The sequence below is a fragment of the Gopherus flavomarginatus genome, chromosome 5, assembly GCF_025201925.1.
Source record: "Gopherus flavomarginatus isolate rGopFla2 chromosome 5, rGopFla2.mat.asm, whole genome shotgun sequence".
Classification (NCBI taxonomy): Eukaryota; Metazoa; Chordata; order Testudines; family Testudinidae; genus Gopherus; species Gopherus flavomarginatus.
The window spans coordinates 114,075,487-114,147,575 of NC_066621.1; the positions used below are offsets into that span (position 1 = coordinate 114,075,487).

Below are 72,089 nucleotides of genomic sequence, written 5' to 3' on the forward strand. Positions count from 1 at the left end.
GCTGGTACTCTGACTGAACTTGGAAAGATAGCGAGTGCTCTACTGAACCCTGCTTTCAGAGAGGCTAGAATGGTCTGCTGCATGACAAGGGAGAAAATCCTCTTCAATTATCTGTGAAATGTTCTGTGCTGTGGGTGGGATATGGATTTTTCTTGGCCTCTTGCGATATACAATGCTCAGGCTTCTCATGTCAGTTTCTAGGCTTCTCAGTCAAAGCATACATCTTGATAAAGTAAACATCAGCAGAGAGAAGTTACAGCTACTTTCAGTATTGCTAGCTAGAGTACTGTACTTCGGAGTCCCAATTCCAAGGAGGACATAGACTCATAGAACTATAGGTTTAGAAGGGGCTGCATGGGTCACCTCATCTAATCCCCTGCCAAGATGCAGGGCTTCCAGACATGCTGAAGAAAAGAGAACAATTAAGGCCAGGTCTGTGCTAGAAAAGGTTTGTTAGTATAACTATACTAGCAAACACCACTAGTGTAGATGGAGTGTATACCTGCAAAAAAGTTCTTTAGTGGGTATAGCTTATACTGGTTCAGTGAGTGAAATAAGTTATTCCAGCAAAAGCACTTCTATTCCATTGGATACTAAGCCTTTTGTCAATATAGAAATGTCACAAAAATACCCCTGCTCCTAGATGGCATGACTATGATAAAAGTTTCTAGTGCAGAGCTGGCCCAAGAAATGTATTAAAGCTTTGGTTCTGCAAATTGGTCTATATGGAACCCCATCGTCCATCTGTATGGAACAACTTTTCACACTGGGGCCTAAATTATGGTATGCACATGGGTATGCTGTCTAATAATGGTTTATGTGAATAAATTATGGTTTTAGTTTTCTTATATTGTTTTATTGAGATCCTTAGGATGGATGACTAGAAATTAGGCATTTAATTAAGCAATATAATTTCTAATTAATAACAATTTTTTAATTTCAAAGAGGCTGGACATGAGCATGTGGAAATGATTATAGGGCTTTCAGCTGAATCCTTGCATGTGGTACTGCGATGGGATGAGGATGTACTGAATGTGAGAGTCCACTCACAAGAAAATAGTCTGCACAAAGTTACTGCAATACAACCCAGACTCAGGTGCCTTCAGCTAGTGCTCAATTATAGGTCCCTGCTGCAGTTCTATACTACTCAATTAACATACCTCAAACCCAGGAGTGAAATACTGGCCCCAATGATATCAATGGGAGTTTTGTCATTAATATAATCAGTGGGGCCAGGATTTCACCCCAGGTGTCCAAATGCTCAAAGTCGGGTGAGTTGGGCTTTAACAAACCATACCTGCTTTCCCATGAACCCTCATTCTTAAAGGATTTTCTCCTATATATTACTATTATTTATTATTGTTGTACTACAGTAGCACCTATGAGCCCCTATGGCAGTTGGGGTTCTATTGTGCTAGGCACTACGTAAAAACATAAGAAACAGTTCCTGCCCCAGAGAACTTACTAGCTAAATAAGGATCTCCTGGTGTAAATATCATTCAGATTAGATTAGCCAATCTGGTGATCTTCCTACAGCAAAGTCATCTTCATTACCCTGATGCAGGACAGCCTCAGCATCTACAGTGATGGTGATAGGTCTGATTTCTCAGTCTCTTCTCAGGCAAAACTCACATTTAGCTCAATGGAGCTGTGTGTTTGAGGTTCTTGGGATCAATGCATGAAAGCAACTTCTAGCAGCTCTCTCATATAGGAGTATGCACAAGGTAAATTCACCAATATTAGTCATTTCTCTATTCCCCTACAAAATGTTTTCTTTTCCCAGCACCTGCCAAATTGGGGAGTGCTGCTAATGCTAATACAGTAGAGCCTCTTCCTGGACTGGTGTTCCTAGTCCAGTTGCCAACAGTCCAGCTATGTTCTTTTGCTTTTTGTAGGGAGGAAGAAGCACCATTAACTTATGTGGCTTCCTCTCCACAGAGGCTACTGCATAGTCATGAGGGAATGCAGCCAAAGACAACACAGTTGCTGCTGGAGTTATGATGCTGGGGAAGGAAGTTATAGCAAGGCTGTAGAGAGGGGGACATCTCTCTCCATGAGGTTGTCTCCTGTCTCTGCCCATCTGGTCTTCTCTGCAGATCCCCAACAAGATTGGAAAGCCACACTCCCTGCCTATTCCATGGTTAACAGGGTTTATCTGATTTGAGTGCATGCTTTTCTGGCAATTCAATAAACTTTGTCGTGGCATTCCCATCCCCCCTGGTGTGAGCTCGTCCATGAACAGGATGCTCTAGCCTGTAGTAGTAGTAGTAGTAGTAGTAGATTTTTTTTTTCCCTCCTGATTATTTTAAATAACAAATAAGTGGTATGGGTCTTGCTCTGGTTGTGCTAACCAGAAAAGCTATAAACAGAAGAAGGAGCACAGACTGGAAGTTTGTTGCAGCTTTTTGGCAGGAATAGTCTTACTGGCAGTGAAGGTTGGGTGGGGGGTGGAGAGGAGGGAGGTTACTCCTGGAACTGCTAGCTATCAGTGTACAGGAACACATGAAGTTGCTTTTCCGTTTTTAAAATGTGCAGATTTTTTTTTTGTGTTTTTTTTTTTGGTGGCTAATTGGGTCTGTGCCAGTATGTGGCCTCTTTACAATAGTGATATATTTTTACTATGGGAAAGCAGTACTATTATCTAGTAATGGAATCAATGTTTGCCTTAAAAATTATGATAGAAGAGGCCTTGCATGTGTAGAACCATAGATGGATGCTTTGCAGATGGCTACTGCCCCCTCTAAAATCTAGCACTGGTTTATAACACCAGTATTTCCTCTGGTTTTCCTCCTCAGTCAGAAATTGCAGTCCACATGTGACCTTACCCATAGGTATCACTGTTGGTACTAAAAACTGGAAAATAATAATAAACATGTAAACTCTGCTTCCTCAGTGATGATGGGAACTACCTTAGGCTTAATTGTAGACCACTGTAAAACCAATGTATTGGTTATAAAAGGTTAAGTTAATATTTGGGGGTTATAGAAAGGCTTTACATCCTCTTTACTTTAAGTATTGAAAATTAGGTTCTGTGATCTTAAATGTAAAGAGAAGCTGCTATAAGGGGGAACTCAGATACAGGTACCAATCATCTAGCTATGCTTTGGTTTCAGTTGGCCTTTAGGTGTTTAAGGTTGAAGTGTTTCATAAGATTAAGCTTTATTTTATTGTCTGATTTTGTTTGACTAATCTTTGTGCACCTGGTAAGTTACACTGAAACTCTTAATAGTGTAAAGAAAAAAAAAACTTGCCCACTTGACAAATATTTTGTAGTAATTTTTAACAACCAAATTTAGTAGTAATGTAGCAAGTAATTACATTTAATAGCTTATTGTAACTGATAACTAATTCAATTACTAAATAAAACCTGTTATAATTAGAATTTACTATGAATTATTAAATATAAAAATTGTAATAGGAAGAAATAGGATTGATTCTTGTTTATAAAGTTTTTTATGGCTCATTCTGAACCAATTTTTTAATTTTTTTTTTTTTAAGTTGTGGTCAACTCTTGATGCTGAGAATCTTCTGCTTCTGTAAGAATAAAATGTTTGTTCTGCTATTGCTCTGCAATGATAATGGGATAATGTTGATGTCAAATGGCCCAAATACAAATGGGAACAGGAAAAAACCATTTTTTTCCCTTTTCTGGCTTCAGAATTTCTTTGCGCTCTAGAGCACAATCAGTTGGTTTTGTAAAGGAAATGTTCTAATTTTACAGCAATATTTTTCATGCTTTAATTGGTGCTATTGTTTTTAAGGGTATCAGGGCTGAATCATGTAAGAAAGCTAAACTCATAAGCCTGTGTGCTCCCTTCAATTAACATTAGCTGAAGGGTGTCAAACCCATCATAGTCCATGAGTGTGTATGAAGCAGGTGTGTTTGGATAGGGGCATGATAGGATGAGCAGTTCCACACCATATTCCTTTTCTTTCTTGACTTGACGAGGGCTCCTCTCTTAATCACATAAAGTTAATGATGCTCCAAGCAACATTAATTCCCACTCCCCAGTTGCACCCCTTCTGAAGGGGAGATTGGCACCAGTAGGAATATCAACAGAAGGATGATTCTAGAGTGAGACTTGCTGCCATAAGCTGGAAAGAGGTAGCCTCTTATTGCTTCCTTCACTCCCCAGGTCCCCAATATATATGCGGTTTTGGAGGCTGTGACACCTGCAGTGCCCAAACACCTCTGCTTTCTATGGGCAAATCCTCAGCTGATGACAGATGGCATAGCTCCATTGACTCCAATGAAATGACACTGATTTACATCAGCTAAGGAACTGGTCCTATGACAGATCCTTGAATAGGATTCACATGGCAGACTTAGGCACTTACCTGCCACTTTAAACCCAAAATTTAGACCTCCAACACTCCTGCACAGCTGCTGCTTAACCTTCCTCAGAAGAAGTCCCCAAGGAGCCTTACCTTCTGTAGGTCAGCATGCACACAGCAACCTCATTCCTGACACTATCAAGCACCGCAGTGTCTAATTCATGCCTGTGCCCCAGGGGGATTTACAGACTAGGTATTTCCTGCTGGGCCTGATCCAGCAGATGTATTCAGAGCCACCTAAGCACACTTTTACTGGCTGGAGCCTCTTTTATGCTCAGTAGCCTAGTGGTTAGAACACTCAGGATGTGGGAAACCTGGGTTCAAATCCCCCCTCTGGCTGCTGAAGAGTAGGGACTTTGGGGGTCTCACCTCCCAAATATGTGCCCTAATCACTGGGCCAGAGGGTATTCTTGTGGGGTTCTCTCTCCTGTTAAAATACTTAAGTCATTGGAGCAGGGACCTGAATTTAGGTCTCCTACATTCCAGGGGAGAGCCCTACCTGGCAATAGACTCAGTCTCTCTCTGGCACAATGAATATTTTAAGTATCTTTTAAACTACTGTCAAGCAGCATGCAGAAAACAGCCCTGAGCACTGTGATCCTGACAGTCATCAATATGACTAGGTTACTGCTAATACAAGTGGAGCAACATGGTCTTTGGATGGGTTGAGAGACAGCCACAGCAATCTGGATGGAGAGAGATGAAATTGCAGTTACTTCTGCAGGACATTTTCCTGGACTGGCTTCACCTGGAGTGCTATTTCTGGGCTCAGCCCATGAGTGCTGATGGGGGAGAAAGGATAGCAATACAGAACTAGGGTAACCAGGGAGGAAGCTCAACCTCAATGAAATTCTGAGTTAAGTTCTTCCACAATAAAACATGCATGGACAAGGTCAGTGAACATTTTCCATGTCATCTTTTGCTTCATTTGAAGATATTTCAGATAGACAGGGGCCTTATCAGGTGCTTATCAGCATCATAGCATTTGGGGTGGGGGGAGAAAGAAATACAGCACAAGTAGCTGTTGGCATGGAGACCATTATTGGGACAATTAATTATAAAAAGCTTCTTCACCCCCATCCCCTGAGTTTTGTGCCATTGCCATCTGCTCTTCCCAGGCTGGGGTGTGCTTAGATCCCTTTCTGTAGGGCCCCTGTACTAGTGATAAGTGGGGGGTTGGTAGTGTGCAGGTTAGTAACTGCTTGTGCACCTGTGCAGACTGTCTTTATGGTGGAGGATATTACCCTGCAATGTGTCCCCAAGAAGCAAAGGAAGGTCTCATCCAAAAGGAATGGGCAAACCAGGAAGATATGCAGCATTATTTACCAGGAGTGGAAGGGAAAATCACCTATCCTGGCAGCCCTGAGAAATCTGCATTGTCTTGCAATGTGTTTGCCAAAATAGAGCACTCTTTCCCTTTTTGAGCTGAGGGTGATCAAAATGGCATTCACACCAGAGACTAAGGGACAAGAAGGCAGGAGCTGAGCCGATGGTGAGAGGCTCTGCTCCCATGGAACCAAGTTGTTTAAGTCCCACTATTGTAATACAGCACATAATACTTATTAGTGGTGGTCCCCTCCAAAGCAGTTTCAGGCTGACTTAGCCCTGAGAAACCCAAATGCAATCTGCAGCACTTGGGTCTTTTGGCTTGGGATCTGACATTCTGAAGAGATTTCTCCTACCAGGAGAAGATTCTCCTGGGAAGACACCTGTAACCACTCAACCAACACTCCACCCATCCCAGGTGTCCTGACTCCCACCCTTCTGCTCCAACCACTGGACTTGCTGTTCTGCAGGTCCAGGCTTGGTGGTTATGAGTATGTGACTCTGCCTGTGTGAACTTGCCATGAGTTAGAAGCACAAAGGGTGCACCTACCTGTGTAACAGTATTTAAGAGGGAAAGTGACTGAGTCTAGATTACCTCAAAACAGTAGAGGGCACACAGTTAAGACTTGTGCAGCAATGCCACATGGGATACCAATGGCAGGGCTTCCAGAAGCAAAATATTGTTACATCCACACAAACCTCATTGGGGAGAGGGGAGAAAGAGACCCTCATTTGGGAATAGTTATTTCACTTCCAAAGCAGATTTAACTGATGTGGGATAAGATACCACATAACTCAAGTTTTTTTTTTCACATGGATGCAAAGCAATTTATTAAAAAAAACCCAAAACTGTTCTGTGTAGACAAGGCCCTACATTCATACATTTAATCAGCTTATTAAATGAGTGACTGGTCTAGATTAGGGAATATTTAAAAATGCATTAAGTAGCATTAAAAAAAATTAGCTCATGGGTTAACAGAAACTTTTTTTATTTTGTGTTTAAATCCTAGTTAGCTAATTGTGGTCAGTCTTTACAGGGCTATTGAAAAGTGGGTGCAGTCTGCCTCTATACACCTTGTATGATTTGTCTAATCACATCTTTTTATGTCTAGTGACATTATGGGTGTATATTTCTGAAGCCTGGGAGAGAATGACAAACATTTACCAACACAATTTGCTCTTCCTGTGCATACTCTTGATTTTGTGATACCCTATTTCTTTTTCTAAGATGACAAATTCACTCACACATAGTATTTTATTTCACAAAATTACTTGTTACTTACATCAACACTGACATTTTAGTTAAGGTAGCCCTTCTGAATATCATTATTCAAAAAATTTCCCTCTGATCCAGAAAAGCACAGATGAAATACAGATTTTGCACAGTTAAATTAAAGCAGTTTTTCACACTGAATACTAATGTAGATCCTCCTTTACAACAGAAGGGAACAGACTTTTAGAATGCTACTTTCAATGCATTCATCATTTAAAAAAAAAAACCTAAGAAACTTGATATACGTTTTTTGGGCAATACTGTTACAAAATTAAAAGCAAGTTTCCAAAAACATCCAAACAAGAGAATTAATATGTAAGCTTTATTTTCATTACTGAAGTCATCCCGGGTGAAGAGTACTCATAAGTCTAAGTTAAAACGAGATGAGCTTATTTAGGAAAGTTCATCAAATAAGTTCATCAACCTCCTTGGACTTTGCTTCATTTGTTTTTCTCAGTAGTGCTTGTTTAAGTGCAGTGATCTTCTCATCAAGTTCAGCCAGCGAATATTTCTGTTTTGGAAAAAAAACCAATAATTTACACATTGGAATTGCCACACATGTTCAAGCACAGCTTCACATTTTACTACAGGAGTCGTCATTCCATACTGAAACTCTGATGTTTCAGTGCTAAGATGAAAATACTGTATGTTCAGAAATTTAAGAACTGAAGAGTTACCTACAGAGATCTTGTAACTACCTCAATTTAGCAGGAACAAAAAAGGCTGAATATTTGACTCTTAAACATCATTTGTTCTGTTGCCAAACTACTTTAACAATTGATGAAAACCAGATAAAGTTTAGGGTAGGTATCTGACTTCTCAAAAGTAGCTACACACTACTGCTTGACAGATTTTCTACTAAAATATTTAAAATTTGTGCACTAAACATATGTATAACCACACAGCTGAAAAAATGATATTTGAAGTGAACTCAGTAACTACACAGAAAGCAATTATGTTGGCTGTGCACTTTGACAATACTGTAGTAAAATGTGGAACTACTCTGCAGTTATAAGCATTTCATAAATTAAGGTAAGTAAAAGTTAATGGCACTTACATGGGGTGGTTGGACCTTCCTCCTTTTGCCAGAAAAATTCTAGAGGGAATAAAGATTACGCACAGACTTTATATATTGAGGCAGATCATGGTGTTGTGAGATCCTAGGCCAGACCAAGTGGGGGCCCTTCCCTACCCCTTTCATCTGCTTTTCCCCATAACCTGGGGTCTTGTCCTGCATCCCTGGTGCTCCCTCTGAGTGGCATGGTGGTGCCCACTACTATTAATATAGCATCCACAGAGGATTCCTTAATCATAGAATAGAATATCAGGGTGGGAAGGGACCTCAGGAGGTCATCTAGTCCAACTCCCTGCTCAAAGCAGGACCAATCCCCTGATAGATTTTTGCCCCAGATCCCTAAATTGCCCCCTCAAGGATTGAATTCACAACCCTGGGTTTAGCAGGCCAATGCTCAAACCACTGAGCTATCCCTCCCCCCAAAGTCTAAAAGCTACAAGCTCTATTTTTATCACTGATACAGGGAGTAAGTCTTCAGCACACTGAAGGGAATGCTGACCATCATTCCATACATACCAAGAAATCCTCCTCAATTAAGTGAATTTTAGGGGTGGGAGAAATCTCAGGCAAAAATCAAACCACCTACTACTTTTCCAGAGAACAGCCAGAAGCTGCTACTTTTCCAGAGAACAGCCAGAAGCTGCTCAAACTTCTTTACATTGCACAGCCTGTATACCCAAATCATATCCTAAACGAAGACCACCTTTAGAGGTAACAGGGTAGTTTGATATTTAGTGGATGCCTTCCATGCTAGTGTTTCTCACCACTGCTAGTTTCAATGGTGCAAACATTCATGCAGACTACCAATATACTGCTGGCAGTCTAGACACTGACCTACACTAGCCATACCACTGCTACTGTAAATTCCAACCAAACACCTATTGGTACCCAAAGAAGATCCCAAAGCACTTTATGTGGGAAACTCAACATGTTAAGCAGAAAGCTTTCTCCTGCACTACCTTTAATTTCCAAATAGTCTCACGGTGTAGCTCCATGTACAGCACAGAGAAATCCAATGTAAAAACTTAGGGTTATATTTAAAATTTAAAGTATTGCTGTTTTACTCTTTCTACCAGAAGGCTGCCTCTTCTGCTGGTGTCATTAGGAGAGATATTCAGTCAGGAAGTGAAAATCCAGGAGAGAGGGCCAGTCCATTTTAGTGACACGGGAGGGAGAGCAGGAGAACTGAAGAACAAACATTTTTCTCAAGGTAATTAACAGGTAGTAACAGCCAAGGCAGGGTTCCCTCCTTTGCCCACTCAGTATACCCTCCCTATCAACCCCATCAGCAGCTCTGCAGTTCTGCAAGGTAACAGCTGAATCCCAGGCCTCTTCTCTCTCTGACAGACAACCTGTGGAACTCCTTGCCAGAGGATGTTGTGAAGGCTAAGACTATAACAGGTTCAAAAAAAGAACTAGATAAGTTCATAGAGGATAGGTCCATCAATGGCTATTAGTCAGGATGGGCAGGGATGGTGTCCCTAACCTCTGTTTGCCAAAAGCAGGGAATGGGCAATGGGATGAATCACTTGATGATTATCTGTTATGTTCATTCCTTCCTAAACACCTGACACTGGCACTTTTGGAAGACAGGATATAGGTCTGGACAGACCTCTGGTCTGAACCAGTATGGCCATTCTTATGTTCCCCCTTAAACAGGGCAGATGGCCTTGTTGGGTACCTACTTCTCAGTCCCCTGCAAATGTCCCTTGCCCTCTTCTGAAATGCAGGATTTCTGCCTCTACAAGCCTCCTCAGTGGCCTGGATTCCCTTTCCTGAAGAAGGGAGCCTTCAGGCAGGGCACTTTTGAGCCACTTGCCTCCATCCTCTGTAGCTTCTACCCTAACCAGATTGCTGTCTCCTACATTTCCAACGGGAAGCTGAAGCCCCCAGGGGAGTAAAAAGATAAATTAAAATTGAAAGTTTAATGTGCAGCCCAAATGTGTATTTTACTGGCTAGGAACTTCAAATATGAGTTAAACTAAAGAACTGGATCCCAGAATCAGACACTTGTTGAAAAGGCCTATACTACACGAAGTTTTGAATCACTCTCAATAGCAGTTCTATGCATTTATAAAAAGACATTCAACTTGAAGCTAATCAATTTCAAAACTTTTAGCTACCAATATTCCAAATAATAAGAGTTCTGTAACTGGGCATTAGAGAAACACCTTTTCCAGTTTCACTTTGTCCATGTGCTAGTTTTTTGTGAAGCCAGTTCAATTGTTTCCTGCTGTGGTTTAAGCCTTTCATATAGTGCAAAAATAGAGTCTTTGATGCACCTATATACTCTCTTTTTACTTAACTATGCACTGTTGTGCCGGAGGAAGCATTACATTTGTTTGCTAATTTTCCATATTTCAGAAAGACAAATATACACAACTTTCACTGTTTATGCACACTTACTGACAGAATTTGGTCTGAAGACTAGCTTAAAAAAAGCACTGAATGACATAAAATAGATAATCTCCAAGCAGTTTATCCATCTTCCCATGCTATTGTCTGTCATCCCTTCCCTATTCCAGAATTACCAATTTCAAGAGCTCGAAAATCATTTTTCAGACAAAGATATTGTTTTTTCAGTCTCTTGATTTTTGAACCTCCTCCTGCCAATTCCCACTGTGAGAGATAATTAGTTTTGCCAACACTCCCAAATTCATTGGGAAAGGTGATTTTGGCCCCTGCTACAGAAGCTCTCACCTCTATCTCCCCATAACTTGCCCAGCAATTAATTCTGTCTCCCACCATCACTTCAGCTCCTGTCAGTCCCCCTCAGTTCAGCTCCCTACATTAGCCTCACTTCTGCTCCTCCTAGAATTCTTCACACCCCTCTCCCAAGCTTGGAGAAGCTATAGCAGGGTCCCCTCTCCCCCTTCACAGGCTGGCAGATTGGGGGAGGTGCAGTGGGCTCCTCATTTCCCCCTCCTTATTCCAAGCTCAGTGCCACAGAAGGAGGGGGAGGAACAGAGGTATCATCCTGTCCATCTCTCTCACAGGAGGGAGTGGAACCGCTTTGAGCTGCATGGCTCTTTGCTGTTCTCACAGGAGAGGAAAGAGCAATTAGAAGGGATTGGCTCTGCAAGGGTGCTGGAACTACTTGTGTCATTGAGAAAGGAGTCCCAGCATCTCCTGAAATCTTGTCACTTGCGAAAAAAACATTGTGAGCTGGCAATAGCGCTGTTCCTCACACCAGTTCTGAACACTAATTCTCTATGGCCATTAAAATGTAATCATATTGTGCATAAAAGCAAGACAGTCACCAGAATGAAAATCATACTTTTGCTCAATTTAAGTTTTTGTAGTTTAGAAATTTCATATTTCTATGGAAAAAAGTGTTCACACAACTATCAAAATAGTATCTAACAATATAACTTCATAAGATCTACTTCCTATATCAAAGATTTAAGAAAACAAAAAGACCCAAGCATATTTAGGTGTGCTGAATAATGGAAGTTAGAGAGAATTACTTACCACAGATAGAAAATATTCAGGGGACATTCCTTCCAACTCAAGAATTTTATCTTCAAGCTTTTTAATTCTCTGATAAATATCTCTAGGTACTGGACCACCTTGATGTAACAATCGAAATAGGAAGAGTCAGGAAACCATCTGAATAACTAACATTACTATAAGCTTAAACTTCATAGTAGGGCTTGAATAATTCACCTACTAGCCAGAAGATGAGACGAAAAAGGTGGGTGGGAAAATAGGGGGAAGGGTAACCAATATGGTCTGATGAGAAGCCAACCCCTATTCAGCTGCCAGGAGAGGAAATGTTGCTGGAATTTCTACTAAGGTGCTGTTCCTGGGTCCTGAGTGGAAGCTCATTCATTAGCCTCCAATGTCTGGTGAATTTAAAATTCCATCCTCTCTACCTAGTGGGAGGGGTAAGATTTGCCACTTTCTATTCTGCAGCTGCAAAGAAGGAGTCTCAGCTTCTTTACCCTTCTCCTATGTGTTTTTTTTTGGGGGGGGGGGGTAGGGGGAAGAGGAGGTTGATGCCTCAAGTAACTCTAGTCCTTGTTTCCATCTCACTGCTTCACAAAAATGCAGGAACATGAAACTGAAGCTAGCAGTGTTTTGAAAGGCAGCAGTCATACTGACTAGTGTGCAGAGGTTCTGGAACTGTCTGCAGAGCTATGAGCAGAGGTACTGGAGCTGTCTGCAGATGACACATGAAAGTTATCTTTCCAATCTCCAGGGCTAGAAATTGTTTTTAGTGAATGTAAGTTCTGCAGAACTTACAGACTTAAGCACTAGTGGTGGTTGGACAAATGGATTTTTTTTGAGACATACTTTAGTTCTAAAACCCTTCATAGCTTAGAACAGCAATGATTTTGAAAAACAAAATTAACTCTAAAAGAAACCTAAGTCTCTCTTTATGCATGTTGCATCTAGGATTTAAAAAAACAAAAACCCACACAGTAGGCTACAGGAGACTTAATACTGGTAAATTTTAAAAGGCAAACCCATTAGTTAGTAGCATGTATTTTACTCTATTCACTAATCTTCTGTTCATTCTGATAGCTGCCCATGTGCAACTAGACATCAGCAAGTGCCTCATGCACCACCATTCTACTGATTATGTGGAAACCTACAATCCCATGTGGTAGTGCACCAAGCATCACCACTTCAAACAGGACACAGCTAATGGCTATCAGCAGAGAGCAGGTGGTGACTGGTCACCTATGGGTCCAAGTATAGATATCTAGAACTGCACTGGAGGGAATTCACCACTAGAAGTGAAAGAACAGGTGTCCTGACAACAGTTGCCTAATTCACTGCAGGGGGAGGGGGTATATTGTGGAGGAGCAAGGTCATGGGAGAAGGGTTTGAAAAAGACAGCCTGATGTCTCCTGGGATTTTACCACAGCATCTTGGCCTATGACTCAGCTGTCTTGTTCATGTACTAAACAGAACTGACCATACAAAAACATGCAACGTGATGAGGCAGATCTTATAGTACATGGCAGTCTATAAATTGGATAAGTATTTAGGCCAGTAGCAGCTTTCAGGATGAAAGGTAAACATGAGTGTGGTACACTGGAGACATATTTCATCTGTTGTTTTTTTTTTTCAAAGTAGTAACTACATGGCCCCACCATGCTTTTATTCCCTCTATTGGCTGCCCATCCACATCTTCACCTTACATCATTTCCAGCTCTGATTTGATTCCATTAAAGAATCTAACCCAATCCTTGCCAAGGCAGTATTGAAATAAACATTAAAGCTGTGGTTGAGTTTTAACTTTCTTCTCTACTTTTGGAGCACACACAGACCGTATTTGGAAAGCCAGTCACAAAAAGTCATAGCAAGTCCTGGTCAGGGTTTCAAAGTTTTTCTCCCTGTTTCCCCTTATGGCTGGGAAAGTTTTCTTCCTTCAAGGCTGCTCTCTGCTCAGCAGCTATATTTTAAAACTGCTCCCCTCTCACTCCTCCTAGTGCTGCTGTCTTTACTGCAGTGGCAGTAGAAGGGTAGCAGTGCTAGGAGAGAGCTACTCTGACTGCTGGTGAGCAGAGAACAACCCTGCAAAAATCCCTGCCCCCTTTTTACTCCTCTGAAACAAGAATCAGGGAGTGGGTGTCTAAAGCAGGTCACACTATGACACCTGGGGATTTCCTGTGCAGTTGCTAAAGAGAGAAGAAAGATGAACTTGAGGCTTTTCTCAAGGCTGTTGACTTGGCCAGGAGTTGAGTGGAGATGGATAGGAACTGAGTTGAGACTGAGACAGCTTACCTCCACCTTGCAGTGTTTCAGCTAGCCTGACCCTTACAGAGAAAATTCTGCCACCTACTACTACAGAGATGTGCTGAAAAGCATGCAATCCACAGTCACAGACTGAACTTGAAACCTTGCCTAACTGTACTATATTAGTGATTACAATACAATCAAATCTTAATTACACAATTAAAGCATATAGTACAAACCTGTTTGTAACCGTAAATGAGCTTCAATGTTTTGCAGTCTTTCCTCTACCACTTGGTTTCCACAGTCACGAAGCAGGATACTTGCTTTATGACTGGACCCATGTGTTCCTTCAGATCTAGTCTGTGGACCATAGGTATTCACAACTCTAGAAACTAGGTTAAAAAAGGTTACACGACTACCACACAAGCACATGTAGTCAGCTTCTCATATCAAGAACTATTTCATTTACGTAATAATATGTTTTTAATCAATGATGATTTTAATACAGTAGTTTTACTAACTTCACTGTGATAACCAAGCTAACTTTGGGACTTTCATCACATTAAAAGTTGTAGTAAAGACATTGAAGACTAGAGGTTCAGTAAAATGCATTTCTTAAACTATGCTGCCTAACTAAAAAGTTAGGTATGGATAAAAATAACTCAAAGCATTAATTTGCCTCAGACAAAGAGTGGCAATTTTTCTTCACACTTCCATGTGGCAAACATTCAAGAATGTTTTGAGTCAAGTTTTATTTGTCTTTTAGCTACTAATCTCAATAACAGCAACAGTTAGATTAGTAGCTGAAAAACAAATATCATCCAATCTAAAGTAATGATTGGCTAGAGCTAGTGTGAGTGGGAAGCAAAGTCGAGAAAAAGCCATGACCTAACATTATGGGCTGCATTACAACTACCACTATGTTAACAAGTAGAATATAGGAGGAGAAAAAACTACAAGAATTAGCAGAAATATTAGCAAGGGAGTTCTCAATGTTGTGTTATTTGGGTTTGCAACTTGGAAGTCTGGCTGGATCCTTTGCTGCTTCTGGATGATCACATAGCTGTGGCCAAGCACGTTTTTTTCCAACCAAGTCAAAATCTCTTTACCAATCTGTGTGTCAAAGTCCACAAATAACATTATCCATTCTTCCAGGTGGTCTTACAGCACCGGGCTGTACCTGAACACTATTCAGGAAACTTCAGATGGTGCAGCATGCTGCTGTAGGCTTACTGAGCATTTCAAGCAGAGAGCATCTTACACTTGTGCTACAGAGTCTGCATTGTCTTTGTTTCCAATTCTTTCCCAGGTGCAAATAAATGTGCTGGTTTTGACCTATCAAAAGGTCTGAACAGTATGGGTCTGGGCAACCTCTTCAATAACACTGTGCTGAAGTCAAGACACTTCAACTAACAAAAGAAGGGGACCTTAACTCTGGGCCTCACTTCTCCAATCTTCCTCCTGGCACAACAGAAAATGGTTAAGCTTTGCAACATGCTATGACACTAATCCACTGTATTATCCTAGACTTCTTCTAAAAGGATGACTGAGTGGGTAGCACAGGTAGACTTTCAATTTTCAGAAGGGGAGGTACTTTTATTGTTGTATTTCAAATAAGTTGTACATGTGCCTAGACAGCACTGATCAGGCACATTTTTGCACACTTAATTTCAGCACTTGGGAGATCTTGGGTCAATTCCCTGCTCTTCCAGACTTCCTGTGTGACTTTTGGCAAAACACTTAGCCTCTTTGTGTCTGGACAGCAGTACTTCTCTACCTCCTGTGGTGGTGGGAGAATTAAAGACTGTGAGGTATTCAGATACTACAGCGATGGAGGTCATATATTTCCCTAAATAGACCGAGTATAAGGATTATTTTATATACCTTTTTTCTATTTTTCCCCGGTTTTCCCCCCTTGAGACTTTTTTTTGGGGGGAGAATCTTGCTTGCTGGGTTGTCCCCTCCCATGCCGTGCTGCTGTACCCTCTCCATTATCACAGAACAGTACTGGGAGGAGATGGCAAGGGTTTAAGACCTCCTGCAACATTGGCCAATGAAGTAAATGGGGATGGAGAAGAGATCAACACCTTCCATTCAGGATGGCTGGAGCAGTCTCTTCTTCCTCATCTGGCAATGCCCACTCAGCTGCTAGTGAAGGAGCATTTAATAGCTGAGCAATCTCTGTGATAATGAAGAAAATGTAAAGCCTTGCAGTACAATAATTCTGTAATTATAACTTAAGCTGGGCTTGCCTCTCATTTCAATACAACTATTTTGTTTAGAGGGACATTCACAATTTTTAAAAAAAAAAAATCAATTCAGAATGTTAAATGCAAATAATTTTTCACCTAAAAACTGGGATTTTTTTTTAATCTTTCATCTCAGACAATGAAGACAGACTTTTATTTTTTGCTTCTGGTAAAACACACCTTTAGGTTCTCATGCACTAGCACCATGCTGCTGGCTTTGGGGTGGAAACTTTGCAGGGGGAATATTCACAACTGGTTTTATTAGACTGAAAGTCAATATAAACGTTTCCATGATATTTTAATGTTCTATACAAAAAGTACACATTTTGGTTGAGCCACATTTGATCTGGCATTGTCTCCACCTGGACAGTGTTCACTGTGGCAAATATATTTTGAAAACAAAGTACATAGATTACTGCTTACCCTTTACATGACTCTTAAATCCAGGATAAGGTGTGAAAACTGCATCTGTTCTGGCACAGCTGTTCTCTAAGGACATTAAAAAAAAAAAAAAAGACCCTGAATGCATATTTGTAAATTAAAATACTCTGATCACTGGCTTTTTGGTTTTTGGCACACCAAATTTAAATTCCTCTTCCTCCAAGGTATGAAAGGCCTAGGCCCCATTCCTGTGAACACTTATACACATGTGGACCAATTGAGTTCAATGAGACTACTCACCTGTATAAAATTATTCACATGTGTAAACATTTGCAGGATTAGAACCATAACCTGTTCCAATCTACTTGTGTTCTAATTGTCCTCATCTCCTTGGTTCATTTGTTTCTCCATATCTCCTACTCATTGTTTCCTTTTCTTTCCACCTGTACTTTAGGTTTGGTTTTCTGTCTCTGTCCATAAACCCTTCTTCTTCTTCTTCTTCAAGTCCCTCCTTAAAGCTAGTTTCTTCCATGAATCCTTCTTAGTGTAGAGTACAGCACCTTGTTCCACTTTCCCTTATCTATATTTGTGGCTTGTCATTATTAATAGTAGTAGTTTTGTAGCTTGTAAAATTTTAGCACCTGCCCCCCCCCAGCTAAGAACAGAGCCCATCTCTCATTTCCTTTCATATTCTAGCATTTGTATTTTATTCTTGTCCATGTATTTAGAGCTATATTTATGTTTTATAATAAAATGAGCATAGAGAAGTTCTAGAATCAATTCTTATGCATGTAAGCTTACTTAATATAACTTTTAAAAGTGACATTTTATTATCTAGCACCTCTTAAACAGTCTATTTACCTTTAACATTTCTGAATGTTTAACTTTTTAGAATGTTCTTCATTCCAACACTTATGAAATTATAAAACAGTGATCTTTGAGATTTAAAACATAGCATGCACAACAATTACTTACGTGATATTTGGGTAAACAGACACTGGGAGGAAACTAGAGGACGTAGGAAAACTGCGGTATTTTACTCATTTATAAATAAGTCTCTTCAAAACACTTCTATAATTGTTTTACTCTGGATATTATTATTAAGTAGGACACATTTAAAAAACAAACAAACCACTTGACTTAAGACCCTTCATATTTTTTCTTTTAATTCAACCCTCTAGTAATTTAAATAAGTTACAATGAAATATTCTCTTTTAATCAAACTAATATTACACTTCTCTAAGTTTAGACTTTCAATATACAATTGGTAAGACATTATTTGCACTGCAATTCTCCTCCATTAACTTAATTTAGGGTTACTTTATAAAGTTATTGTAATTGTTGACTTTAAAAAGGAAGTATCTTCATTAATGAGGGCATCTGATTATATACTCTGCAGTTTTTTAAATATAGCAACAGCTCCTCTCCATCAGTAGGGACTCCACGAAACTTAGAAAGACAAGACTAGTATTGGGAGAGTAGTCTCTGCATTTTCTCTATCCAATTTCCACATCTCACGTACAAATGGTCTTCATTTTAAAAATGAAGTTAAGTTTTTGGTTTTTAAATATAAATGACATTTTAAAACAAATGTTTAAATTGCTAGGAAGATTAAACTCTGGTTGGATAATTACCTTGATTACAATCAATAACATTGCAAAATTCCCTGACATTATTTTCATTGATCTCAGCTTGTTTCCTCTCAATGAAGGCTGATATCCTCCTGTCAATCTGCAGGTAATAAACATGGTGACATGTATCTATTTCATTGTTGTAATTCAAAGTGAAAAAAATGGCATTTCTCAAATCTAGGCAAGATGGACACTTACTTCTGCTTTTCCAGCTTTTATCTGGACCACCTCTGAGTCAAAATTAATAGGAGCCTCTTTCAGATCTCCTGAATCATAACTTGTATATTTTTCTTCTATCTGTGAGGTATTATTGGATAACTTTGAATTTGTATCTAACTTCTTGCCTTCTGTTTTATCCGCATCTTCAACAGGGACTATATTTTCCTCTTTAATCATTGACTGGAGTTTTTCTAAAAGAGGCTGAAACAAAAAAGGATATATGGTAGGGTTCAAAATGGCAACATGCTTCTCATCACAATTTCTAAAACAGACTGGTTAAAATAATTTGAGACACCATATAATATCAACCTGATATACAATTCAATAAAAAACTAAAAATATTGTACTTCCAAATGTTATGCCCTTATGACCCTAGCCTGTTACATGTTTGTATATGAGAAACTGAAAACATCCAAAATGTCTGAGCAAATCTGTCTGCTGCTCATCTGTTATAAAGCAAATCAAAGCTTCAGCCTTCGCCACCAATGACACTTAATTAACATGTCATTCAGATGCCTACTCAGAACACTAGGCTTAGTATTTTTCCTCCTTAACACGAGAGCCAATGCTCTCACTCTGTAAAGCCCTTACTTTATCACTACATCACTAGAGATTCTCCACTTGAAACTGCAGTTGCCCAAAGCATATGAGACAACACAGAAACGAAATATAGGTGTTATGCTAAACCATCATGCTTTCCTTGATATGGCTGATTACCTACTTATATTACAAAATTAAATGAGAGAAAGCACTGGTAGCCGTAGCAGCAAAATAAATGCTTATCATTCTACTGGATGTTCCTGCACAAGATGTAAAAACAAAAGCCTATCAAAAAAATAAATTGTAGTACATGTCTCCCCTTATTCCCCCCCACCCCCACACCCACGTAAGTCTTCCCTGAATTTTATAGCTTCTTTTTCCCCTACAAAACTAGGATTAACTATTACTTATAACAGGACAATTTCTACCAGTTTAATTTCCTGAAAAGGAGTGAAATTAGTATGTCTAAATTCAAGGAGACTGCAAGTAATTTTTACGTGCTTTTAATCCTGCATTTTGTCTTTTTTTGTTTGTCATATTAGACTCTTGATGTGTAAAACAAAGGCCCTTTTTATCCTGTAGACTAGCAAGTTAATAAGTTCCTCTAATTTTACCCTGTCCCCCCCAAATACAATACACTTGGAATCATTCACTGAACAGATAAAATGAAAAACTGAAATGTATTCAAATCACCACTTCCTTCAGATGTCAGACCACGACATGGCAAGGGCTCAATTCTGTTTAGCTATTGACTGTCCAAAACAACCAAAACCAAAAAAAAAAAAACTAAACTAAATTATAGTGTGTGATTATTTGCTACTTCTGATAGGGCCAAAAAGTTTCAAATAGTTAAGAAAAATGCAGTGACTGGCTACTTGGCAAAATGAGACATGTCAAAGAAATTACTTTCTTGTTAAAACCTATGCTGAAAATATGTTTAATTGCAGTAAGACACTCCAGGATGTGTCATGCTGGGATAATGTCACTTCTTGAACCACTGAAAGCACTCCATGAGCCTCAAAACTCACCCAAGGCATGGAATCATTATCATAGCATGACACACACCTGCCGTGTCTTATTGCTTAATTATAACCCACCATAGATGGAAATGTATTGAATTTACAATGCAAGTCTAGAAATCAATGGGGCTGCATTTGTTCAATCTGCTTACCCATAGTGTCCTTGCAGGCTATTCCCACAACTGTTCTGACAACTCTGTAAGATAACAGGTTTGAGAACCTATGAAGTGTAGTGGAATCCCAAATGTAGAATATATTTGCATGCTTCACAATTTAAATACTTCAATACTAAATCAAAACAACTGAAATTATGCAGTGCATATAATCTAGCTACTTTAAACTTGACCAAAGAGATCAGCATTTAAGTGTACGATAAAATATTTACCTGCAAATATAAAATATGTTGCTGAAGTGCACTAAAGAGCAATGTAGGCTGGAGTGCCAAAGTACTTTGAAGCTTGCTCCAATCGATTACAATTTTCACCACATCATCTCCAAGGTTAAGCTTCAAAAGGGCAAACAAGCATCATTACAAAAATTACATCATTATGCTGTATTACAGAATGTCATAGAAGTATATGGGACTTCTATGGGGTAACAAAAATTCTCAGCCTGTTGACTGCATTTTTATGTGAGAAGAAGAATGGTTTAAAAATGTTAGTCTTGCATTGAAACTTCAATTGTAACTGACACTCCTCAAATCACTACATGTATGCATGAAGTCTGATTTTTAAAAAAAAATACTCTTTAGTTAATGCCATTTTTATTGCATTAATTTAGCCTTTTAATCTCTGTCAAGAATTAAGTCAGTCCATCAAATCAACTTCTATCAACTGTTACAATAAAATATTTTATTACTGTAGCTTGCTTTTATTTTAGCTGGTTTGACAGCATAGCTAGTGACAAGACCAAGCCACCAATATGCCTGTTTCGTAGAGATTATTGCTTTGCAAACAGTGGGACAAAAATAGGTAAAATGTGTGTTTGTTTACCAGTATGTTTAAATAAACTATGGCCTTGATTCTGAGGTGTGCTGAGAAGTGTGGGCACTACGCACGCTTACAGATCAGGTTTTAGTCTAAAATGAATGTAAATTGTATTTTCTTTTGCAAGAAGCCTACGTAAATAAATAATCTTTACAAAACCCTAGGTTAAGCAAAATGCAGACTGTGCAGCAGAACCTTCTCCAGCCCATGAAATCTACTTCAAAAATCAAAGTTTAACTTTCTATGCAACTGAACCATTGCAAACTCATACTACATAAACAAATGCCCTGAGATTATACTCTTTAGCGAAAACAATGTACAATTTACAGATTATGCACATATTGAAGTTAGCTTTTAGAAACTGCATTGATCATGCATCTATTAAACCTCTAATCAATGTGCATGTTTATAAAAATAATTTCATTTTACACTACACTTTTTGTTGTTAATCACTAATGAAATACATGCACGCTCTTCATTTCCACCTTTATTTTTGTTTCAATAAAACTTCTTGTTCTCACAGGGCCTAATCCTGAGAAATATCAAGCACTTGGCAACTCCCATCAAAGTCAAATAGGTTGTTTTCCAACCAAATAAGGCATTAAAAGACTCCCCAAAAGTGACTAATAAGTTCTAGCCTTAGGCATAATTCCTATTTAAATCAACAGGGGTTACATGACTCAGGGACACTCGGAATCAGGTCCAGAATTCCTACTTCATTCTCACACTTGTGCTGCTTGATCAATGTGATGCTCACAAATAGTGCAAGCTCCCAATTTTTTAAAAAGAAAATTAGACTACAACTAGATAGATAATTGAGTTTGCATGCCTGAAGCACAATATCTTTAACATATCCTCCCGTGCGCCCCCGCCTCCCCCCCAAAAAAGTAGGGGCCAGCTACTGGCATCAAATGTGGGTAAGAAAACAGATAATTTTTTTAAAGGGCTGACAATTGAAGATTGAAATAAGCAAAAATACATCTAACGCACAACATATGTAGGGAGAATCAAATGTGAACAAAGTAAACAGAATGCTAGCAATACATTAGGAGGCAAAGCAGTCAAATATTAAACTACTTTACATACGTGCAGTGAAAACAAGAACCACAATAGCAGTGTTATATCTAAACAAAATATGAACCTGATCCTGCATCATTAAGTAGGCACCATTCCCATTCCAGTTCTGCTTGAGTAAATGTGCAAGATCAGAGAACAAGCCAATACATGGGAAAGGAGATCGGGAACTCACCAATTCTTACAGAGGCAGAAAAACTAGTGAAATAATGAAACTGTATTTTTCTTCTTACTCAGCATCAAAATTCTAAAAACTAACAACAAAGTCACAACAGGTTTAAGCTTTCCATTTTTTGGTTCAGCTAGATATGATATATCCAGTATTTTTAGATATATTTAAAGCAAGGCTTTATTCTTTTTGGTATTTAACCTGCACATACTGTATCAGGAAAATTCATGTTTTGGTAAGCATGCTCATTTTGAACTTTTATTTCCTTAAGAAAGTGTAACTTAATGTACATTTTATTTAGCTCATGAGATTGTTTATCTACATCTATGGTGCTAATCAGGCATACATGCATACACACAGTTTGTGCAAAATGTTTCCATAAAAAAAGTACACAATACACACTTTGGATATAGTTACTTATAGTGTCTGCTAACAGTCAGTGGGAGTACATATACCACATATAATACATTAAAAAGAGTACTCCTCAACAATCCCTCTTTTCAAATAGTCACAGCAACAGTTGTATACTTCACTTGATATTTTGGGGCTCCTATTCAGGCAGTTTAAAGTGTAGAAACTTAGCAAGATTTCTGAATGGGAATAATTTAGGGATAAACAGTTAAAAAGGGTAAGTGAAAAGGTTGGGTTCTTTTATTCATAGTCATGCTTTAGTCATCTTCACCTAGTTTACACTTTGTGTGTATTACTACACTAATAAATACTGAATAAGCAAATTAATATTATAGTAATGCTTCCTCTTGCCTTAACAGTACTTGTAAGGACTGTCATAGACTGAAATGTTATAGTTTCTGCAACTACTACACTAGCATTGGCTGACATCTATTTTGTTGCAGTTGACGGTGACTTTAAGTCACTCCATCACAATGGATATCCCTATGGCTCGAAACAACATCAGACTAGCAATTTTTATACAAGATACCCCTGTTGTGGAAGCAAACCACTGTCATTAAATTCTACGAAATCAGCATATGGACCTTACTACACATGTGCTACTAGGCCCAGAATCTAAAATGCAGCCCTATAAGTAGCCAAACTTTGGGTAACCAGTGAAGTACTGAATAAGGGATAGAGATTAACCATTTTTAAAACAACAGTAAATGCAAGGATTTAAGCTGTTACATAGGGTGTGTCATCTTTAGCATCAAGAACCTAGTTTACATTACATATATGTTCCAGCTCCTGTTTTTTATATACAAGGTCAACATTTCTGCAGTGTTGAGAAGCACAAAAGGAACAAGTATCAGAGGGGTAGCCATGTTAGTCTAGATCTGTAAAAGCAAAGAGTCCTGTGTCACCTTATAGACTAACAGTCTATAAGGCGCCACAGGACTCTTTGCTGCTTTTACAAAAGGAACAGTGCTCTTTATGTTCCATCACCACTGTTATATGCATGTTACTGTAATTTTTTTCTTCACCTACTCAGTTGTTGTGATTAGTGAAGATTTATGGAAAATGCTGTCCACAATACAAAGGGAAGTTTTTGTGTAACGCTAGTCTGATGCATCTAATTCTTAACACGGTACCACCTCTAAACACTGTATAAACATTAACCAATGCACACAGCATTCCTATTAGAGAGATAGGCTAGTGTTCTTACAGACAGAAAAAACAGATACATAAAGGTTAAGGCCCAAGTTTTCAGACCCTTTATTTTGGGTGCCTCAATATTTGAGTGCTTCGATAACTATGGTCTGATTATTAAAGGTGCACAGTAGCTGCAGCACCCACTGGAAATGGCAAGAGAGGAGACTTAGTTTTGCCAATACGAAAAAATGTCAGATCATGTTTAATGGCTAGACTGAGGAATAGTTGGGGAAAGCAGATATCTACTTTACAAAAAGATTAAGAAAATGTTTGAAGTTGTATATATTTTTCTCCTTCTCACTCACACTCACCCTTCAAATGTAGCTTCTCATCTTAGGCCCTAAACACTTGTGCATGGTTTAAATTCACAAATTTGAGAAGCTCCACTCATGGGCTCATAGGATTGGGATTTTTTTGGGATTGTAAACAATTTGAGGCAAGGACTGTGTCTGCCTGTGGACCCTGATTTTGATCACAGCCTCTGAGCACTACTATAATATCACCACTTAATGACGGTGGGCTCTCCTCACCTCTAAAAACATGCTCTAGATTTTAAAATTGAAGCCACTTCTAAAAATATGGCTTAAAGAAACTTGATCATGCCCCACAACAGCAGAACCAAGCCAAAAGTCTTAGTTGTTCTAACTTCAAGTGTCCTGAATTTTTTTTCCAAAGTTATAATGGACTACTTAATGGTTTGTGGACAACATTCATACTAACCTGCTGTGTGTGATAAAATCTACACACTTTGTCACAGGAAAAATATTTCCTTCATACACAAATTCATAAATTTAGGCATATATTTCACAGGCAATAATCACTTTTTTTTAAATCCACAGTTAACAGCAGCACGTTTGCTTTGCTGTTAATATGGAAGGAAGTAGTAATGAGAGTCTGTACACTATCCATCACAAAAGCAGCAGCATGATATCTGATCCTTGGTAATAGCAATTACTAAACGACCATGAAAGCAATCCCAGATCTTCCCCCAAATAAGGGAGCTTTTACTGGATTATGAATTGCAAGTCGATTTCTCACCAAATAAACCCAAACTGTCCTATCTTCCGCCGCCCCCCCAGGCACACCCCCTGCTGTCCTTGGTTAATACTTTCATCCCCTCTCCCTGGACAGCTGCTGTCGTCCCCGCTCCTGAGGGGTCTCCCCCCACCACCATGCCCCCCTGCCTGTAACTCTGCTGCTCCGCCCCAAACGGGGCCCACCCCCCATTCCCCTGCCCGCAGGGACTCGCACCACCCCCTGCCCTACGCAGCTATTGCTGCAGGGTCTCGCCGCCCACGCACCGCTCTGCCCCCACTGACCTGCCCCGTCAGCCTGGGCAGGGAGCGCAGGGCGCCGCTCAGCACCTCCCTGGCGGCCGGGGCGGCGAGAGTCTCCGGCGTGTGGGCATCGGGCTGACACTGGCAAGACTCCCCCACGGCGGCCATGATCCCCGGCCAAGCTGCCGGGACCGGGACCGGGACCACCCCTCCGCCGTCGCTCTGAGATGACGAGTCCCTCGGGCGGCCTCGCCTCGGCGGAGTGCCGCATCTGTCCCCGCCCACAGGCCCGACTGACTGACGGGCGGAGGGGCCAATCCTCGACTCGGCTCTAGGCCGGGCGTGCGCTGGGTAGCGGGGCCTGCTGAGCCCCGGGCGAGTCGCGGGGGTTCTATCGAAGCAGGGCACGGCCCGCTAGCAGAGCCCATCTCCAGCACGGAGCGGTGGCGGCCAGTGCTTGGCCCCTGCCTGCCCCGGGACTGGTGCGGGCTCTGGCTTTGCCACCCAGCGGGTTCAACCCCCCTGAGTCATTCAGGCCCCAGCGGGCACCCTGAGACTGGCTTTAAAATCGTGACCCAGTACGTGAGGGGGTCGTGGCTTCGCGTGTTGAAGCATTGCCCGGTCACCCTTTCAGTCTTGTCTCTGCAGCCACACGGCTTAGGGACTTGGTTTTTTAAAATGGAAGATGAGCTCTGGGGTAATAACCTGGGGCCTTTTAGAAAATACCCAAGTATTGCGAGACGTGTGACAAAATAGACAATGTGGGCAATGTTGTTCTTGTGGAGTTGTGCTGGGATGTTTTGGGTTCCAGGTTTGTGGGTTCAGTAGGAATGGCTGGATTGGGGCAGTTTGGACGGTACAATTTGGGGTCAGTAGATCCAGCTTTAACTTTTTGTTTGGAGCAGCTGCCTGATCTAACCTATGCCCACCACCGTTCTTTACTGTAGAGCAGTGTCACACCCATCCCTGCTTTCTTCACCTGCTTCTTTCAGAGACACAATAGCTTGGACTCTAACTTCATTATTTTGGGCGGATGGCTGAGAGCAGTGACTTGCCACAGTCTGGCTGCGGGTATCAGCTTCATATGCTACTGAGTTTCTATATAAATAATCCTGAGCGCCACCAGGACTCAGTGTAGCTTCATTCTCATTCCCTCAAAGCTTTGCCCAGCTAGTCCTGCTCCACCACAGCCTGGCCCACTTGCACTCACCCTGCTTCACTCTCGCCCACCCTTTCACCCTGTAGCAGCCTCACCCTGTGCTGCAGTTTCAGCCACCTATACAAGGTATTGCCAGAGCTATACCATTGCACATAAGTGCCTTGCAAGCATGCACATACACTTCATCATAGCAGAACCTAGCATACCCAGATCTTTTTATTTTATTTACATTACAGTAATGTTATCTAGAGACCACAGTTAAGAATGAGGATTTGTTTTGCTAAGCACAGTTGAAACACAGCTAAGAGCTGATTAATGTCCTAAAGAGCTGAATAGACAAGCCAGATATAAAGTGAGACAAAGGGATATAACATACAAGCAGATTGAACAAAATGATGCTTTGTAAACAACATGTTACATACACATTTTTGTAGCTGTTGCTTGGTTGGGTTTTTTGTTATAGTTTTTGGCTGAGGCTTATAGGACAGGAGTAGGTAAGGAGGGAAGGCAGGAAGGAATTAACTGAAAGGAAAACAAAGGAAGAGAGAAGGGACATTGAGAGGTGAGGGGGAGAATGAAAGAAAGATGGGGAGAAGAGAGGATGGAGGGCAGTACGAGTGAGTCTGAAATTAAGAGAGAGAGAAAAACGTCTAGAGTAAGAACTGATGGTGTCATCTGTGTCCAGAGTTCTCTGCTGAAATTGCTTCTACAGTTGCTCCTGCTGTCTTCCTCTGGGCTGTGTCCACTTGGTCCCCAAACACTTTGAGAAACAGTGGCCATTGTCTGGGGTTCTCTGCTTGGTGTTCCCTTCTGGCTCCTGGCTTGTGTCCCTGTACCCCTCATTCCTGTCCCTGCTTTCTCATTAGTTGTCCCCCATAATTATTTGAGCCCTGGATTCAATAGCTAAGGGAGGGGCCTTCAGCTGTGGGTGGGTTTTTGCTCACCTATCTTCCCAGGACTTCAAGAGGTGCTTCTGCTGGTTTCAGTCTCTGGTCCCTGGGCTGGTGCCATGCTGGAGTTTTTCCTCTTCCCTGAGTCTACATGGTTGGAAGTGAAGGCAGGGCCAGGTGCTTGGGCTGGCCAAGGGAGAGGGGCAGCACATCTGGCTCTTCGGCGGCAATTCAATGGCAGATCCCTCAGTCCCTCTCGGAGGGAAGGGCCTGCCACCAAATTGCCACCTAAGAATGAAGAAGTGTTGCCTATCGCAGCTTTTTCTTTTTTTTTCCGATGCTTGGGGCAGCAAAAATGTTGGAGCTGGCCCTGGGTGAGGGGAAGGCCTAGTTCCCTCAGAATGGGGCCTTCCTTGCATCACTTTGGGTCCTGAGGAATCATGGGGGGAAAAGGAGTAGCCCCAGCTGGATCAGATGTTATCTCCCTCCCTACTCCTCCTAAAGCTATGCCAAAGGAAAAACACAGTGAAGACTAGGTACTATGAGATCAAACCCAGAGTGGGATATAAGGCTGACATTGGTGAGTTTACCTTTTGATACAATTAAAATGCCTTGTCTTTACTATGTTTTTATCTGAGGGTAACTTACATGCATTAGATACCTTGAGGTAAAAAAATGCAGTGGTTTTTCAGCAGTAAAGACACGCCCATATTTTTGCTATCTGTAACATAGGGATAATAATGCTTTTCTAAATTAGCCTCACAATATCCATGTGAGGTAATCACTGTAAAGCAGATTGAGATTCTTGAGTAAAAGGTACTATAGAAATACAAATTAATTAATTATTATTATTGCAGATATTTCTAGGGCATTTCTCACTGTAGAATTTGTACAAAACTTTACACCGTTTTATTTAGTGAAAATATTTCCTAAGAAATACTCTGTCTCCGCATAGCAACCAAGCCCAGTACATTGAAAAAACAGAAATAGGGAAATACTGGTCATTTCCACAGGAGATTAATTTCAAAGGAGGATTCCAATGCCTACAGTTTGTAAGTTGGTTGAACAAAAAATTGCATCTTACATAAAGATCTAAGGGTATGGCTACACTGCAGAGAAAAGCTTGAGACACTGAATCTCAGAGCCCAGTTCAATTGTCTCAGGCTTGACGGGCTCAGGGGCAAAAAATAGCAGTGTAGATATTCACACATGGACTGCAGCGCAGACTCTCAGGCCCTTTCCCCTTGCTGCTTTTCAGAGCCTGAGCTCTAGCCACAGCAGGAATATCTACATTACTATTTTTAGTCCCACAGCACAAGCCTGAGTCCATTGACCTGGCTCTGAGACTCAGCACTGTGGTTTTTCTTTGCAGTATAGACTTACTTTCTAAGTTGCTAGACTTGGGTTTAGATGGATTTCTGGTGGTCAGAGCCAACGTGGGGTCCTGAAAAGCCTGTTTCTAAAGGTCCTCCTATTTTAGAGGAACTATAAATGCAGAGGACAACTTCCATTTTAATTATTTTTATTTTGAAAGTACTTTGGTAGCTTTTTCCTGCAAACATGTCCTTGAAAAAAGGGACAGAACACTAGCTGTGCAAATTGAGAAAATACATCAGTTGAGTTTGGAAAGGGGTGTCAAAAAAATATTTTGCAGGCCTGCCCAAAAATGTGGAGTGAATTCCAGAGCCAAGAATGGCCAACTGGGACTTTCGTGCCACAGACTCATGCAGTAAAACCTGTAGGATAGACAATATATAAATGTTGTGACTGGATAAAAATGGGGCTGTCTAAATTAAAAAAAAACAACCAAATCCATCAAACCACAGCACTTTGAATTGCACATGAAAGTGACTTGCTAGTCAGTATGAAACACAAGTATAATATTTTCTCATTCATCTCTGTTGCACAAGATACGGGCAATAACATTATGCAGTGACTGAAGTTTCCAAGTGGCCTTCAAGGGTAGGGTGAAATAGCACTTACTACATTTGTCAGCCTTGAAGTGACAACAGCATGGGTAACTATAGCAAACTCCACTTCTGAGAGAGATTGCAGTTTATTGGCCAGCTGAAGATAAGAGAAGGTGTATCAGACCATTGTTGCTATCTGGGAACAGAGCTGTATCCAGTAAGATTGGAACCACTTTAGCAATTGATAGATGGATGCCCTCAATTTAGTTTTCAGCTTTACTAACTAGCAGAGACTCAAAGTATTTCCTCCGTCCACAAGCATTTTATTCTTATATCTGGCAAGTGCTTTTGGAGTGGCGAAACAGTTCTATCTGTAAATGAAGAAAAGGAGACATAGATCTGAATATCATAAGACTATTGGTGGTGACGCTGATCTATTATATCTCATAATCTCCCACAGTGGCTTCATGTATATGAACATAAGGAGTAATGAGACTGATTCATGTGGACTAGAGAACCCTAGGAGAAGAAGAACAGTTGTCCAACACAGCCCTCCTTGGTCTTTGGAAAGAACGAGCAAAGCCTATGTAAAGTACTTCTGTCTGTCCCATTAAAGTATTGAACATGGCTGATAGATCTAATAGCACCAGTGTGGACATCTGACCTCTGCTCATTCTCTTTACGAGATGATTAACCACTGGGAGTAATGGTTTTGTTACCATATCCAGGAGTGAAGCCCAACTAATTTTGGGCCTTAAAAAAGGGAGAATATTGAGTGTTACTGTAGTTCAGGAGTGGGCAAACTTTTTGGCTTGAGGGCCACATCAGGGTGGAAAACTGTATGGAGGACCAGGTAGGGAAGGCTGTGCCCCCCAAACAGCCTAGTCCTGCCCCCTATCTGCCCCCTCCCACTTCCCACCCCCTGACTGCCCCCTCAGACCTCCCAACCCATCCAACCCCCCCTGTTCCTTGTTCCCTGACCACCCCCTCCCAGGACTCCTGCCCCAAACTGCCCCCCCGGGACCCCACCCCCTATGCAACCCGCTGCTCCCTGTCCCCTGACTCCACCCGACCCCTATCCACACCCCCACCCCCTGCCAGGCCCCCTGGGACTCCCATGCCCTATCCAACCTCCTCCCGCATTCCCCGACCCCTGACTGCCCTGTCCCAGAACCTTCTCCCGATCCAACTGTTCCCTGTCCCCTGAGTGCCCCCCAGAACTCCCTACAAATGTTTGCCGCCACCCACGTGCCACCACCGCCCCCTTACCATGCCACTTCGAGCGGCAGGAGCTTGCTGCCCACGAGGTGCACTGAGGCTGCAGGGGAGGAGAGGCAGCGGGGGAGGGACCGGGGGCTACCCTTCCCAGCCAGGAGTTCACGGGCAGGGTAGGATGGTCCCGCAGGCCGTAGTTTCCCCACCTCTGCTGTAGTTGCGCTGCTACTGGCTTCTCAGTGGTCTTCACTAGAAAAGGGAGGTAAGAGACTGTGAAGTAATTTGCAAGGTTGTTAATGTCAAATAATGTCAAATGTGTATTAATCAGGGACTAGATCATAGCAATTGTTCATGTTGATGGCAGTTTGTTTCCTTCATGGAAGCATTAAGTATCCCTATCAATATAAAAGACATAGGTAGTCTCCTTGGTTTTCATTATCTAAGAGGGGCCTGGATCTATTTTGAAGTTTCATAAGTGGATCTCTCCGTACATTCAGAATCTGAAATTCAAAGAAGATACTAGATAATTAATTGTTCTGAACATGAATGAGGACAGCGTAGCCAATAATAAAAGATATTAAGATATAGAGGTGAAATTTAAGAATTAATATTGTAACACCAGGCCTGTAAGAAACTCAGCCATATAAGGCCTTAGGCCTGAAATAAGTTGGCATGGCTAGGTAACCAAAAGATAATCCTGAAACAGTTAAGTGTAAAATTACAGTACAAGATGTGCTGATATTCTGGAAGCTATGCTGCATTAGACTGGAAAATATGCCACAACATACCAGTTAATATCACAAGGTGCCCAATAGTAACATTTTGGCGGATTCTGTAATAACCTCAAGTTGCTGTGGTAACTCATTGACGTAGATATTAATGAGAATGAGGGGAACTAAAGGGTTAATCAGTGAGAGTTGCAGCACCCCTAAATTAGTGAGGTATGGAAGTATGGATAAGGAAAAATGGGTTGAAACTCTTATGCATATGTATGAGCCTTAGCAGGCATAAGCATAACTAAGGATAAAAAGGTGTTGCCTGGCCTGGTTGTCAGGGGGAGAGGGAGAAACACACTAGGAGATCCCAGGATGACAAACACTGGTGGTGATGATGATGAAGATGATGACTGACACCCAAGGTCCCCCCACAGGAGATGTGAGTGATGCAATTAATAGGTAAATACTATGCATTTATCTCTCTATCTGCTATTGTATTTCAGGACTTGTGGGATTGTTTATCTGTTTAGTGGATTTGTTAATAAAGGGACTAGTAGTAAATTGTAATTGTTTCTTGTGTGCTTGAAGGGTGTCTTAGTCTCACGATACAGATAATATTCCTAATGCTGTAACCCTCAGGAGATGAACCTTTATTGATTACTGTGGTCTAAAAGATTGATCAGTAATCAATTTCAATCAATTATTAATCAATCAATCACCAATTCCTCAGTAAAACTACAACAGAGAAATAATGCATGGACAGAAAATAAGAAAATGAAATCAAACTGGGCAAAAGTATAAGCCCATACAACTGAGGAAAATTGTTTGAAACAGGCATATTCTGTGGAAGGAAGGAACCTGAAAAGCAGTGATTCTAAAAGACACGTAAGAGTTATAGGTTTCAGAGTAGCAGCCATGTTAGTCTGTATTCGCAAAAAGAACAGGAGTACTTGTGGCACCTTAGAGACTAACAAATTTATTTGAGTATAAGCTTTTGTGGGTTACAGCCCACTTCATCGGATGCATGCAGTCGAAAATACAGTAGGAAGATATATATATATATATACACAGAGAACATGAAACAATGGGTGTTACCATACACACTCTAACAAGAATGATCAGTTAAGTGTTAGAGTGTGTATGGTAACACCCATTGTTTCATATTCTCTGTGTATATATATATCTTCCTACTGTATTTTCCACTGCATGCATCTGATGAAGTGGGCAGAAGGCCATGAAAGCTTATGCTCAAATAAATTTGTTAGTCTCTAAGGTGCCACAGGTACTCCTGCTCTTTTAAAGAGTTATAGCAGAGAGTAAAGTAGACATAAGGTTGTTATGGGATATGGCAGTAAAACTGGCCAACGCAATTCTGGTCTGCATATAAGCTGCATCTCATTAGGGGGGTTACTGTAGGACTCTGGTAGGAACTTACCTGAAATATAGAAGTACGTTCTGGGTATGTCATTACCAGAAATATATTTGCAAATTGGAGAGCGTTCATAGAAGAGTGACAAAAATAGATACAAGGGTTGAGAGATTAGCATACAAGGAAAAAGTAAAATATTTAAATATGTATAATTTGGCTAAATGATAAGATATTTGAACAATGCAAATACCAAGGAAAGAAAGGAATTTGGAATGGTTTTCTTTTGATATTTTCCAACATTGAGGAACTGAAATATGATAAGGTTAGCTCTTGTGAGGCTTTGATCCCAGAAATGGCTCCCTGAGACGTTAAGAAACCTGTGAAAATATTAACACAAATGCAAACACTAGGGTATTTGACTTCATCCAAATACTGCTGTCTTTAACTTTGTCTTCTTTGCAATATTTTTCTTTTTTATTTATCTATATTAATAAAACGATAAGCACTCATACCAAGATCTGGGTGCCTGTATGTAGTTTAAAATTCATAACAACATTTAATTAATATACAAAAATGTACATCAGCTGGTCATCACTCTGAGTTACAAATACAGTACCTTCTAATTAACATAATACTAATACAATCTTTTCCAACATTCAACCTGCCCTTTTTCCAAGTCCCCAAGAAAAAAGATGTACTTTGCAGAGTGTTCAAAAGGTTCAGCTTTGTGAAGACAGTGCATTCCAGAGTTGAAGGGTCCACGCCATACCAACAGCTCCTTCTCTTACATCAGAAAAGTTCCAGCCCAAGTGGATGTCAGCCACTGTAGCGGCATGGAAGTGGGAGAGAGGCATCGTTCAGATAAGTTAGACCTATTTAGGTCTTTAAGGTATAAACACCTTGAATTCTACTCAGAAGCACACATGCAGATCACAGAACACGAGTGTTATGTGTTCTCAGTATGAAGCTTTGCTTAAAATGCAGGCTGGCATGTCCTACACTAGCTTTAGATTCTGAGTGGTCTGATTTAACTCCAAGTAGAAAACATTATAGTAGTCAGGACTCAAGGTGAAAAAAAGGATGGATATAGCAAGATCCACGTCCAAAGTAAAAGGTCATACTCCTTTGTCCAAGCACAAATGAAAAAAAATACTCTTAAACTCAACTGCTATCTGAGCATCCAGTAGTAGCCATGGCTCTAACCAAGACCATAAAACCCTGATTCAGCAAGGTACTTAAGTGTATGCCTAACTTTAAGCACCTGAGGAATCCTGTCTAAGATAATAGAGGCATGTCTCCCTTGCAATTAAGCACCCGCAGCTGGCCCATGTCAGCCGATTCGGGTGCAATGAATCCTCCCCGGGGTGCCACCTGAAATTGGGGTACCACTGAGCCCCCTGACCCACCAGCTTGGGCTCCCTCTTACACTGCACTGCTGTGCCAAGCTGCAAAGCCCTCCACCTTGCACTTTCACCAGCATTCACACAGGTAGGGACACACCCAGCTGTAGTTACTCGCAGGCTTTCTAAGTACCAGCTTCCCAGCCTGGGACCACAGAGCAGAACCGTCCTGCCCTGGTAAAAATCAGGGCAGTATATGGGTTTAATACCCAATCCACTTCTCCCTCAATGTGAAAAGAACAATGCACACTTTTGCAAACCAAGCAGAGATTTTCCCCAAGCACTCCAGTCAGGGCCGGCTCCAGGCACCAGCATTCCAAGCTGGTGCTTGGGGCGACAGTCTGCAAGAAGCAGCAGTCCCTGTTATTTTGCCCCCAAGCAACATGCCGAAATGCCGCTGCGGACGGAGGGCAGGGGACAGTCCATGTGCGGTTAGGGCGGCAGGCGCATTTCCATGGTGAGGGCAATTTGGTGGCAGCTTCTATGTTTAGCTATTTGGGGCAGCTTCAGCTAAACATAGAAGCTGCCGCCGCCGCGGAAATGCGCCTGCCGCCCTAAAGGCACATGGACCGCTCCCATCGCGGTGGCAATTTGGTGCGCTGCTTGGGGCGGCGAAAACTGTAGAGCTGGCCCTGACTCCAGTCAAAGCTCACTGGTTTAGATTAAAACAAAAACAAATTTATTAACTACAGAAGATATATTTTAAGTGATCACACGTGAAAGCAAACAGATCACAGCAGATTGCCTAGCAAATAAACAAAAAACACAAATTAAACTTAATATACTAAATAGATTGGGTATGAATAGCATATTCTCACCCTAACTGATGGTACAGGCAGACTTATAGATTCTTACGGTACAAGCTGCACTTGCTTTGCATCTTGGAATCTGCAGGTGTTTCATAAACAGGCTAGAAATCCCTTTAGCCTGGGTCCAACACTTCCCCCAGTTCAGTCTTTGGGCTTGGCTACACTGGCACTTTACAGCGGTGCAACTTTCTTGCTCAGGGGTGTGAAAAAAACATCCCCCTGAGCGCTGCAAGATACAGCAGTGTAAAGCGCCAATGTAAACAGTGCCGCAGCGCTGGAAGTGCGGCTCCCAGCCGTGGCAGCGCTTTGAAATTTCAAGTGTAGCCATACCCTTTGTTCCTCAGATGTTTCCAGGAGTCTTCTTGTGTGGGGAGTGAAGAACCACAGAGGATGTAACTCCCTGCTTCATATAGCTTTACCATATGGCGGGAACCTTTTGTTTCAAAACTTGATTCCCAGTTCAGTTTGTGGAAAAATATTGACATCCCAAGATTGAGTCCAACATCATGTGGCCTGGTCACATGTCCTTGTAAGGTCATAGCAGCCATTAGTTACAGGCTATCTGTAGCATTCTCAGGAAGGCTCAACAGGTGGGAGATAGCTTCTCCTAAGGCCTGTTGTTTTCCCTAATGGCTCATTTCCCTGAATAGGCCCTTCCCAACCAGCTATCTAGACTGGAAGCATCTTGTCTAGTGGGCATTACTCAGGTGAAATTATATTTGAAATACAGATACTTAGTCAATATTCATAACTTCCGATATAAAAATTATACATGCATACAAATAGGATAATCATATTCAAATCATATCTTTTCCAATGACACCTCCCATGACTTATGTTGCAAAAATAAATAATAATTATGCTATAATCACATCATCAGAATATCACTATGAAGAATATAGGGTGCAGTGTCACATCGGGCTCATGGGGCTCAGACTGTATGACTACAAGCTCTGCACACTTCATCTTAGTGGGGAACTAAGTCCTTTGCTATGTGTACAACCTCTCTGTCCTTTGCTATAAAACTACTAAGCCTTTCAAATGTACAATCACCTCCTGTTTTAGCAGTTGAGCTTGTAAATTTCTGTAACCAAGTAACTGGGCAGTTATTACATCTGTCATTATGAGCCTGATCCAATGAGCACCTGTCCGTTTACTTCCATGGAAATTGGATCCAGGCCTAAGTGCACAGTTAACAATTTTATTTCAGAGGCAAGAATTGCTGGCTCAGTAAGGTATCACATAACCTAGTGATTCTCTAGCCTTTTTGAATATTTCATTATATATGGTTGACAAATGACTCCCTTTTTATATTTTTATGCTATTTTCTTTTTGAGCCATAGTTTTTAGTGTGTCAGCTTGGATTTATTTAAAAGGGGCCTAAGGGACTTAGACATCCATTGCACAATGAACTGCAAGAATTAGGTTCCTAACTCCCGTAGGCTCATTTGAAAATCCCATCCTGTATTTGTACCACATACTACATTTTTCTGTTACTTCTGGCTGATTATGAAACAAATAATACTTTAAAATATAGGGTAAGTGCTTATACAGCCACCAATATCATAGTAAGTTGGCAAAATAAAAAGTCTCATTCATCTTTTCACTATATATATTTTCCTATTGGAGCTCAAGGAATTGTTAATGGAGTCTTTGTCATCTCAAGTCCTGATCCTGCAAACATTTATGCACGTGCTTAACTTTATGTACCTGAGTAGTCCCATCGAATTCAATGGGACTAGTCACCTGTATAAAATTAAGCACTGTCAGACTGTACAGGACTGGGGCCTATGTTGCGAGTTTGAACTGGTCCATATCAGTAGTAATAGAACATTTGTACCGTCTAATGTCAGTTTAATGACCTATTGAAATGAGTTGGTGGGATCAGTCCAGTCTGCAGACCACACTGTCACAATTAACGTCTCTGTTGGCAGTCTCAGTGGAGAAGGTGAACACCAAGCTAGCTTTTGCACCTAAATCTGGGGTTTCCAGGTCGGGGTTTCCAGATCAAGGTTGCAGCATATTGATGCTACTATTTGAGTTGTGCCTGTTCAGAAACTAACATACAAATACCTAAAGAATATTTTGTGTGCATAATTTTTTGTATAGAATGATATGCAGTAACTTATACATTATATAGTTTCATCTTCATTTTTATTTTTTGTTTTAAAGAATCTGAATAAAATCTTTAATACCAACTGTTACCTTTATACAAGTTCTATGCTTAATTACCCCTGTGCAGTCCCCTTGGAGTCAGTGGGATGGTATTGATAGCTGAGGGTAGAATTTGATTCAAGAGACCCAACTGAGACTTCACTGTGTTGTTACATTTCCAAATGTCCAGCTTACTATTCAGAGCCTCTTTTGACTTCTCACATGTAAATGAAAAATTAATATTTTGAATTCTATTTCTACAGATACAGCATTATTATTATCCAACTAATTTGGAGTTAAAAGATGAGAGACTCCCGGTTCTCTCAATTTCTTATCTCTAGAACTTGGACTGTCTAACTGTAATAAGAGTAATCAAGAAGCCCAAAATTGGTCTGAAATAAGAAATACAAATGCCAGAAAGGAAAGATAAAACATGACTGTTAGCTTATATCACACAGCCCTGTCTTAAAATAAGGATGCTAGAATTGGTTGTTTTCATAGTTCCTTCTCCTTGGTATTTATTAATTGGTCAAAAGCATGTACAGAACTTGATTCATATAGGATGAATCCCATTCCATTTTTTAAAAAGATTTTTGGTGGGATCAAGCAGCCTTTTTTAAAAGTGAGAAGAGTAACTCCAGGTTAGTGAGACAGATATGGGAAATTCTGAGACGTCTCACGCTGTTCTCAAAACTGTCAAAGAAAAATAACATAGTTACTGTATTTTTCATTTACATTTTCTGAGGCTGTTTTTCCATTAGATCTTTATAGATCTTTTATATATATACAACACATTAGGTGAAGAGCTTTAATAATAGGAAAATATTTGTTATTGTATGTATGTAAAAATTGTTTATTTTTAAAAGCAAATCTGTTCAGCTAACTAATTTTCAGAAGTCACGTCGGTGCACTTTGGAATATTTCTATCTACAGGAAGGCAGGACTTCAGCACAATCTCACAAAGAACTACACAGAGGAACTTTTTCATAGTTGTTTATTCTTATTAGGCCAAATTCTTGGCCCCACCGTGGCTACTTTTTGCTGTGCTACCCTTGGATTATGACATAAAGCCAGCATAGTTGGCCACAGGAGGTTCACAGTAATGTAAGGAGGATTCCAGTGGTGGTTTTACATTTCTTTATCCTTGCTGCTTCTACAGGGGGCATGTCTGGAAGAAACAGCACATGCCTCAGCCATTTTCATAGACCTTGATCCTGCAAACACTTACTCATGTGCTTAACATCAAGCACTTGTGTAGTCTCATCGAAGTCATCGTTTTATGTGTCTATCTGGCCCAAGTGAAGTCTGTGGGACTGTTTGTGTGCTCAGAGTTAAGCATGTGCATGTTTGCAGGATTACAGGCAGAGGTTTTAGCACTTAATATGTTCTGATTTTTTAAATGGTTCAAATCTGTGTTGTCAAGAAAAGGCACTTTTTTGTGTGTTAACAATTTGTGTGAATTAAGGTTACTTTAGGAAACTTAAAAAGAGTAAAGCAAAACGAACCCTAGAGACTTGATGTATTCTTTAAAGCTAAAATGATCACCCTATCTAATAGCCTAATAGATAACATTGGCTACCAAATGACGCTTGTTCCTCAGGCTGGCTGGGAATAGAATACCCTGGAAGTCATGCTGTTAGCTTGAAGTGGGTCTTTACCTCACAGCTTAACAACTTTTAGTGGCTAGTTATTGAATAGTACCAAGCATGTCCTACTGAAAATTGCAACGTTCCCAGTTAGAGGGTGAATTTAGTGATCACAGCTGGGTGAGCAAGGGATAGGATTATACATGGCAAAAGCCGCCTAGGAACAAGTGATAGGTGAAGGTGATAGCCTTGGGACCTTCACTTGGGTTGGCTAAATTTTTGTTCCAGTTATTAGCTTTGGAGACATGAGAGCTCATTTGCTCAGTTTGATGTGGTCAGAGGAGTGAAGAAGACTCCTGGGTTAATCAGAGACTTGGTGCTGCTCTGCCACTAAACATTTTTTAGACCAAGACTAAAGTTATGAGTTTTGTGAGAATTCTGCTGTTTTATAATTTAACCATTAACACTGAAGTTTCCTTTATGTCCTTTCTGTTTTTATGCCTGCAGCCTAGAAGATGGACATTTTACAAGCCATAATAGACTGCTCCTTTCCCAGGTATCTCCTGCTTGTTTCCTTTATCTGTGAATAGGAAATGGCTTAAAGGCACCTGTGTTATGAAGGTCCCAGGGGCAGCTGCCTGACTAGTGAATGCCTGATTATGTGTTAACATGCTTTGTCAGATATTGGCAGAATCTGTTCTCTTCTTTTGCCTTTTCAGCAAGGGTGCCATTGACAGACTGGCTACCCATTTATAGAAATGTTGTCCATCAAACTGTGAGGAAGGACAATGGTGTTTTTCTGTGGCCAGTGACTGTGGGAAACTTTTCTTTGGCTATTCAGGCAATTTTTGTAGCTTGCTCTGAAGAGGAGAGACTGATGAGTGCAAAAAGTACAATTAAGCAAAGCCAGACTTCAATTGAAGGCTGTAGTGTAGTCTGCTGTTCTCATTTTTTTTATTTGGAAAAAAATCTATGGGTTTTCACGTTGCTGTGTGGCATTCAGCGGGGGGCTATTACAATCCTAAATTTTTTTTCTAGACCACCTAATTCTAAGTAAAAATTAAATGTAATGAGAGCCACTTGGAGTTCTGAATATTTTAAAGTATAATTCCCACAGAAGGGATTCGACCTAAACTGCAGTGAGCATCAGTTGGCTAATTATAGCTGCATTTTATATTACAGCAGGTGTCAGATGCAGTCATCTCAATAAAGTCCACATAATACTCTGGGAAATAACAAAAGCTTTTCTTTGAATGTGGGTACTAATTTCTGCTAGGTGTCATATGAGCTCTGATACTTCTTATTGGCACTAACAAGAGCACTGCTGCACTCAGAAATGCTTTTTGCTTGGGATGAATTGATACTATAAAGCACTTACTAGTCAGACTTGGCAGATGTCAGTAGTTAATACTAGTGTTGCAGAGGTTGGAATATAATGCAAAGAGTCTTATGTAAATACTTTTAGATGATGGGCTGGTTTTGAGAAGGAGTCTGAGCACTGCACCAACTCACTTAATGAAAGCTAAATAGACAGCAGTGGAATATCTGCATTTACTTTAGCTCCTGTTTTATGTTAAGTCCTCTACAAGTGAAGAGCAGATGGTAAGGCAGTAGACTAGGTGAACAAAGATGTTAGACTTGATAAGCACTTGTTAGGTTCCCAGTAGTTTCCTCAACTTGTGTTAGTGGCAAGTTGGAATTAGTGAAGTGGTAAGGATGGTAATTTTTGTGTCTGAGACACCCTGAAAGTTACATCTTCCAAAAAGCATCAGTAGATATGTGTGCTGAGGCTACAGTCTGTGTATTACCTGTGTTTTTAATTAAAGGAGGAAGCACTCAGAGCCTGAAATGGATGCTTTTTATATATTTATCAATCAATTAAATACTAAGAAAGGGGGTGGGGCATATGCAAATTAGGAGTGGTGATTGCCTCATAATGCAGTTGCAGGGCAATGGACAGGGATAAAAGCAAGTGCAGCAATGACTGCACACATGATTTTGCCTTGTCCAGCTGGTGGTGGCAGAGGCATTTTCAAAAACCACCTCAGGTATTAGAACATGCTGTAAGACCATAGGGGTTGTAATGCTACCTGTGGTGACTCAAGAATGCTTATGAACCTCAGGGCAGACTATTAGGAGGCAGGGCTCAAACCCCAAACTGGTTGTGAGTGCTATTCTTAGGTTTTACCAGCTAGGGTTGCCAACTCTCCTGGATTGGTCTGGAGTCTCCCAGAACCGGCATCAATCTCCCAGTGACTACTGAAAGCAATCCAGGACATTTTAATAGACTATTTTAAAAAAATGAAATTTACGTCATATTGGGGGAAAACGTCTCCTGAACTAGCTTCAGTCAGCGTTGGCAACCCTATCACCAACCAATTATAGTGCCAGAGTCATTTACACTTGATAACATCCTTAACATGGAGTCACAGACAGTCCCTTTGAATACTCAAATCTCTCTTTCCCCACAGGTAAAATGGTCTTTGTGATAGCTGGTCCCTTACACTAAGAATCACAGCAATATTTAGGTCTTCCCAGTCTCAAAGGATCAGTTACTTACACCAGGCCAGTTGCAGCTTGCATCTCACACTAAGAACAATACTTGTAGCAAATCCTATAATAAACTAACTGAAGATTTATTAAGTAGGAAAAAGAAATGAGTTATTTCCAAGATTAAAGCAGGTAAACATATACACACAAGTGAGTTACAATCTTAAATTTCAAAAGGTAATAGAAGCTTCTATAATAAGCAGGCTCTATATGTTCTTTAGAGCTGAGGATCTCTTCCTTATGCCTAGAAAACTTTTACCCCTCAGAGTCCACGTATCCTACAGATAACTAGTTTATTTTGTTTGGGGTTTTTAGCTCCCTCCTGCCATGTTCTCTGAGCTGCAAACTCTGATGATGGGAGGAATCCACTTGCACGACTCATCTCCAAGAGGGGAGAACAGAACAACAAAGTATTTTGCCCTTTTTAACATCCCACCATCCTTGTGGTGTCGATGGACCTTTTCTGTTGGGACGGATGTAACACCTTCTGTTGTAGATCAGCACCTCACACTAATTAATGTCTCTTTCCTGTCTGGTGATTTACATAGTTACAGATGCTCACAATAGAGCTGCTCAAATATTACCTACAATATTGGATACAGATGTTATAAGTGAGAATAATGCATGCAGCAACTCACAAGCATTCAGTTAATAATTAATAAAAGCATTAGTCTAAACCCTAAACACATATAATTTTAATACCTATTTTAACAACACTAACACACAGCTGAACTGACTGATTCCAGCTATGTATTTGTCAGTGTTCAGTTGAGATGTAGCAACTTTGGCATGAGCTGGCACCTGGTCTACCAGTGTCACAGGGGTTCCAGCACAGAATAGCAAAATATTTCTGGTTCTCTTGCACCTGATGTGGTATTGCTGGCTACACTGGATCTGACAGGAATAGTTCCTCATCATCGCTAGTAGTTGGGAAGGGCCTCTCAGAGACCACTGCCAAATGTTGGGCTAACTGGGAAGGAAAGATAAAGAAAAGGCAGGTGCCCAGCATATAGAATCAGAGTTGAGAAATATTGGTAGGTAATGAAAAAGCAAGATCTCCTGAGAACCTATCAGGTAGCAGCAGCAAGCCAGGAAGCCAGTAAGTTCCAACATCAGCAATTTTTATATTTCAACAGACTAGATTGCATCCCACACTGGGCTTCTCTTGCCTCTGCCATACAAACCTTTGGAGAAATGCAGAGGACTAAGAGCCAGTGTAATAACTCTTTCATGTAGTAAAAACAATTTTCATTAAAAACAACAAACAGTGAAACAGAAACAAGAATGAAAGAGAGGTACAGAAAATGAGGTGTTTCTTTAGCACCCTCTCTGAGAGAAAAGAACCCAGCTTACAAAAATAATAATAATTATTATTATTATTTATTGTAGTAGTGCCCAAGAGCCCCAGTCATAATCAGGGCCTCATTGTGCAGGACGCCCACTATACAACCACATTGGAATACTCTGTCCATACTCTAAAGAGCTTACAATTTAATTTAAGAGAAGATGCTATATGTGATTGTAGCAAACAAAAGAAGAGAAGTGGGGGAGGTGACCATAATGCAAACACAGATATGCAGACTGACAATGTTCAATGTTTAAACAAGCATAATCAATCCCCACTTTCTTTCATCCTAGCCAAATAAAACAAGAGAAAGAGAGAATAGAAAAGGAAGTTAAAAACAAACAAACAAAAAACCCTTAGCTGAACCCTCATTGGCTTTCTGCTCTATCTATTGGGACTGCCTTAGGGGGAGCTTGCAGATGTCAGATATCTAGCTGTAAGAAAAGATATGAGAATGTAAGTACAATTACAAAAGCACAAGTATATTAACTAGCCACCATCCACATGTACAGATGAATTTCCTAATTTATCCCATCCAGATTCTCACTCCACCTGAGCTCTTCTGAAACCTACTGATAGTAATATTGATCTTAATCTGGAATGCTTTCAGGTATTCCGGAAAGCATGGGGAAGGTAAGAGGGAGGATCTCAGAAAGGACCTCAAAAATTGGCTTTGCACTAGTTATGTCTTTTGGTGTGAGATAGTATAGCAGGTCTTTATGATTTGAGGAGACCACAATGTGTGGAATCAGCAGGCCCAGAACATTTCAGTTTTGCCTTTGTTTTCCTGCTTTTTGTGTAGGCAAAAGTTTGCTAATTCTCCTTTCTCATTTTCTTACTGCTGCATGCTGATTAGGAGCATATATAATTCTCTCATTGTCATATTTTACCTATTTGCACCTAGCTTTCTTCTCAGAGGTTCAATTGCCTATGGATATAAGCAAAACTATAGGCAGACTAGAGAAATGTGGTCTAGATGAAATTACTATAAGGTGGGTGCACAACTGGTTTGAAAAAAAGCATACTAAAAGAGTAGTTATCAGTAGATCACAGTCAAACTGGGAGGACATTTCAAGTGGGGTCCTTCAAGTTTCCATCTTGTGTAGAGTACTAGTCAATATTTTCATTAATGACTTGGAAGATGGAGTGAAGAGTACACTTATAAATTTTGCAGAGGACACCAAGAAAGGAGGGTAGGATTAGAATTAAAAATGATCTTGATAAAGTGGAGAATTGTTCTGAACCCAATAAGATGAAACTCAATAAAGACAAATGCAAAGTACTACACTTAGGAAGGAAAAGTCAGAGGCACAAATACAAAATGGGGAATAACTGGTTAGGCAGTAGTACTGCAGAAAAGGAACTGGGGCTTATGATCACAAATTGAATGAATGAATGATCAGTTTTATGCAGTTGCAATAAAGGCACACATTCTGGGATTTATTAACTGGAGTGTTATATGCAAGACATAGAAGGTAATTCTTCTGCTGTACTCAGGACTAGTGAGGCCTCAGGTGGATGACTCTGTCTGGTTCTGGGAACCACAGTTTAAGAAAGATGTGAACAAATTGGAGAAAATCCAGAGGAGAGCAACAGAAATGAGGAAAGGTTTAGAAAACCTCGCCTATGTGGAAAGGTTGAAAAAATTAGGCATATTTAGTCTACAGAAGACAAAGGGAGGACAAGATAACAATCTTTGGTTGTTATAAAGAAGACAGTGATTTAAGTTAGAAAGTATCCCCAATATCTAACTGTAAGGCTAGTTAAGCAATAGAACAGGTTATCAAAGGAGATTGTAGAATCCTGATCACTGGAGGTTTTTAAGAACAGGTTAGTTACACTTCTGTCAGGGATGGTCTACGTATACTTAATCCTGCTTCAGTGTGGGGGGGATGGACTAGATAACTGTTATATCCTTGGGGGCAGCCGGTTTAGGAAAAAATCACTTGAGGCAGAGAGCAGACAGCTAACAAAACTACCATTTATTTACAGACACAGAGCTCACCTAACCAGCCGAAACTGGCTGGGCTATCCCCTAATAATCTAACTCGGTTGCCATAGGAACAAAAACCATGACAACCAAATACACAACATATTCCTCCCCCTCAATAAGAACATCACATAAATAAAACACACACTAGACTAGAGAAGGAGGGTAGACTGCCTCCATTCCTGACTAAATACTGGGGATTATTTTGCCCCATAACTGTGGGTTCACCCTAGCTAAAGATCTTGCCGATGAGGAGGCCTTCTGTCTCTAGGTGGATTACGGCGAACTTCTGGTGTTGTTGCACCTGAATGTACCATGGGCTCAGGGTCCGCAGCACGAATGGGTGAGGAAGTTGTATCAGCTCGTGCTGGGCAAAGGAGTATCTCAGCCACCGGCAGTAATGGAGAAGAACAGTCAGGAACAGCTGATTCGTGATTCGGTGCACCAGAAGAAGTGAAGTCAGACCACACAACTGCAGATGTGTCCTGAGGACTGGCATGACCTGGCAACAGCTGATCTACATGTCGCTGCCAGGTAAGAGTCTCTGCAGTCCAGACTGTGTAGGAAATAGGTCCTCATAGACTCATAGACTCTAGGACTGGAAGGGACCTCGAGAGGTCATCGAGTCCAGTCCCCTGCCCTCATGGCAGGACCAAATACTGTCTAGACCATCCCTAATAGACATTTATCTAACCTACTCTTAAATATCTCCAGAGATGGATATTCCACAACTTCCCTAGGCAATCTATTCCAGTGTTTAACTACCCTGACAGTTAGGAACTTTTTCCTAATGTCCAACCTAAATCTCCCTTGCTGCAGTTTAAGCCCATTGCTTCTTGTTCTATCATTGGAGGCTAAGGTGAACAAGTTTTCTCCCTCCTCCTGATGACACCCTTTTAGATACCTGAAAACTGCTATCATGTCCCCTCTCAGTCTTCTCTTTTCCAAACTAAACAAACCCAATTCCTTCAGCCTTCCTTCATAGGTCATGTTCTCAAGACCTTTAATCATTCTTGTTGCTCTTCTGTGGACCCTCTCCAATTTCTCCACATCTTTCTTGAAATGCGGTGCCCAGAACTGGACACAATACTCCAGTTGAGGCCTAACGAGCGCAGAGTAAAGCGGAAGAATTACTTCTCGTGTCTTGTTTACAACACACCTGTTAATGCATCCCAGAATCATGTTTGCTTTTTTTGCAACAGTATCACACTGTTGACTCATATTAAGCTTGTGGTCTACTATGACCCCTAGATCTCTTTCTGCCATACTCCTTCCTAGACAGTCTCTTCCCATTCTGTATGTGTGAAACTGATTGGTCCTTCCTAAGTGGAGCACTTTGCATTTATCTTTATTGAACTTCATCCTGTTTACCTCAGTCCTGTTTGAGTGATGATCGTGGCAGGGACCCATTTAACTCCGGAAGTATAATTCCGAGCCAAAACTGGCTGTCCCGAGCTAAAGGTTCGGTCTTTCGCTCTGGGTGCCCGTGTGATGACTTGATATTGCTGCTGACATTGCACAATTTGTCAGGGTTCAGAAGGTTTCAGCAGATCAAAGCAAGTGCGCAGCTGTCGTCCCATCATTAGAAAGGCTGGGGATGCCTTGGTTGTAGCATGAGGTGTGTTTCTGTAGGAAAGTAAGAAGGTATCCAGACGCTTTCGAATGGAGTGTTGTCCCCTTGCTGATTTCAAAGCGTGTTTCATTGTCTGCACAAATCTTTCAGCTAATCCATTGGTGGATGGATGATATGGTGCTGAAGTGATGTGGTGTATCCCATTTGCCTTCATAAAATTTTGAAACTCCTGAGAGATGAACTGCGGTCCGTTGTCACTCACAAGTTGTTCTGGCAGACCAAAACGACTAAAGAATCCCTGTAGTTTTTGGATAGTACTCTCTGCAGTAGTGGACTGCATTATACAGACTTCTGGCCATTTAGAATGGGCATCTACTGCCACCAAGAACATGCTTCCTTCAAGGGGGCCAGCAAAGTCAACGTGAATACGTTGCCATGGGTTTTCAGGCCAGTCCCATGGGTGTAGGGGTGCCCACTGGGGTGCATTCCTCACACCCTGACATGACATACAAGCTTTTGCCTTCTCTTCAATAGCACTGTCCAATCCAGGCCACCAAAAATAGCTTTGTGCAATTTCCTTCATGCACACTATTCCACAGTGACCGGAATGTAGCTGTTCTAACATCTGTGATCTCAGTGGTGGTGGGATAATGACACATCTCCCCCACAGCAAACAACCAGATTGGACCGATAATTCCATCCTCCTGGACATGTAGGTAACAAGGTCAGGTGAGACCGGAGAGGTTTGTCAAGATTTTCCATGCATCACGAGGTCCATAACTTGAGACAATACTGGGTCAACACGAGTTGCCTTCTTTATCTGAGTAGCAGTGATGGGTGTATTCTCTACCTGTTCAAAGTAGAAGATTTCCTTTTGGGCACTATCTTGGCAAAGGCAACCTTGAGAGGCTATCTGCATTGCTGTGCAGAGTGGATTTCCGATATTTGATTTCATATGTGTGTGCTGAAAGTAACAATACCCAACATTGCATATGACTAGCAGCTAATGGGGGAATGCCTGTGTAGGGTCCAAAAATTGACATCAGAGGCCGATGGTTTGTGAGAAGAGTAAACTTCCGCCTAAACAGGTACTGATGAACTTCCGAATTCCAAAAACAATTCCTAATGCCTCACGTTCAATTTGGGCATAGTTAGTTTCTGCTTTGCTTAGAGTGCGTGAAGCAAAAGCAATAGGTCTCTCTTCTCCCGAAGGCATAATATGTGACATGACTGCTCCCACTCCATAAGGGGAGGCATCACAGGCCAATTGTAGGGGTAAGGATGGATCAAAGTGCATTAGAACTTCAGAATTTAGCAATGCATCCTTAGCTTTGTTAAATGCAACATCACAGGCTTCAGGCCACTTCCAGGCCTTGTTCTGCCCAAGTTGCTCGTGAAGTGGTTTTAGCAGTGTGGCTAACTGTGAGATGAATTTTCCATAATAGTTCAGTAGTCCTAGAAACGAGCGCAGCTGGCTTACATTTCGAGGTGTGGGAGCCTCCACAATAGCCTTAACTTTTGCAGGGGTCTTATGAAGACCCGCAGCATCAATGATGTGTCCCAAATATTCAACAGAGGGCTGGAAGAATTCACACTTGTCTCTGCGAACTCATAGGCCATACTCTTCCAGTCTTTGTAGGGTAGCCTCTAAATTCTTTAAGTGATCCTCTTCATTCCTTCCAGTGACCAGGATATCATCCAGATAGCACTGAACTCCTGACAAGCCACACAAGATATGGTCCGTAGCCCTCTGGAACAGAGCGGGAGCAGACGTTATTCCGAAGGGTAGGCGACAGTATCGATAAAGCCCCTTATGAGTCACAATAGTCAACAGCTCTTGGGACTTTTCATCGACGTGCATCTGTAAATATGCTTGACTCAGATCAATCTCACTGAACTTTTGTCCCCCAGCCAGGCCCATGAAGAGGTCATGGAAGCGGGCATTGCTCTGCACACAACACTGGGTTGACAGTGACTTTAAAATCACCACAAATCCAGAGGGAGCCATCTTTCTTCACTATTGGAATGATAGGAGTGGCCCATGGGCTATGGGTAACTGGTATTAGCACTCCATTGGTGACCAGGTGCTCCAGGTCTGCTTCAACTTTTGGTCTGATGGCATATGGCACAGTTCAGGCTTTCAGATATTTTGGTGGACTGTCAGGTTTAATGTTCAATGTCACAGTGATTCCCTTCATACTTCCCAGATCCTCTCCAAAATAGCATGTTTCCTTAGTATAGGGGTCAGACTGGTTTCTTCTTTAGTCATCCGGTGCACTTCTGCCCAGTTCAGCTGAATCTTCCCAAGCCAAGACCTACCCATTAAGGCTGGGTAATTACCTCTCACCACAAACAGTGGCAATTTAGCAGCCTGTCCATTGAGCTCCACTAACATCAATAGTGCCCAACATGGGCACAGCTTCTCCCGTATACGTCTTCAGAACAGTTTTTGTTGCCTTCAGCGGAAGATGCTGTAGCTTTTCTTTATACACAGTCTCTGAGACCAGCAAGACAGCTGCACTGGTGTCCAGTTCCATATGTATAGGTTTGCCATCCAACAACAGAATTACCGAGTATTCATGTGAGCCCACTGCCAAAGACAAAACATGCAGTGGCACTTCCTCTTGCAATGAGGTGTCACCTTGATCATCCTGGGTCTGCTCTAGGGTATGCAGGGTTCTTCTTTTTGTTGGCCTGATCACAGGCATCTTTTTCTTTTGTTTACAGGCACACTCACTGTGTCCCTTTTTGCCACAGTGTTGACATACCAGGTCCTTACACCAGCATTCTGATGCCTGGTGACCCGGCTTACCACAGCGGTAACATTCCTGACTCTGCACAGTTTTGTGCGTAGGTTCCTGTGACACTTTTTGCACCCTAGGGGATGCACCGATGTATTGCGCCTCCCTTGTAGCCAGTTCCATGGAGATAGCAATATCAACAGCCTTCTGTAATGTAAGCTGAGCCTCTATCAGTAGGCGCTTCCATATAGCTTCCCTGTACAGGCCACACACTAACCTGTCATGCAGGGCATCCTTTAACATCTCCTTAAATTCACAGTGTTCTGCTAGCTTTTTTAAAATTGCTACAAATTGTACAACTGTTTCATCTTCTTTTTGGTCTCTTTTGTGGAACCTATATCTTTCAGCAATTACCAGTGGTTTGGGGGAAAAATAGGACCCCAGGATTTCCACAATGTCACTGTAAGATTTGGTCTCAGGCTTAACAGGGTGTAGAAAGCTGCGTAGCAGGGAGTAGGTTTTAGCCCTTACAACACTTAAGAATATTGGCACCTTCTTCTCTTCTGTAATGTCATTTGCAATAACAAAAAGCTCAAAACGCTCAGTATACACATGCCATTGCACTACTTTCTCATCAAAAGATTCCAGTGGCCCGGTCAGAGTAGCCATGATTTTTAGTTTCACTTTCACAGTCAGTGCAAACAAGCAGTTTTTTTTGTTTTGTTTGTTCTTCACCTTGACTTCTACTTCTTTCTGTTACTGGAGCAGCACCAGAATCCCATCTATCGTCGCCACTTGTTATATCCTTGGGGGCAGCCGGTTTAGGAAGAAATCACTTGAGGCCAGACAGCTAACAAAACTACCATTTATTTAGAGACACAGAGCTCACCTAACCAGCCGAAGCTGGCTGGGCTATCCCCTAATAATCTAACTCAGTTACCATAGGAACAAAACCCATGACAACCAAATACACAACAATAACCTCTCAAGGTCTCTTCCAGCCCTACATTTCTATGATTTCTTTGTCCACCGCTATGTTGTCAAGTTGGGCTGCATCCTGCAAGTGCAGGATGAATCTCACATTCCCAGTGGAAGATACAAACATCTTGGTGACTTGGTTTATGGCGTTATGTATTTCCTGGGGATAATGTGTAGATTAGGACCAAGAGAAATATACGGTATTTTCCAGAGATGAGCAAGTTCTTTCACATCATGAAAATATTGTTCAGTTATAAATTACTGGTCCCATTAGAAGCACAGAAATTATTTATGCTGCAATTTATACCCCATTGAATTTCTAGGGTCCAGCACCCAGAATCTCCCCTGTCTTAAGCTCCCTGCTGGATCAGAACTCCTGAGAATATTCTTATTGCTGGGTAATGTGCCACTACCTCTGTGATAAAGTGTTGTATATTATATAAAATAGAACTCCCTTCCTGTTTCCTTAGGCAGTCTCATTCCATGCAGAAGATTCCCTGAGGGGAACATGAGTGCAGTTGGCATCACCCAGTGTTGTTTTAAAGGAAGTTATTGTAAAAACTAGCTCTCCCGCCAGTGGATCTCAGAAATTGCTGCTGTTGCAGATGACAACAACAGAGTTGCTTCTTATTCCTGTGATTTCTTCAGAGGATTCCTGGCCAGGCATCTATTTGTCAGGCAGCCTCAGACAGTAGTAACTCTTACCACTGTAGGTATAACATGGCTTCTGTGCATGTAAGTCTCCAGATCCTTCTAATACCTGATAGGTTCAGGATAGTTTTGGGTGTTCCTGCCACAATTGTTCCTCTGACACGTGAAGTCAGCCAGCTAGTGAACTATAAATCCTGTTGTTGGGATCTTGTTGGACTCTACTTTATCCATAGGTGTCCCTCCTCCTTCCCCTTCAGTCAGAGCCTTAGGTATCCTGAGTGTTAAGAGAAAGGTTAGGCTGCTGCAGAATGTACATAGTGCAGACTGTTGCTGAATCTGCCAGTCTTTGCCTGCTCTGGATAACATGGCTGGTCTAATGAGTCAATGCAGTGCTGCTGGAGGAGGGCCCAGGTTCTGGCATTAACGTTTAGCGCTACAGTTCCAGGTCATGCCCTTGTGCGTCTCTTTGGAAATTCCTTGGGTGAATTTCCAGTCCATGCCTCTCTTTGTAAGTGAAGTTTTTTGTCCAGTACAATTCAGTGGAAGACCAATTATACCTTTCTTTGTAAATGTTCAGAAGGCACAAACACCATTTGCACTTTTTATTTTGGCTACAAAGGACAAATATAGTGATGCAAAATCATGGAAAATTTTACGCTTAGTGTATAAATATTTATCTAAAACTAAAGTAATGAGACTAGTTAATGTTTTTCATCATAAATACCGAAAGACAATATTAGATTTGAATTCACTCCAGATTAGTTAAATATTGGTGTAATTCTCTGGAAAATTCTCTGCAAAATCCTGGGATCATTGACTACAAAGGAGCCAGGATTTCACACTATATGTTTATATAGAGGCTTTCAACCCAAAGAATCCAAGAACACATTTAAATTATGTAGAGTACATAGAGCACCACTGGCATGCAGCAACTTCTGATATGGATGGCCACCACCAGTCAGTATACACAACATTGCGCAGTAGTGGAGTGAAGAGAGATTTTGGTCAGGGACTCTTGGGCCCACCCCTACTGTTAGAAAAAGAGCGGTGAAATCTGTTGTTATCCTCACCACTGTCACCATCACAATAAAACTTTGCACTTATACAGCAACTTTCATTCAAAGAACTTAGAGGATTTTATAAACATTAATTAATTAAGCCTCAGTACTCCTGTGCATAAGTGTTTTATAGAGTTTTTTATGTGTAAACTGAGGAACAAAGAGGTTAGCTAACTTACTCATGGGCATTTAGTTAGTTTGTGGCAAACAGGAGTTCAGCTTAAAAATCTTGACTCCCAGTTCACTGATCCAATTGCAGTGCAATTTACACACTGATATGTATACCTATCATTCCAGAGAGACTCTCTGAGTCTTCAGATTGCCTCCAGCAGAGAGAGAGAGAGAGAGAGAGAGCGAGCAGCAAGGAGAGCCAGGGAAAAATCCACCTGTCCTGCACACCTTCCTAGAGCAGATCTGATCCCTGCTGCCTGGGAGGAAGCGATGCTGACTGGTTGTGGAGTTTGGATAGCATGCTGGACTGTATGTGATTGTGTAACCCACACACCTTCTGGGTGTGGAGTTCTGTCCCATCTAGTGGCACTGAGACCACTAGATAAGAGAGAAAGAGATAAAATGAGTCTGTTCTACAGCATTTGCTAATAGCCAGTTGGCTTTTAGATCATGTGGTAGAGGGTCATGCAGTAAGCTCCAGAGGTCCTAGGATCAGTCCTCACCCTGTGAACGACTGGGGTTTGTCAGTGTTACAATTGGTTCCCCTAGATAGGCTTCAAATGCACCCAAGGGCTCTGCTGCTGTCTGACCTTTTGGATCCACAGTCAGATTTGTGGGGGGAAAGTGCTGTTGTCTCATAAACACCATTCATTCATGGCACCAGAATGAGAGGCCACTTGCTGTAGCCTGTGCAGAGCTATGGTCCTCCAGCCTCTGACTTGGCAGCTCCCCCTTGGGACACAGGTAAAAGGAAGGTGAGGGGACAGAAACTTTTGGTGCAGGGGAAGGAATCTGAGGGGGGGGAAAGCTTTGGGCTAGAGGGGGGCAAAAATAAGCTTCTTAGGGGGAAAGGAAGTTTGGGAAGTGACAGAGAAGTTAGGGACTTGGGGTTTGGGTGTTGATCCTTGGAGGGAATGTGTGGTGGGAGAGTGAAGGATGAGCAGGGGTAAGGAACCTTGTGTGGCTTGTACAAGGAGCAGTTCAAGGGGACATTGAAGCTTGGAGAATCAGAAGAGACCAAGTTGGAGTACCTTGTGGACAGGTGGGAAATAGGGAGGGGGAAGGCAGGACTGAGATGGGAACCTCTTGGAGGTGTCCTCGTGCTGCTGTGGGTGAGAGTGCATTGTTCCCCCCACAACTTTATAGGCAAAAATACTTCACTGTCTACACTGTAATTTCTAACTGAATGGAATGCTATATGTCAGTGGTTCTCAGCCAGGGGTAGGTGAACCCTTGAGGGTATGCAGAAGTCTTCCAGGGGGTACTCAGCTCATCTAGATCAGTGTTTCTCAGTCTGGGGGTTGCAGCCCTGTGAGAGATCACGGGACAGGTTTAGGGGGCTGTGCAGGGCCAGCACAGGGGGTAGCAAGCAGGGCAATTGCCTGGGGTGCCACGAAGCTAAGTTACATGCTTCAGCCCCACTGCCTGGGGCTTTGGCTTTACACAAGACTCACAAGTGAAAAACAGGCTCAAGCATCACACTGAAATGTATGTACAATATTTATATTCCACTTAGTTTATTTTATAATTCCATGATAAACATGAGAAAGTCAGCAACTTTTCAGTAACAGTGTGCAGGGACACTTTTGTATTTGTATGTCTGATTTTGAATGCAAGTAGTTTTTAAGTGAGTTGAAATTTGAGGTACAGAAGACAAAGCAGACTCTGAAAAGGATACAGTAGTCTGGAAAGATTGAGAACCACTGCTATATGTCTAGAAATACCATCTCTTTGGGCAGGAATCCTGTGGCCTCCTGAATGGCTGGGGAAGGCTTTGTGTGCAGCAGACTATATGGGGGAATGAGGAAGTGGAAGTGACAAGCAGAGGGACTCTGTAGACCCCTGTACTGCATGTTTAAAGCTTAACAACTGCTTTCTCCAAAGTAGGGTGACCAGATGTCCTGATTTTATAGGGACAGTCCATATATTTGGGGCTTTGTCTTATATAGGGACCTATTAACCCCCCACCACGTCCCCATTTTTCACACTTGTTATCTGGTGACCCTACTCCAAGGGAGCCTGAAGGGGAGTTATTTGTGCAATAAAGAGTGTCAAGGTCACCGAGGATCATGACTACTACACCCACCAAGACTTACTCTGTAACTGTCCATGGGACAATTTCATTGGTTCGTCTGCCACAAGTGGAGCCCACTCATGGACTGAGAATTCAATTCTAAATGCTGTGCCTTCAGAGTGTGGACCAAAGCCTGTTATTGCTGCATGCCAAGTATATTGCATCTATAGAGGTACAGCAATTGCCTCTTTAGTTTAATATTTTTTAAATCAGGATTTTCAGATAAGTGAAGGCAATATAGTACATAATAAGTCTGTGTACATATACATTTTCATTATATTTTATCTCTGTTCTGTAACACTATGAAATGGATACATTTTTTGTTTAATAAAATCAACTTATATTTAAACATATCTCAAAGGGGGGAGGAAAAGAGTTTGTGTATTAGAAATGCATGCAGAATTTTTGCTGGTAATGCTCATGTGAGGGTCAGGAAGTCACCAAAAGCCAGGTTACTTGAGGGGGAGAAGGATTGTTAAATTATTATGATCTTAAAACCAATTTTCATAATACCTTGGAGAATGGATTGATAATAAATGTAGAATATATTTTCTGATTTATGTTGTGGTTTTCAAGGTCATTCAGTGATAGAATACAAGCACTTTTATTTTTCCTACTCACGCTCTGTTTCAGGTGCATAAATGCTATAGTTAACATAGAAAGGCATTTAAAAATCACAATTCATTGATAAAGATATTATATCTGTTCACAGAAAGCACAATCATTTTCATCTAGCGAACAGAGTTTAAAACGCACAGGCTCAGGCTTGTTTTGTCCCATTAGTATTATAATATGCATAACCTACTTTATTAAAAAACTGTCATGTGTATAATAAACGCAGTGCGTGCACAAGATTTTCAACACTCCTTGAAAATAAATTTTAAATCTACATCTGTCTTTATCTAGTACCTATTTATCTGCTCCTCTGCATTTTTAGCTTCAGGTCTCCCTCTTGCCCCTCCCTGTCCCCTCCACAGATTGCATCAAGATTTGCAAGGGGCAAGGCTCCTTGTATCTTCCCCAGCCTCTACAGCTGTTCAAGGGCCAGGGACAGAATGGCCTATCATTTTTCACAAGAAAAGGTAAAGGGTCTTGTGATGTTAATGTAGACTGAAAAGGGTGCTAATTAACCCGACAGGCTATAGTTGAGAGGAATCAGGTGGCTAAGCAATGCCTTGACTGAGGGAGCGCAGCTAAGGAGAAACTTATAAAGACAGGAAATTGGAAGAAGAAGAGGGTTGCTGGGAAAGTCAGCTATCACTTCCTAGGAGAAGGGAGGAGTGTTTGGAGGCTTCACGTTAAGTAGCCTACAATTATTCGTTGGGAGGCTGGCAAACCCAGAGTGAGGAGAGTGCCAGATGGTAAGGAAAGGGCTCAGAAAAAGCAGTAAGGTCTAGAAGGGACCAGACCTTGGCTGCTGACTAGAGGGCGCCCCAGGTGTGCAAGTAGGGTGGTACTTTCCAGTATGCAGTACCAGCAAGAGAGTTTTAGCAGGTATGGGGTACCAGAAAGACTTGGGGAGGCTAGACCTCCCCAGAGAGGGGGTGGAGCTGCACTCTGCTCTGCCCAAGATGGGGGAGCCCTCAGACTCCCTGTTTAATGTACTGTCCTCCTCAGCACCTGGCAGAGTGGCCTTGTCTCTCCACGAAGGAGTGGTGAAAATTTCAAATGTCCTGTGGCAAACCCTGGCCTCATTTTCCCCCATCTCTTAGAGAGTGGAACGCAAGTATTTTGTACCTGCCAAGGGGCATGAATACTTATAGACCCACCTTGCTCCTAACTCCCTGATGGTCGAGTCAGTCAACCACAGGGAATGGCAGGGCCAACCAGCCCCTACCCCAAAAAATAAAGATTCAAGGAGGCTGGCCTCATTTGGAAGAAAAATGTATTCATCCTCAAGCTTCCAGTTATGAGTGGCAAACCACCAGGCTCTCCGGTATGAGTTCAATCTATGGGGCTCCCTGCCCAAGTTCGAGGACTCCCTCTGGGAACATGATAGGAAGGAGTTCAAAGCACTGGTGGAGGAGGGCACAGCGGCTGCCAAGGCAACCCTGCAGGCAGCTTTGGGTGCAGTGGGCATGGCTGCGGTGTCCATGAGAAGGGCGTCATGCCTTCTGCTCTCTGGGCTGTCCAGTGAAGTGCAGACCTCTCTGCAGGACCTCCCATTTGACGGCAAAGCTCTGTTTGTGGAGCAAACTGATACAAAGCTGCATGGCCTGAAAGACTCCCGCACGACTCTCCAGACTCTGGGTCTCTATGTTCCGGCTCCGGCTAAACCTAAGTTCAAGCTGCAGCAGACTTCCGCTCAGGCCACCCATTCAAAATATGAGACTGCTTATAAGAAGTCACAGGACTATAAGAGGTGCCCACAGAGGCAGTCTTGGCCTGCCCCCCATCCTGGGTCCTCCAAGGGTGAGCAAACAGGGAAAAAGCAGTTTAGACGGGATGCCTGGGGTGCCCTGCCAGTTCTCATCAGGGATCCAGCCTCAATAAAGCTTCCCTTCTCTGATCGGTTGTGTGCTTTCCTCCCAGAGTGGTCGTGGCTGACCTCGGACCCATGGGTCCTCAACACCATCTCCTAGGGCAACAGCCTCCAGTTTACTTCCTTCCTGCCACTCCTCACCTCCATCCCTCCTGGGAGACTCCTTGCATGAGGCTCTGTTCTAGCAGGAGGTGGGGTGGCTCCTGGGCCTAGGAGTGGTGGAAGTGGTACCAGGGAAGTTCAAAGGCAAGGGGTACTACTCCCACTATTTCCTTATCCCAAAGGCCAAAGGGGGGCTCAGGCCCATCTTGGACCTGCAAGGCTTGAACCAGTACATTGTGAAGCTCAAGTTCCGCATGGTCTCCCTGGCCTCCCATAGAGTTTATCAGGGTGGTCCTGGACACCTCGTCAGCTGGAGCCTCCTTCTCACCAGCCATCGCTGTCCCTGGTTCTGCTCCAGACAGGGGCTGGGATAGGGTGCTGTCCCTGATGCCTTCCTCCTGTCCTGCTCAAGCCAGTTTCTCTAGGCCTTTCCCCTGTTCCTGCTGATTGGCAAGGTCCTGGAAAACATAAGATGGACAAAGCCCAGGTTCTTCTGATTGCCCCAACATGGCCTGGGCAGCCTTGGTACGGGACCCTCACGGGCCTGGCGGTTGCCCCGCTGTCGCCGTTGCCATCCTATCCGGACCTGCTTTCCCAGGACCAGGGCTGTCTCCTCCACCCCAACCTAGCAGCACTCCACCTCACAGCGTGGCTGCTCAGTAGTTAGGTAAGGAAAAAAGGACATGCTCAGAAGGGGTTCAGCACATCCTCCTAGAAAGCATGTGGCAAAGTGGTCTAGGTTTTCCAGATGGGTGGATGAGCAGGGCGTTTCCCTGGAGGCTACCCAGATCCAGCTTATTCTGGACTGCCTCCTTATTCTGGACTGCCCAAGGCCTGGCACCCTCATCAGTCAAAGTGCACCTGGCAGCCGGTGCAGGGCCACACGGTATTATCCCACGCTATGACTGGCTGATTCCTTAAGGGGTTGGATCATCTCTTCCCATATGTTAGGCCTCCAGTCCCACAGTGAGACCTAAACCTGGTGTTGGCTCATCTCTCGGAGCCCCCGTTTGAGCCGCTAGTCACATGCTCCTGGTCACACCTCTCGTGGAAGGTGGCCTTTCTGGTTGTGATCACATTGGCTAGACGGGGGTCTCAGAAATCAGGACCCTGACCTCCGAGCCCCTATACATGGTGTTTCATAAAGATAAGGTCCAGTTCCACCCACACTCTTCGTTCCTCCCGAGGGTGGTCTCCGGCTATCACATGGGTCAGGACATTTTCCTGCCGATCCTCTGCCTCAAGCCCAATGCATCTAGCGAAGAGTGCTGCCTCCACATGCTGTATGTGAGATGAGCTCTGGCTTTTTACCTGGAGCAGAGTAAGATGTTCAAAAAGTCCTCACAACCGTTCATCACCTCGGCCGAGCGCATGAAAAGTTGGCTGATCTCCACTCAGCAGCTCTCCAACTGGATCACCTTGTGCATCCGTACCTGTTATGACCTGGCAGGAATCCCTCCACCACCAGTTGTGAGGGCACACTCGACTAGGGCACAGGCTCCATCAGCTACCTTTTTGGCCCATGTCTCCATTCAGGACGTTCATCTCTCATTATGCGATTGTCTCTCAGACCAGGGAGGACGGCGGGTTCGGCAGAGCCGTTCTCCATCCCGAGAGTTTGTGAACTCCTTCCCACCTCCAACAGATATAACTTGGAATCACCTGTTGTGGAATACACATGAGCATCACTCGAAGAAGAAAAGACAGATACCTTTTCCGTAACTGGTGTTTTTTGAGATGTCTTGCTCATGTCTCTTCCACATCCTGCCCTCCTTCCCCTCTGTCGGAGTTGTCTGACAAGAAGGAACTGAGGGTAGGGGGAGTGCGCAGTGCCCTTTATACCACGCCATGGAGGCGCTACTGTAGGGGTTGTTAGGACGCTCCTCTACAGCTATTGCTAGGAGAAAAACTTCCAGCACTGGTGCACATGGTCAGCACACACACCTATTGTGAAATAGACATGAGCAACACATCTTGAAGAACACCAGTTACAGAAAAGGTAACTGTCTTTTCTCCCTTGCAATGGACAAAGATCAGATGTCTGCTGACTTTCTCACATGGGTCAGCAGCCTTTGATACTGTAGTATAAGCAACATAGCCCTTGCTTGAGTGGTTTTTGTTCTTTCCTCTCCAAGTGTCAAAGCCTGTTCTCATTGAACTCCATAGCAGAACTTCTTTTGAGTTCAATGGGAACAGGATTTGGCCCCAAGAAAAAAAAGAATGTAGTTTTGATCAATTGCTTATCTGTCCAGAGACAGTTCTCATGCACGTTCTGCTAGGCTGATTTTGATTGCCCATCCTGTATGTCATGCTGAGGAAAATAATAAAACAATCTGGGCTGTAGTTCTATCAAGATGCACATGGCACACACAGTTCTATGCCTCTTTTTCATCAAACCCAGATGGGGCAGCATCTTTGCTTTCCTAGTGCCTGGCGGAGAGCAATACCGGCAAGCAATGATATCTACTTGCATCACTGGGGGTCCCTGAGCTGCAACCCTGGAAAGGGGGGCAGGCCCAAGGCCATCCTTAGGCAATAACAGCTGCGTAGAGCACCTGAAAATTTGGGGCACGATTGGGACAGCAGGTAAGAGCAGGTCGTCTCCTGCACATGCTGCAGTCTCCTTCGGCAGGGGCCATATTCACAGAGCCGAATTCACTGGTGCAGCGCATTCTGCATGAGGGAGAGGGTACAGGGGTCTCTGCAGGGAAATGTGACTCTCCGCTGCTATGAGGCGGGCTGCGTGGCTCGGCATCCTTTGCTGCCTCGTCCCTACCCCCCTTCCAGGGCTGTAAGCCCAGGCTGCTGCAGCATCTGCTGCGTATAAAGCTTGGTGTGTGTTAGCAATGGCAGAGGGGTTCTGATACTGTAAGTTTATGTTTGTATTGCTAAGAGCAAGTTGGGCATAGTGGCATCAGTTTAATAATACTGCATAGGGCCCCATAAATCCTAAGGATGGCCCTGGGCAGGCCTGGGTTCCTCTGCCAGCCACTGTGGATGTGGCACCATGGAGCAGTGAGTGGGAAGACTGCCTAAGAATGAGGAAGTGGCAATGAGGCAGTGATGGGAAGGCTGGTTAAGATTGCTGAGGAAAGACTTTGATACCCCAGAAGGGGAAAATGTGTATAATGACATGGCTGAAAGATTGAGTCGCAAAGAGGCAGCAGCACCTCATGAAGCGAGAGAGGGGCTGCAGACTGCAAGAGAGGTGGAGAGATGGCATGCAACTGTGGGAAGGTGTGTTTGCCTCATGAAGCTAATCCCCAGAATGGCCAGGAGGAGGTGCCATTCTAACAATGAGTCAGTCACCCCCTCACAGGTCCCTGCACATGCACAGACATGCTGTGCTTTCAAAAAACAAAAGGGTTGATTCAGTAGGCGCATTTATAACTAATATAAAAAAAGGCAGAGAGATGTTACAAGCCAAATACTGATGACTTATTTGAATAATATTTCTTATTCTATGGATAGAACATTATCCAAAATGCCTTAATTTCCAATTCTTTAATTTCTAAAAACTTACCTTAATTGAAATTTCTCTGTCACAAAGACGTACTTCAGTCATGGGGAGTGACTGCAGTGCAAGTACATATACCTGAGCTAGCTTTAGTCTAGCCATGATCCTATGATATAAATATATCATCTGGCTTTTTCCCAAATATATAAAGAGATATTTATTGAACACTTCTACCTTTTCTGCATTGTTAATAATTCTATCATTTCTATCTAGTAATGGACAAATACTATTGTTAGGATTCCTTTTGTTCCTATTTCACTTTTAAAACTTCTTCCCATTGTACTTAGTTATGCTGGCCATAGATTTCTCATATCTTTTTACTTCCCTTATCAGCTTTCTACAATTCTTAATTTCTGATTTATTTTCATTACAATCAACTCTCCTTTCTTCCATTCATATTATATACAGATATTTATGTCTATAATATAACAAAATGGGGGTTTTCTCCAGCTTGTAAAGGATCCACTGCCAAACCCATAGTCTCTTTTTGGCAGTTTTACTGTTGTCGCAGCTCACTCTGGGCTACAATCCCCAGGGGATTTTTCCCTTTTACCTCTCAGGCTGTCACCGCTGCCCTCCCAGGGGATTCTGGGGGTATGTTTACATGGGGATAAAAAAAACTCTGCAGCTGGCCCAGGTCAGCAGACTTGGGATTGTAGGACTCAGGCTGCAGGGCTAAAAATTGCTATGTAGATGTTTGAGCTCAGGTTGGAACCTGAATTCTGGGACCCTGTGAGAGTGGAGGGTCCAGAAGTCTGGATCAGACTGGAGCACAAACATCTGCACAGCAATTTTTAGCCCTGCAGCCTGAGCCCTATAATCCCAAATCAGCTGACCTGAGCCAGTCCTGCTACTCTTTCTTTCTGTATCTATGGCTTGTTCCAAGAGCACTGCCACCCAGGGCTTTTCTCCCAGGAGGCCCCTTTTCAGAACAGTTCCTCAGGTTCTCATTGCCTCCCCTCCCAGGGGACACTGGACGTATGTCTACACTGCAGCTGGGAGCAAGTCTCCCAGCTCAGTCAGACAGACTTGTGCTGGCAGGACTCGTGCCAGTGCATTAAAAATAGCTGTGTGGAAGTTACTGCACTGGTGGAGGCTTGGGCTGGTTACCCAAGCTTGGACCCAGGGTATAGCTCTCATCTGCAATGTAGATGTACTGGCAGTCCTGCTTGCTCAGCTTCTTAACTGACTCACAGGGTCTCTCTTTTAAAGCCTAATCTGTGCACTGGCTCTGCTCCCTCTTAAAGGACCAGTGTCACCCTTTGACAATATAAATAATGTTTTAAAGCTGCTTTCATTCCTTTCAGCCAGATTGTTTTTATAAACAATGTGAGACTGAATTTTGGGTGATGCAGTAAAATATTCTTAAACAGTTATTCGCATTTTTCTCCCATCTGATTTGGCTGATAATTGTTTTCAGCTTTTTGTGAAATTGGCCCTTTTTAAAGCATCAACTATATGTATTACTGGTTTGGGCTTTATTCTTTTTGCACATAACAAATGTGATAAAGTCTTGATCAACTGTATCAAAGCTATTGCCAGTTTTTAGTCCTGTGATCCTCTTTTTTCTGTCAAAATGAGGTCTAATATAGAATTCCTTTGTGTTAGATGCAACACTTCCTGAGTTAGGAAATTGTCATCTATAATTGTTAGAAATTCCCAGGATGTTTTAGTATTAACAGCATGAGACCTTCAGCATGTATCGCTCAGACTACAGCTCCCTATAATTTTTTTCCCCCTACATATTTTAACTAGGTGCTTAAGGAGCTGGTCATTCTGTCCTCTCATGTGATTTGATAGCCTGTAGCAAACACCAGCTAATTCCCTAGTTTGTGTTTGTCTGTTAGAAAACTGACTCCAAAACAGATAGTGTCATTTTGACAGTGCCACGTCCCATTTGCCCACTTGATCTTTCCTAAATAGGTTATCATCAGTGGTACTTACATGATTGGAATGTTAAACTTCCCACCAGTTTTCAGTAATGCCAAGGAGGTCAAATTTATACTCAGAAATGAACAATTCTAATTCTTCTTGTTATTAACTGTAACCCTTTTGCCCCTCTGAATTGGCAGCAAGAAGGGCCGGGTTCAGTATCCAGGGGTTTCGTTTCAATAACACAATGCCAAACCAGCTCAAGCCCACACCCAGTGACCTGGGAAAATCTTACACACACCCCTAGGCACCTCGAAGAGGCAATACTTCCCCTCTCGCAAGCACAGAGTCTCGGTGTAGCAGAAAAGGTTTAATTACATGAGATAAACAACAAGCATTACATTGGGAAAACACCTCAACTAGAGTTCCTAGACCAAACTGTGAGCAAAGACCCACCCCAGGAAATTGGGCCGTGTCCTTTTCCCTGGGCTCTTGAGTCCAGCAACTCCCCAAATCACCCACAGTCCCAAAAGTCCCACAATTCAAAAGTCTCTGTCCTGGGTCAGTGCAGCCCCAAAGTTCGAGAGTCTATCTGCAGAGGTCCCTCCCCCCAGCCTGGGTAGAAAGGGGCACGTTACGTGCCTCTCCATGAGGTTCTGCTTCCGCCTTCTCCACGAACTGCTCCACTTTACCAGCCACTCCACTCTGCTCCTCCAGCCGTCCTCACAAACTGCTCCGCTCCACTCCACCAGCCGCTCTGCTCCGTGAGCTGCTCCAGCTGTCCCCACAAACTGCTCGGCTCCGCTCGCTCCGCGGGCCGCTCCACCTGTCCCACAGCTACTCTGCTCTGCCAGCTGCTCTGCTCCACCCAGCTGTCCCATGATCTGCTCCAGCTGTCCCCACAAACTGCTCCAGTCCACTCTACCAGCTGCTCTGTTCCGCCGTATAGCTTCAGGCTCCCCCACTAGTTAGCACAGTACTCAGTGCTCTCAGCTCAGTAATTCCAGCTCTTTAGTGATTTCAGCTCTTAGTGATCTCAGCTCATAGTAGGGGAGCCCCAGTGCTAGTGCACCATTAGCCCAAAGTAAGTTCAGCTCAGTAACCTGTATCTAGATTCTTAAGGGAATAAAAAATCAACTCTGACATTCCACAGTGGAGAGAGGAGTGGGTGGAACTGGTGCTTCTGGCTTCCCAAGGAGCCTACACCACCAGGCACAGATACCTGTCCCCAGCCTCTCTCAATTCACTGGTTTTGGAACCCATGTTCCTTGTCTAGCAAGTACCATGCAACTGAAGTTGAGTCATTTCTGTCACAAAGTAGTCCCACAGCTTGGCAACCTGGGATGGGGTAGGTGTGCCTATGCAAATACACTCTCTGAAATTCTTTTCACCAGCTTATCCTGACTGCTTACATAACTCAGGCTTCTAACATTGGTGTATAAACAATTAACAAATTTATTCTCTTCACATCCTTTAGTGTCTTTATTTAAACCTCAGCATCTTGATTTTGTGCTAAATGAGTGATAGTTTGTTCTCTCTTTTCACCCTCCCTCTTGAGTAGTTTAGCAAGCCTGCCTCCTAGGAAATTAGTTCTCCTTCTGCTTAGATGGAGGCCATCCAAACTATATAGCGCCTCCTGCCGTGCAGAAAGTGGACCAATGTTCCACAAAACCAAAGCTTTTTCCTTACACCACTTACCTAACCAGCAGTTCACTTCTAGTCTTGCATCTAATTTCTTAATATCTCACATTGGGAATGCAAGATTCCATCATATAATTAAACCAAAGAGACTGATATTTAGATCTGCAGTACTGAATAATTGAATTAGTTACCATGTTTGATTAATACTGAAATGAAAAGCATCTAAAATTATGAGTTCATAGGGTTGGGGGGTTTATTTTTTATTTTTATTTTTTTTTGGTGGTTGATTGGTTGGAATAAGCCAAAGCACAAATGAGGGATTTGAAATAAAAAGGTAGAAGAATATGGAGTCTAAAAACATGAGAGGATTGGGGGATTCATTTTGTACACTGTTTTTAGAACACTAATTTCCCTTTACTTAAAACTCTATGCCATCTACCCTATCTTAATTTGGTAAGACATGGACCTGTCTTCTGGTAGTAGGGAAGGAAGGAGAAATTTTCTACCAAATCTAAAATTCTACCAAATACGTTTTCAGTATTAATATATCCCATATATCCAAAAAGTATAGTGTATGTGTGAAATTATCAAATGTGAAACAATTAATGTAAACAATTTTAAAAGTTTTTGTGTTGTAACTAATATTTTCAAAAGTACTTAGTAATTTTGGACACCTCCTTTTTTGGGTGCTCAACTTGAGACCCCTTTTAAAGGGCCTCCTGATTTTCCAAGGTTAGACACTCAGCACTTTTTGAAAGGCAGACCATTCTAAGGTATCTCACTTTGGGCACCCAAAAATAGAGGCACCAAGAAGCATTAATCACTTCTGAAAGCTTTGTCCCTACAGCATTTTGGTTATATTTAAAACAATCTGAAAGTTTCTGAGATAGAGGTACAAAAGAGTCAAGGATATGGGGGCAGGAGGTTGGGTGGTTAAGGTGTCCCAGAAAGAAAACCTGGAGTTTTGGGTGGAAAGGGGTTAAACTGTCCTCTAATTATAAATCCCTCTCCTGGTGAATATGTTGCATTATTGTTCCTTTTGCCAGATAAAATAAATGTTATCACCTAACCTCTCTCATATTCGTGACACTAAACTGATGAGCCAAGTTAAATTTACCATCTCTTACACCAAGCACTTCCATCCATTTTTTAAAATTCTAATTGCATTCTTCCTCATTGTGGGCTTCATCCTGCAAAGGGCTGAATACTCTTGCTGTGATCCTACAAAGCACTTAAGCACCTGGGTAGTCCCGTTCACTTTAGTGGAACTACCCATGCTAAAAGTTACACACATTGCTTAAGTACTTTGCAGAATAAGAAATCTAAAATCACCTGTAACTTGAGAATCCAGCGTTTAGCATCACTATTGCTAAATAGATGTAAAATTAAAACATGAAGTCCTATTATTGAGATATATGGTGCTTTATTCATTTTTGTTTCAGAACAACAAATTATTCCTCTTAGAATAATTCTTTGTTGTACTCTTTTATTCTACATAATACATAGATATTAATCTTAGGGTTAAAACTTTGTCAAATACTCTCTGAAAATATAAAGTAATAAGTCTGCTGCATACATTTGTTTCCCTTGTTCTTTATATTCGTAAAGAAATCCAGAAGTTAGTGAAGCATGACCTTTCATTCCTGGCTATCCTTCATCAAGCTGTGCTTTTCTAAATGTTCTCCATTTAATCTCCTAAAATGCTTCTTAAAGACTTCCCCCCCACGCACTAAGGAATCAAAACTAAATGGTCTGTAATTTCCTGAAGTGTTCCCAGATCCTATCTTAAATAATGACATTATGTTGGCCACTTTCCAGCCATCGGGTCTTTCCTGAATGGTGTGACTTTATAAAAATGTCTTCAGGATCTTCTATAATGTCTGCTGAAGAAAGTAGAAAAATCTTGAATATAGGTGACCAAACAATACTCCATACAATGCCATTCTGACTATGTCATTGCAATCTTCTTATACCATATCATAGTGGCATTTTTAACTCCTCTTTTACAATACAGAATCTGCTGGTTATGTCTCCGATAAGACAATTACTCAAATGTTATAACTGAATACCTGAATTTTGAATCTGTCTGCATGTGGATCCTGTATGGTGCGTGTACTTAAAACTAAGTACGCCTTTACTTTGTACAATATTAAGGAGAATAAAACAAATTAAAAACTTAATGTTAAGTACATTGTATTAACTAAAGGACAAGTTCCCACAGAAAAGTTTTTAAAAGGAAAATAGTTTAAAACTAAAAGTGATCTACACATCCTGGTTATTTTATACCATTAGCTTGTTGTTAAATGTCTAGTAATCTAAAATTAAAGGTAACGAGAAGACCAGGTAGGTAGAGTTCAGCAATATGGCACAACAAGACATTAATTGGTGAGCATGTCAAGAGCATTGTGAAGGGGAGGGCTGAAGGCTGAGGGCTAGTCTACACTAGAAAATGAGATTTATCCAGCTGTGTCACTCAGCGATGTGACAAGTCCACACCCATGAGCTACATAATTAAGCTGACCTATGTTCCTATGTAGACCGTGTTAGGGCAACAAAAGAATTCCTAGCTACCTCCTCTTGGAGGTGGATTACCTGTGCCGATGGGAGAGCCCCTCCTGTCAATGTAGGTAGTGTCTACACTAAAGTGCTGCTGCTATAGCGTTTCAAGTATAGACATTATCTATGCTGACAGGAAGGGTTCTCCCTTTGGCATAGTAATCAAGCCCTAAGTATCTTAAGAACCCAGGAAGTTCACCAATGGCCTACTAATGCACACCCTAGCATGGCTTTTGCTTTTAAAGTATGATTAATTAGTCAATTATTGCTATTTGTTTATATTGTGATAACACCTAGTAAGCTCAATCAGGAATTTGGCTCCATTGTGCTAGGCTCTGTACAAACATATAACAATAAAGTGGCATCTAACCCAAAGAGCTTACAATTGAAGTATGACAGACAACAGGTGGATACAACATACCAACAGGGTGGGGAAGCCCAAGGCAACAATGAGACTACTATGACCAATGTGATGATAATGGTCACAGTTTAGCAGCTGCCTAACCACTGTTGAGTGGATTTTATAAATAACCTTTTCAAAACCATACTTTTTGGTGATTCATGCAACATATCCTCTAGCATTTTACTTTTTGAAATCTAAGACCATGTAATTAAAGTTTTGGATTTCACTTAATTCATACTGAATTATATCACGCTTAGCAATTTACAATGTACTTTTCATCCTTAAAGTGCTTTACAAACATCAATTCTCACAATGGCCATGAAAGGTAGTTTAGGATTAGTATTCCCCTTTGCAAATAGGGAAATAGAGACAGGGAGGTTAAGGATAAGATTTTCAAATTTCAGCAGTAAAATTAGGCACCTAACGTCATATTTAGGAACTGAGATGTGACTTGATTTTTTTCAGAGTGCTGAGCATATGTAGGCAATGAAAATGGATGACTTTGGCCTAAGTAACTTGTCCAAGGCTGCAGAGGAAAGTCAGTGCCAGACCTAGAATTAAATTCCTAGATTTCCTGCTTTCCCACACTTAAGCCCACTCCTTAATCACTGCATCATACCTCTACAGTGATCTAAATCAAATAATACAATTTGAATGCTGCCTGTAAGGTTGTTATAGAGTTTCATGTGTCAGAGAAACAGATTTGCTGCAAATAAAAATAATTAAAAATAGAGAACAACTGATTTGAGAACTGAACTTAAGAACCATTTGTATATATACTATTAACAAAGGGTTACATGCATTGAAGAACTAACAGTTTTCATCAGATGACAGTAATTTAGAGAGCAACATTATAATGATTATGCTAGGGCTGTAGATTTTCAGGGGGAAGATTGCTATTCTGCCTGTAATTGTACACATCCTTAAAGACACACAGCAAATCAAACATAAAACTCCAGTCTATCTTTTGCCTTCTTTACAGAACCCTAATAAAAATGAAAAGGACACAATTCCGAAAAAAATGTATTGATAAATTAGGACTTTGAATACAAAGTCTCCTATGAGTTCAAGCATTTTGGACCAAATTCCACCCTGGTGTAAGTGGGCCACAACTCCACAGCTGAATTTGGACCCAGTGTTTTTCTGTGTGGGTCAATAGGTATTACTCTGTATTTGTTTACTATTGTTTGGTACTGTTAAAGGCCTTTTACAGTGTTTTTCTGTGTGGGTCAATAGGTATTACTCTGTATTTGTTTACTATTGTTTGGTACTGTTAAAGGCCTACAGCACTGTAATCTCAATACTATGAGAATGGCAGCAAGGCCTTGTTTCAATAACTAATGAGATGGTGCCTCCTAAACATAAATTAGCATTATTGGGTATTTTGTAATGATTGCTGAAGCATTATTAATTTTCTTGCTGAAATTTGTATAGCTATCATCAGCTGCTGTCAAATAATATTAAGAGGAAACTTTGTTGGCACAAAATGAACATGGTCATCCTAGGGATATCCAGTTAGGAAGGCTATTGTATGGCAAAAACATTTTCTGTGCTATAATTTGATAAGATAACCATTAATTACCTTTCCTAGTGAGAATTACATTACTTGCTAGAGTTTTGAGCTACATGGTAGTACAAAACCACGTTAGCAGAAATATAAATGAAGTATTTTGAATTAAAAAAAAATAGGGCCCAATTCTGCTCACACTGGGGTTGATGAGTGTTCATTAAATGTAGTTAAAAAGACTATTTATGAGCCTAACATACAGTATTTGTGTTATAAACTAATAGTGCAGTTGTTAGGGGAGCACCATTTCAGTTAATGTTTACCTCAGGTTGGTTTTAACTATTAGGTTTTGAGGGTGTTGGCTTTTGAAGAACCAGTCCTAGTTATGGGTCCTCATGCAGGGAAGATTTGGTTGAATTAAATGGGAAATTTTAGTAAATTGTTAAGCAAAGTTGGGTCTTTAATTTTAATCTGTAAGAAATAAAGGATAAAGGACAGCTGTACTTAAAGGAACAGATTATCTCCCACAATAATACCTCTTTGCTCTGGAGGTGCAAAGGAGCTGTAAATTTACCAGAAATCGTAGGTGAGTAAATCCCAGATCCCAGCTGAAGAAGCCTCACTGAACCCCCACTGCAGCTGTCAGTGTAGGCATGTGGCAAGAGGCTTGGCCACACCCAGGTCTTAAATTCAGCCGGAGCTGTCCGGAGCTTGTAGATTAAAACATTTTTAAAGCCATAAGGGACAATTGTTAGAAATCTTCTCCTCATATAGGTAGAAGACTATGATCAAATCAACTTCTCTTGCTTAAACTAAATAGATTAAGCTTCTTAAGTCTCTCTCTGTAAGGCAGGTTTTCCAGACCTTGAGCACTTTTTTTCTGAACCCTTTCCAATGTTTTAACCTCCCTGTTGAATTGTGGACATCAGAATTGGGCACAGTGTTTCAATAACAGTCTCACTAATGCTATATGCAGAGGTAATTTCACCTCCCTTCCCCCTGCTTATATATCCAACAATTGCCTTCGCTCTCCTAGTCACAGGATTGCACTGGGGGAAGGTCACACTCAGTTGGTTATTCACCATAACCTCCCAGTCCCTTACAAAGTTACTGCTTTCCAAGATACAGTGTCCAATATTATAAGTGTGACCTTGCATTTGACTGTCTATTAAACCACGTTGTTTAAATTAATGCAGTTTGTGAAACTATCCTGATCATTCAGTATAACCATTTATTACTCTGTCCTTACTCCAATAATTTGTGTAAAATTTGCAAACTTTACCACCACTAATTTTATATTTTCTTTTAAATCTCTGATAGTTTTCCAGTAACATTGGACCAATAACAGATCCCTCTGTGTTCTCACTAGAAATACCCCCACTGGACGATGATTCCCTATGTACAATTACACTGCTCTACAGCCAAAATGCTTCTGAAATAAATGTAGTCCAACTTTACTAATTCTGGGCCACTGAGAACGAAAATGATGCTTAAAATTGTTGATTGGCTCTAGTTTTCAAGATATGCTATTGGGTCAGTATATACGACCCTTGACTTGGGAATGGCGGATGATAAGTGAGTTATAAAGGGAAGGGATCTCAATTTAAACCAGAAATGACTAAAATACATCTTTGACTGGATCTATGAATAAATCTATGACTGGGTTTGGACAGTACTTGCTTTTTAGGCAAAACAATGAATGATGCAATCTGAAGCTGGTATTGCGTCATACATGATATGAATTGCATCATGTTATTCCTAGAAGTCATGATGATGCAATCATAACGAAGCTTACATCACTCTGCTGAACAAATTGCCCTATATCAGCTCTAGAAATCATACAGAGTCGTGCTCTCTCATTTGTCAGTGTTTGATTTTGCAAAGGGACACATTTCTGTTTAGCCAAAGTGAGCAGAGATGCCTCGTACTTGTGTGAACAGTGCAGATAACTTCTGCTATGTTTGTGGTGAAGTGACTTTTGCATGACAAAAGCGCAGTATAAGCACTATGGTTAAGAAAGCCTATCACCTTTATTTTGGCTGCAAAATTGGAGATCAGGACAAGAGGTGGGCCCCACACGTATGCTGCAACCTTGTGCAACAAATCTTCGCCAGTAGTTGAACAGGAAAAGGAAGTCTATGCCTTTTGCAGTGCCAATGATTTGGAGAGAGCCAACAGATCATACCAGCAGTTGTTACTTCTGCATGATGCCTCCAGTTGTGAAAGGTGTGTCAAAGAAGAAAAAGTGGACTGTGCATTATCCAAACATTCCATCAGCTATACGCCCAGTACCCCACGGAGAAGGACTGCCAGTTCCTGATGCACCAGAATCCTTCTCACTTGAGTCAGACGAGGAAGAGGAAGAGGATGAAACTTCTGGTCCTGAACCATCAATCTCACAGGACCCATATTTTCTCCCATCCTCCTCCTCTGAACCACACCTCATAACACAAGGTGAACTGAATGACCTTGTCAGGGATTTGGAACTACCCAAGAGTAAGGCAGAGCTGTTGGGCTTCAGACTACAGCCGTGGAATCTCCTGGCAGGCTATCAGGGCAAATGGAGCCTATCAATGCTTGCAGACTATTGCTGGACAGTGACAAGAGATGCTCCATTTAATGAATACAAGAGACAAGTCAAGAAGCGCCGAGTACACACTGAATAGGACTAAACTATGTACATAATAGTTTTTTGCCTTTTGTTTAATAATAAATTTTATTTATATAACCCTTTTGCTGATTTTTAAAGTGTTTCATAAACAGGACAGGTGAAATATTATCATGTAAAGCAACCATAAACACATGAAAAGACCTAGGTTTACAATTTATGATTAAAACTCTACTATCTACACAATATACATAGACATAAAATGTAAAAACTTAAATATCTTAGAAACAGTAGCCAGTTGTTTTAATTGTCATATTTGAATTCATCACATCAAAATACATAATAAATATCACATTTTATCTCTGAAGCAGATGACTTCTCAAAAATTGTAGACCAGTGTTATTTTTTGACATCTATTAGTCATTTTTAATTCAATTAAAATGTGCTACACTGATTTTATATAGTGCTAATTTTTAATCAGAATGTCATGGTACTAAGTACCTTAGAGTTTTATAAGAATATTACATCTACACAGTTATCATTATCAACCAAACTTCTTATCTTATCCAAAATGAAATCAGGCAGGCTTGACAAGCCTTATTTTTGATAAAACCCTGTTGACTGGAATGAATTGTGCTTCCATCCTGTAATTCTTTACCATGCCTTATCAGTCTTTCCATGGCTTTGTCCGGGATTGATGTCAGCCTATAATTGCCTTGGTCACCTTGTTTACTTGTTTAAAATATGGCACGACATTGGTTTTTCCCCCTAGTTCTCTGGAACTTCCACAGTTTCAATCTCAGTGATCTAAAAAAACTCCTTAGCTAATTCTTTTGAAACTCTTGGGTGCACATTATGTGGTCTTGTAGATTTAAAAATTATTTATCTGAAGTGGTTGCTGCTTAACTTCCACTCTGCTTACTGTGGAATAGAAAGCATTTCATTATTACTGCAATTTCTGAACACATCATTCAACTTCTTTCTCAGTACAGCACAGAAATCTGTTACGCTATATTATGTAATACATATTGTTACAGTGACGGGCACAGCATACACTAAACTAGGAAATTGCAGCACACACACTTCTTATCAGAGCCCTGAAATAAAGAGGGTCAACACTTGTTCAGAGACTTTTATCAGAGACCTGCAGAAAGCATAAACTAACTCAAATTGCCACAGAGCTCATGTGAAACTCTTTCTGTCTGCCAGTAGTGTGTACTGGCTCAGACGAAGGAAGTGCACTTCACTGAATATACATATGAAAAATACTAAACAATATAAACCCTTCAACCATAAATCCTTCAGCTCTAAACAGTATTTGTACTACAATCACATATCTACTGCAATATTTGACATTATTATTGCTTTGCAGGTGCGACAGTCCTTATTCTTTGCCCTGGTGAGAGAATGGTGGTTAACTTCTATTTCTCTCTTAACTGTTTACATTTTTCCTTCAATCATAGTTTGTCTTATCTCTACCTCTGCAGGAGGGCAATCATCAGTGAGATCTGCCACGAATACATTGAGGCTGATGTATTTAATGGAACCTGCACTTATAGCCAGACCTGTCAATAACCTTAGCACCATTACTGAAGATAGCTTTTTTCACAAGATTGGCTTCTTCTTGCAAAGATTATTCACTATCCTATGCGCAAATAAAAGCAGCCATTATTGCCTTTTATTTCCCATCTCTACTTTCCTTACACAGCTCTTTATTATTATTTGTGACAGCAATAAAGAATAGTATCAATCTAACAATTCTTAGCACTTTTCATGTTCAAAGCGTTTTGCTGTCATTATCTAATTAATCTTCACAACAGCTCTGTGAGGTAAATAAGGAAGTAAGTATTATCTTCATTTTATAGATGGGGGAAACTGCAGTAATGAGTTTAGTAGCCTGTTTTTCAGAGGGGGAGTGCACTCTATGCTACCATTAAAGTTAATGAGAGCTACAGGTGTAAATTACTGGTCCAAGACCACAGAGGAAATGGGTTTCAGTGTTCAAACCAGAATTTGGGAGTTCCTTATTCTGGTCCCGTGGTCAGATCACTTGACCACACCTTTCTTATTTGATTTTTTTCCCCACATAGTGCCCTACATTTTGTAGGGAGGTAATGATATGCTGGTTCTGATTCCACACTGGACATTTTCTAGTTGGATTTTCATTTAAAGTTTCAGAACCACAGAACAAATGACATTTCATAACCTTTTGCTT

The 72,089-nt window shown here is 41.5% G+C and overlaps 1 protein-coding gene and 1 pseudogene across 2 annotated transcripts; both read right to left on the minus strand.

Moving 5' to 3' along the window:
• Positions 1 to 6,897: 6,897 nt before the first annotated feature.
• On the minus strand, positions 6,898 to 25,105 carry MBIP (MAP3K12 binding inhibitory protein 1). Of its 2 annotated transcripts, XM_050953947.1 has the most exons (9): positions 24,890 to 25,104; positions 20,122 to 20,241; positions 18,157 to 18,378; positions 17,962 to 18,058; positions 16,370 to 16,435; positions 13,937 to 14,089; positions 11,481 to 11,578; positions 7,992 to 8,030; positions 6,898 to 7,445 (listed from the first exon to the last, which is right to left on the minus strand). In XM_050953947.1, exons 1-9 carry the CDS (start codon positions 25,013 to 25,015, stop codon positions 7,341 to 7,343), a joined length of 1,026 nt encoding a protein of 341 aa, XP_050809904.1. In that variant the 5' UTR covers positions 25,016 to 25,104; the 3' UTR covers positions 6,898 to 7,340. The 2 variants fall into 2 exon arrangements, with proteins under 2 accessions (XP_050809904.1, XP_050809905.1); XM_050953948.1 differs by lacking the exon at positions 20,122 to 20,241 and having other exon boundaries at positions 24,890 to 25,105.
• Positions 25,106 to 42,372: 17,267 nt separating this feature from the next.
• On the minus strand, positions 42,373 to 47,636 carry LOC127052405 (uncharacterized protein K02A2.6-like; annotated as a pseudogene).
• Positions 47,637 to 72,089: the final 24,453 nt, after the last annotated feature.

Excerpts from the sequence above, each read along its gene's own strand:
- MBIP (XM_050953947.1), bottom strand. The coding sequence starts at position 25,015 with ATGGCCGCCGTGGGGGAGTCTTGCCAGTGTCAGCCCGATGCCCACACG. Across the intron at positions 18,059-18,156 it reads TAAAAGCTGGAAAAGCAGAA|ATTGACAGGAGGATATCAGC; the intron begins GTAAGTGTCCAT and ends TATTACCTGCAG. Across the intron at positions 11,579-13,936 it reads TCATTTACGGTTACAAACAG|GTGGTCCAGTACCTAGAGAT; the intron begins GTTTGTACTATA and ends TGTTACATCAAG.